The 72,089-nt window shown below is 34.3% G+C and overlaps 2 protein-coding genes across 2 annotated transcripts; one reads left to right on the forward strand and one right to left on the reverse strand.

Annotated features, from left to right (window-relative positions):
• Positions 1-6,657: 6,657 nt before the first annotated feature.
• Positions 6,658-35,427, reverse strand: LOC149169396 (peroxidase 72-like). The gene is made up of 9 exons (XM_089425178.1): positions 35,200-35,427; positions 13,462-13,558; positions 13,071-13,123; positions 12,980-12,986; positions 7,819-7,871; positions 7,419-7,529; positions 7,137-7,328; positions 6,825-6,990; positions 6,658-6,698 (listed from the first exon to the last, which is right to left on the reverse strand). Exons 1-9 carry the CDS (start codon positions 35,425-35,427, stop codon positions 6,658-6,660), a joined length of 948 nt encoding a protein of 315 aa, XP_089281304.1.
• A 34,638-nt stretch (positions 35,428-70,065) lies between these two features.
• On the forward strand, positions 70,066-71,723 carry LOC149169397 (peroxidase 49-like). The gene is made up of 4 exons (XM_089427085.1): positions 70,066-70,363; positions 70,454-70,645; positions 70,792-70,957; positions 71,083-71,723. Exons 1-4 carry the CDS (start codon positions 70,106-70,108, stop codon positions 71,496-71,498), a joined length of 1,032 nt encoding a protein of 343 aa, XP_089283211.1. The 5' UTR covers positions 70,066-70,105; the 3' UTR covers positions 71,499-71,723.
• Positions 71,724-72,089: the final 366 nt, after the last annotated feature.

Genomic DNA, 72,089 nt, shown 5'->3' on the forward strand with positions numbered 1-72,089 from the left:
TTGATAATCAATCTGGAAAATCCAACAAAAGAAACAATCAACCCAAAATGAAGAGTTTGAAGACAATTGTAGTCTTCCAAATAATGTTGAAGAGCTAAAAGAAAATCTAATTAACAATTTGGCCCTAAATAGTTTGGAACATAAAGAACATAAAATAAGTATCAAAGTCATAAAAAAAAGAGATGAATAAGGTTGTAAAGTTAAACCATGAACATAATAAAAGATAATTGAACCTCATTAATTTTTATATGAAAGATTACAAAAATGAATCTCATTATTCAAAGAAAAACTAGAAAGTAAATCATAAATTGAAACAACTTTCCTCATAGAAGAAAAAAGGCTCGGAAAATTAATTGAACACAAAGATACATGGATTCTCAACAAAACTATGAGCTTAAAAGGCCTAGGAATATTTATAAATAGAGAACTCATTCCAACACACCAAGTTCAATTACTAAAGATAAAAGAATACTAGCAAGAAAGAAAATAGAAAATAACTATGAATTGAAAAGTTACTATTAAGGATAGAGAACAAGAACATAATATTAAATTTCTAGTAAGTTAGAGCCTAAGTGAAAATTATATTATATTTCTATTTGAAACTTAGAAGCATGAAAAACGTAAAGTCTCTTATACAAAAGGATATTTTTTTTGGTCATCGTGGAATAAAAAATCCTCCTATGAAGAGATTGGAGACATTGTTGGTTAAATAAATATGAATATTTCTCGTCACATTTGACTTCATAAGAAAGACCCTCTCAATCGATACATATCGATGGTGATTTTAAATATTAATGCTAAGAATATCTATATAGAAATTTGTTACTTCATGCCTATTATGTCTCCCTCTTATATGAAAAATAATCTAGAAAAGAATTGTCCCTACAAAACCTTATAACGAGATATTTACACTGTGAAATGAAGGTAGTATCCTGAAGCATAAAGACTATTACTGAAGTATGAAAAATGATAGCTTGCACGTAAGAATACACAAGAGCTATTTAATAATAATAATTTATTATATATATAAATGTATAAGTGATATAAATGTTACAATGAGGCCCTACTTTTGTACCTACGCAAGTGACCTTTCATGATTAAGCATGTCTTTTAAACATGCCTTTTCACTTAACTTAATGACTATTTAAAATAATCAATTTTTTTATTATTTTAATATTTACATTTATTTATTTATTATGAATTATATTCATAACATAGCCCCTTCCTTCACAAGCTTTGTCCTCAAAATTTGTTGATGAAAAGAGGTGATCTCTTATCTACCACGAATGTCTTCTTTTCACTCGACCACTAATGCTTTCTTCATTTGACTGCGTCATTGGTAGCTCATCTTTTATAATTTGTTGGTGACTCTGATTCGAGTCCAAGGGTATCGATTTTTATTTTTTTCCCAACTCTAATTAATTAATTTTTTTATTATTTTAATAATAATTTTTTTAATATATATATATTATTAATTATATAATATATATATATATATTTTAATATATATATACAATATATATATTTTTAATTACATATGTGTAATTATATAATTAATTTTTTTATAACTTACGGTCATAATGTAATGAATCAAATGACCAAAAGGGACGACGGAATGAAACGTTGCAGCGTTGAATAATTGGGGACCCGTGGATGGACGGAGGAGGAACGCCTGTGGTTGGTCATATAGTGGAGTGGTTAATACGCAGCTCGTCGCTGGAGTGAGCATTACGCCTTGGCTCGTCGCGTAGGTGGAGTTCGGTTGGCAACTGACTGTTGGGCGACAGCAGAAGTGCAGACAGGCGAAAACAGAGTTAAAGATAAGGTTCGCCTGAAACGACGCCCGGAACCTTCGCAGTGGTTGACCCTTCAATCGGCACGCCGTTTTCACAGTAGGACAGGGGACGGCAATGTAATAACTGTGCAATACTCTTAGCTCGTTGTATATACGTAGCCCGTAGCCCACAACATATCCAATATATAATAGAGCCTGTTTTATATATGTAGCTAGGGTGTGCTGTTGACGTCGGTACAGAAGCGGAGAACTGTGGACAGGGAATCGACAGATAAGGCAGCTAGGTGGTTGAGCAGGCTTTTTATTATTATTTTCTGCTCCAGTAAATGATTATGAAGAACCAGCTGTCGTTGTACCCCCTAGTCTCTCTACGAATCGAAGTTCTGTTCCAAAACCTCGAGACTATTGCAGCGTATGTGGAAATCCTTGATATTTTCAGATATCAACGTCGCTGACACTCCTTCCATCTTCAGTTTTCTTTTCTCTTCATTTCACGTTCAATATCTTTTTTGCTATTTTCTCGAATGGCATATTTGGAAGCTCGCTGATAATTTTCTGTAATATGAGCCCCACTAAATCCTTGGGAATAACGGCCTGATTTCAATTGTTAGAGTTTATCCAGCAAGCCTGAATCTTCAAATAACATAATATAGGTGCGACGTTGAGGCAGAAGACCGGTCTCCTTTTTATTCCCTTGATTGGATGGTTCATTTATAGGGTAAAAACCCTCCAAAGCATTCAAAACTAGGCAGTCTGGGTCAATTGAAAACTGCAGTGCTGCAGGAACCTTATCCCTAAGGGCTGCAAGAAATTTCCGGTTTTCTGATATAAATTTGAGAAGCCCTTTCACATCCATTTTTTCACATAATTGTTTCAATTGAGGGCATGGCTTCAAGTCAGAAGTTGTTCCAGCTTTAGGAGCCCCATATTTAGTGGGAGATTTTTCAACTTTGTCAAAGGTAGGGTCAATGGGTTCTATGTCTGTAACTGATGAATCATTTACCTTATTTTCAGCAACTCCAGCAGTTTTTGCAGAAGCATCTATAGAAACTTCCATCTGTTTTAAGCGAGCCTCAATAATGACACTATCCATCACCTTAAAGCATTATTTTCTCTGTTATTTAATCTCTGAATAGATTTTTCTTAGTAGTTGGCCATTACAGCATGCCCCAACATGGTATGAGAGCTAATGGTTTAAAATCTAGCCCTGTTCTTCACAAATCATGCTAAGTCACATCTTTTCGTGATTGACTGTAGGCCACTTGATTTGATGCATGGAACCTCTTTTAAGAGAGATCAAATCTATGATTTCTTTTGAAAATGGCATCCAAGATTGATCTTGTTGTTTTGAATGGAAAAAATATTTCCAATTAAGCCATGGAAACCCTTCTAAAGAAAAAAGGGATATAGAAATATACAAAAACCACCATTCCATATTGAAAGGATGCAAATGAATTTTTTCATTGATGGGAAAATACATGAGGCTATTGGGGTCATCATAATCCATATTTCTCGGGAAATTCATTTTCATACAAGCCAGATTGAATTCCCTTATGATATATGGAAGAAGCTAAGGTTGTTGTCTGACAAAATTGATGAAAGCTAGCTTATGTAGTTAGAAAAGGAGTTGATCTCTCTTGATCCTTATTCGTTTGAAATAATTGAGAATTACCTAACTCATACCAAAGAACTACAATTGAAATTTTGCAATTATAGGAAGAATTATCTGAGAAAAGATGGACAATTGATAGAATTAGTCCTAATGAATCAGTACACACCTTTTGATGTGTTATGTTCATCGTTTTGCACTAAATATATATCATGCGAGGGAGATGGTAATGATTATACCTTTGATACCTTCTTTTATTTATTGATCAGTTTCTAATAGAGGTTGTTTGATGAAAGGAAGCTTGGTAATAAGAACTGAGCTTATCCACTCAAAGGTAAGAGAAATTTGACATAAAAGGAAATTTAACCTCAACAAGAGTATCTCGATCCCAAACCCCAGAAATGTGATGGGTATAAATCAACTCAGAAGAATCATAAGAAGAAGAAATGTACCTACTATGGGAAGGCTATATATTTGGAGAAAACTTGCTTCAAGAAAAGAGATGACTTGGAGCAGAAAGTCAAATCACTTAAAACTGAACGGTTGACTAATTGATCCCCTAACAACTTTAATTTCTTAGTTAGAATGCAATTTTTGCATGCATATACCACAATAGAATAAACGGTTCATCGATTTTGGTTGTACACACCATATGGAAAAGGATGCCTCCTTGTTTTCCTCCCTGAATAATGCTATTGAGAAAAAGATTTACTTAGCATCTGAATTTTCTCTTGACATTGATGGTCATGGAGACATACCTTGTCAACATGGCATAATCCTAAATATCTATCATGTGCCTAGCTTGAGTGCAAACCTATTTTTGGTTTTGCAATTGACATTGACTAGAAAAAATGTTGAATTTTGGATAGATTGGTTTGTTGTTAAAGATTTAAAGAAATATTAGTGGGTTTTCATCGAAGGTATTCTCAAATCGACTGATGGACTATATAAGTTTCATGATATGTCTCAACCCAACACTAAACCAACTACTCTTGTGGCATAGACAAGTACACAAAGTCAACTCTAGCATGAATGACTTGGATATTTAAAATTTATGAGCATATGGAACATATAAACTCAAAATATGGTTGTTGGCCTACTAAAGGTACTTCCACCTGATGGATTTTGAGAAAAATGTACTAGAAAAACACTATCAGGCACCCTTCGACTCTATGAAAGCGTAGCATGCACATAAACCACTAGAGCTTGTTCATAGTGATCTTTGCTACATAAATAAGCCTTAATTGGCTTGTGTCAGGTATATTATGACATTTATTAATTATTTTTCAATATTTACTTAGACATATTTCTTGAGAAATAAGAGCTATCTCTTCCAAAGATTCAATGAATTTAGGGCCTTGGTTGAAAATAAATGTGGTCACTCTATTAAATGGCTAAGATCACAAAATGGTGGAGAATCAAGAATCGACTCTTTCAAGATTACTTACTCAATCAAGTATTTCTTTGCAACATTTGATCCTTATAATCCCCAACAAAATGGCGTGACAGAACAAAAAAACTACACCTTATTTGAAATGGTTCATTGTCATCTGCAAACAAAAAAATTGTCAATAAAATTTTGGGTTAAAATAGTTTACCATACTATCTTTTAAATTGTTTTGATTAAAACTATTAATTTTATCACATGAATATTGATAAAAAACCTTTTAGATGTATTACTTAAACACATATTTGCAATGATTATAGAAAAAAATTGTATGCAAAAAGTCATTCTTACATTGTAATAAATTATTTTGATGGGTCAAAATCATATAAACTTTTTAATCCTATAAATATAATAAAATCAAACTTTAACTTCAATGCCATAGAAAGATTTCAGCACCTTTACACTTTGTAGGGCACGTTTCTTTCTCTTTCCACCTTTATAAACATCCACGTTTCTTTCTCTTTCCATCTTTATCAAAATAAATAAAAAATTATGTAAATATAAAGGGTTATACCAGAAAGTACAAAAGGACCTTTTCTGATTATATTTTATTATTTATTGTGTTTATTAATATTTTTTATTATATTAATTATTAATATATTTATATTTATAGAATATTGGGTAGATGATGATTGGATGGGTTGTGAAAGATATCAGCACCTTTACACTTTTTCACGGGCGTTTTTTTCTCTTTCCACTTTTATAAACATGCAAATTTGTTTCCCGTTTCATCAAAATAAAAATTAAAAAAAAAAATTATGTAAATATAAAAAGTTACAACAGAAAGTACAAAAGACTTTTTTTTTATTATATTTTATTAATTTTTGTGTTTATTAATATTTTTTATTATATTAGTTATTAATATATTTATATTTATAGAGTTTTGGGTAGATGATGATTAGATCACTTGTTAAGACATTTAAGTTATTGGTTCAATTCCATATTTTATTAAAATGTTATTTTATAACGTCATTAATATCAAATTTACAAAAAAATATTGATATACTTATATATATTAAATGATTGATAAACATTGATAAATATGAAAAAATTTATATTAGGTTATGACATATTTCATATTGAAATATATATATATATATATATAATTCAATTAAATTGTAATTATTATTATTATTATTATAAAAAAAATAAATATAGAAATATAGTTGAGAAACATATAACAAGATTTTTAGTTATGGATGATGTAGAGATACTTCCTACATGGCAATTTCAGATGGACATTGAACTAATTTCCCTTTATTGTCTGATCTTATTACATACTTAATAATTAACTGGTGGCATAATTATTCAATATGTGATACCCAATGCGGTGGGAAGGATTATTCAGTAATACATTTTGATGGTAGCTACAAAGGGGAACGTAAGATAAAGCAATGTAATTGGTGAAAATTGATGAAACTCAAGTACTGATCAACTGAGAACAGTACGGCAATTGACCATGATTTCTCCCATGGTGCCTGTAAGAGGGCCAATGTTCCTCATCTTCACCATCAATTCTGCAAACTGTTCGAGAAAAAGCTCTTCATTTTTTGCGTAAGCATTCACAGTTTCCATCGTTTTCCCTTAGCCCTTGGAAAACAATTCTTCATTTGAGTTCAACAGTCCATACCTGCTCAACAAGTTCTTGAAGTAGTAGTTGTCGACTTTGGTAGGACTCACAAAATCCAATGGGGACAAGTTATTATCTCCTCCCGATTTCGGACACCCAAATATGAGCCGACTATAGAAAGATTTGTCCAGGTTGGAGTCTGGCTATCCATTTCCACTCTGGTTGTAAAGACTCTATCAGAAACTTGTGCATCGAGATTGGCCGATCTTGTGACTTCCTACGTAATTAGCATTTGTATTTGTATTTCACTACTTAATAATCTCCAATTAATATTGAATGCTACAAAATGAAATGATTGAGCTGCAAATTATGATGCTGCAAGTTATAAATACAATGTGTATACCTGAAAGGGCCACCAAGTCTACCTCATCGAGACCCTGGCCTTTAAACTTGATAATGAGGGTTTGGAGAGTTGAGTTGAGCAGTGGGATATTGTTGTTGGACCCACTCAAACTTGCAATCCTCAAATCTCTTCTCTCCAGTAAAACTTCCCAGACCCGACCTCCACTCTGATATTATTCATTTATAACATATCACAAGGAACTATTAGTTACTAGATTATAATATTGTCATGGAAATCAAGTGCTAGCAAAGAGATCTATATATGTTATACTAAGATACTGGCTAGTAAAGAGATTAGTATATGATTTATTACCAGGACCACTGAGTCACGAGCTAAAATAGCAAGAATATCTGCACAGGATACAGTTTTGGGACAGGTCTTCTCTAGCTCACACTTAATATGATCAATGACTTCAAATCCTGTTGCAGAGTTATTGTTGGGATTTGATCCCTTCTCACTCACAATGGTTAAACTGTTATCCAACAGCAAAGATGTGTCGCACCCCTATCATGCCATTAAAATTTCACTAATAAATACATACATTTTACAACTAATAGAAATTAGATTAATGTGCATATGGAAAATAATGATGACCTGAACAAAATGATCATGGAAGTGAAGCCTAAGTAAGGATGTTGCCATTCGAGCTTCCTTCATCACCACCTTCTGTACGACCGATTGAACTATTTCTTTGGCCATGGGGCATGAATGGTCACAAAAATGTGTTGGAATTTAATTCCAACTGCAACAATGAACAGCTGTACATGAATCTGATTTGCAGTAAATGTTTCAGCCTGTTCGGTGCAGCAAAGTCGCCTTTGATATTTTTGCACATAAATATGCATTAAAGTTCCAGCTGATTTCCCCTGCAGACAGCCGACTTGATTTTGATAAAGGCATCACCGCCTTGCTGCAATAAATTCAGTGATAAACATTAAAGGATATTTTGTAATATTTTATTGTTTTAATCAGATATTTTTCAGCATATAAATACCGCACAGCAGTTCTGTTTTAAAGTTAGAATGTTAGAAGAAGCAGCAGCAGCAGCTGAAGAATCACACAGAACAGAGGAAAGCATGCAGCAACGTGAAGAAGAGGAAGAAGAATAATTTCAGAACAGTGAAATGCACAGCAGTGCAGAAATTTGAATGTAATTTGTTTTTTATGTTCATCTGTGTGGAACAGAATCGTTCCTTAGTGAATTTCTGAAGTAGATGTTCAGCAATAGAAGTTTTGAAATTCCCTCTGTATGAGGAAGACAAATCTGTAACAGTTAGTTTATTTTGATAAATACAAGTTAAATTTTTCCTGTTGCTGTTATACCGTCACCGTTGCTGAAACACGACGATCAGCGTTGCTGAAACACGTCGTAACTCAAAAATTACCTGACGTCAAAATTACGTTGCTGAAACACCACGAACAACAACTGAAAATTTTTTACGTTGCTGAAACACTGTTGCTGAAACACCTGTTTCAGCAACTGAAAAAAAACTGTGTTGTTGAAACACCGTTTCCAGCAAGCGAATTTTTCTGTTTTTCTCTGTAAAAACAGAGTGCGATTTTTTGTCTGTTTGTTATGGGATTTATCAGAAAATTCCAACATGGTATCAGAGCTAGTCTAGGCACTCAGTGAGTCAAAAACAGAGATTGTTTTTCACTGTAGGAGCTGTAAGAAGTTTGTTGAGCAGATTTTTCAGCAGAGAAAGTTTTTGCTTGTTTTTTCAAAATACAGTCAGTATCTTTTCTTTACCAGTACAGGTTAAGATGGCAGATGCTGGAACAGGTTTGACAAATCCCCAACTGCCTCAGTTTAATGGGAAAAATTACAGTTATTGGTCCATAACAATGAAAGCATTGTTTGCTTCTCAAGGAATATGGGAGCTGGTTGAAACAGGTTATGCTGAACCTGCAGATGCAACAGCACTGGCTGCTTTGACAGCAGCAGAAAGAGACCAATTGAAGGGTGACAGAAAGAAGGATGCCAAAGCCCTCTTTTTCCTCTTCCAATCAGTACATGAAAGTGTTTTTCCGCGGATTGCAGCAGCAAAAAAGTCCAAAGAGGCATGGGATATTCTCCAAACTGTCTATCAAGGCATGGAGAAGGTGAAGACTGTAAAGTTGCAGATGTTGAGGAGAGACTTTGAAAATCTCAGCATGAAGGAATCTGATACAATAGATTCATTCTTCACTCAGGTTATTGGATTGATAACCCAGATAAGATCTCATGGTGAGATTCTTGAAGATAGAAGGATTGTAGAGAAAATCTTGAGATGTTTACCCTCAAGGTTTGAATCTATTGTGGTGGCAATAGAAGAAACAAAAGATCTCTCACAGTTCACGGTAGATGAGCTGAGTGCTTCTCTGTTGTCTCATGAACACAGACTGAGTAGAGGAACAGATTCCTCTTTTGAGCAAGCATTCAAGACTCAGATGTCTTTTGGCCAAAGAAGAGGTAGAGGCAGAGAAAATTACAGAGGTCGTGGAAGAAGCCAAAACAGAGGCAGAAATTACCCTGCTAGCACAAGCGGAAGGAGCTGCAATCAGAACCAAGCTGAAGGTTCAAGCAAACAGCAAGCTCATGGACAAAGGTATGACAAATCCCAAGTCCAATGTCATTATTGTAAAAAATTTGGACACTATGCCAATGAATGCAAGAAAAAACAAAATTACATGAACAATAGGCAGAATGTTAATTTTGCAAATGAAGAAGATAAGAACCCAAAGAATGTGCTGTTAACATGTAACATAGCACAAGACAAACAAGATGATTTTTGGTTCTTAGACTCAGGTTGTAGTAATCACACGACTGGAAATATTGCAATGTTTGCCAATCTGGATGAAAATGTGAAATCTGAGGTAACAACAGGGACTGATGATAAGATAACTGTCAAGGGTAAAGGCAGTGTCAATATCCGAGCAAAAAATGGAGAACAGATGACTGTGCAAGCTGTATACTATGTACCTGGTCTGAAATGTAATCTTTTGAGCATTGGACAGCTCATGAACAAAGGTTACAACGTGTTCTTCAAAGATGATTTGTGTACTATCAGAGACATACCTCCAAGTAAGAAGATCATTGCACAGGTGCAGATGACTAGCAATAGAATGTTTCCTCTCAAACTCAGTGCAGATTTGAAGGAAGGCAGAACTATTGCGGCTGTAACACAAGAAGTCTTTCAAGAACAGGTGAAAGATGTGAATTGGTTGTGGCATTTGAGATTTGGACATCTCAATTTCGGAGGCCTGAATCTGTTGCACAGAAAGGGCATGGTAAAGGGATTGCCGTTGATTGAGAAACCGGACAGCCTTTGTGAAGGCTGCATCTTGGGCAAGCAACATAAGGAAAGCTTTCCAGCAGGAAAGAGTATAAGGGCAAAAGCACCCTTGGAAATAGTTCACTCTGATGTGTGTGGACCGATGCAAATACCATCATTTGCTGGAAATAGATATGTTTTAACTTTTATTGATGATTACACCAGAAAAACATGGGTGTATATGCTGAAACAGAAGAGTGAAGTGTTTGAGAAATTCCGCCACTTCAAAACTCTTGTTGAAAAGCAGAGTGGGCATTATATCAAAGTGCTCAGAACAGATAGAGGAGGAGAGTACATCTCCCAAGAATTTCTGCGTTTTTGCAGAGAAAATGGCATACAAAAGCAGTTCACAGCAAGGTATACACCTCAGCAAAACGGTGTTGCTGAAAGAAAGAATAGGACCATTCTTGACATGGTCAGAAGTATGCTGAAGGCAAAACACTTGCCGTATGAGTATTGGGCAGAAGCTGTTACTTGCGCAGTTTACATCTTGAATAGATGCCCAACTAAAGCTGTTATGAACAGAATACCAGAAGAGGCATGGAGTGGTCAAAAGCAAACTGTCACTCACATGAGAGTATTCGGTTGTGTGGCATATGCACATGTACCGGATCAGCTAAGGAAAAAGCTTGATAGTAAGGGGGAGAAGTGTGTCTTTATTGGCTATTGTGATGAGTCAAAAGCATACAAACTCTATAATCCATCCACCAAGAAGTTAATAGTAAGCAGAGATGTGCAGTTCATTGAAGATGAAGCTTGGGATGGAAGCTTGGATAAAACAGTGAATGTGAAGACAATAGTGTCTCATGAAGAAGAAGAGGAAGGGACAGCAGCAAATAATCCTTCCTTGGTGGCTCCTCCTACACCACAGCAAGTACAACAAACCACACCACAAGCTGGAATCCGAACAGCCTTGAGAAGTCAAGGAAGAACAGTTGCTGTTACACCACAAACAGCAACTGCTGAAACAGCACAGGGATCAAATACACCCTCAAGTTCGGATGGAACTCCAAGCACACCAAGAAGACCAAGATTCAGAAATCTGAGTGAGATTTATGAACAAGGAGAGGTAAGTAACAATACCGGTCTGAATTCATTATTCGCTTTGTATTGTCATATTGATGACCCAATCCATTTTGAAGATGCTGTAAATGAAGATAAATGGATTGAAGCAATGAATGAAGAAATTGGTGCAATACAGAAGAGTAAAACATGGGAGTTAGTGGATCTCCCTAAAGGCAAAGATGCCATTGGAGTTAAGTGGGTTTATAAGACCAAGAGTAATGCCGAAGGTAAGATTGACAGGCACAAAGCAAGGCTTGTTGTGAAAGGCTACAAGCAGCAACAAGGCAGAGACTATGATGAAACCTTTGCACCAGTAGCAAGGATGGAAACAGTCAGAACAGTGTTGTCTATTGCAGCACAACACAAATGGAAGATTTATCAGATGGATGTTAAATCTGCATTCCTGAATGGAGTGTTAAAAGAAGAGGTTTATGTTGATCAACCTCCGGGCTATGAAGTTGAAGGACAAGAGCATAAAATTTGTAAACTGAAGAAGGCTCTTTATGGGCTGAAGCAAGCTCCAAGAGCATGGTATAGCAGAATTGATGCTTATCTGATTGAGAATGGGTTTGATAAGTGTGATGGTGAACCCACACTCTACATAAAGCAGAATGACGGTAAGATTATTATTGTTGTTTTATATGTAGATGATCTGATTTTTACTAGCAATGATGCTTCTCTCATTGCTGATTTTAAAGCAGTCATGAAGAGTGAATTTGAAATGACTGACTTAGGCTTCTTAAGATATTTTCTTGGAATTGAAGTAGACCAAAGTGAAAATGGTGTTTTCATTTCTCAAGATAAATATGTAGAAGCTGTTTTGAAGAGATTTAACATGCAGAACAGCAAGGCTGCTGTGACTCCAACAGTAGTGGGGCTGAAATTAACCAAAGAAGACAGCAGCAAATATTTTGATCCAAAATTGTACAAGAGCATAGTTGGCAGCCTTATGTACTTGACTGCAACTAGGCCGGACATTATGCACGCTGTGAGTTTAATCTCCAGATTTATGGAAAGACCGAAAGAGACTCATTGGCAGGCAGCCAAGAGAATTCTAAGGTATGTGAATGGAACGAAGGGGTTTGGTATTTTATACTCCTCTTCTGAAAGTTTCATGTTGACAGGTTACACTGACAGTGACTGGGCTGGTAGTGTTGATGATAGGAAAAGCACATCGGGATATGTGTTTCATATGGGATCGGGAGCCATCTCATGGGCTTCCAAGAAGCAACCAGTTGTGGCTTTGTCAACAGCAGAGGCAGAGTATGTGGCAGCAACAGCAGCAGCATGCCAAGCAGTATGGCTGAGAAGAGTTCTCAAAGATTTGTGTCATGAACAAGAAAATGGCACAACCATTTACTGTGACAATAGCTCAGCAATAGCATTGTCTAAAAACTCTGTTTTTCATAAAAGAACAAAGCACATAGACACCAAATATCACTTCATACGTGAATTGGTTAACAATGGTGAGATTGTTTTGCAGCACTGCAGAACAGAGGATCAGCTTGCAAACATCTTGACAAAACCATTAGCAAAGAAAGGTTTTGATCATTTCAGAAAATGTCTGGGTATGCAGCAGTTGAAATTAAGGGGGAGTGTTGGAATTTAATTCCAACTGCAACAATGAACAGCTGTACATGAATCTGATTTGCAGTAAATGTTTCAGCCTGTTCGGTGCAGCAAAGTCGCCTTTGATATTTTTGCACATAAATATGCATTAAAGTTCCAGCTGATTTCCCCTGCAGACAGCCGACTTGATTTTGATAAAGGCATCACCGCCTTGCTGCAATAAATTCAGTGATAAACATTAAAGGATATTTTGTAATATTTTATTGTTTTAATCAGATATTTTTCTTCATATAAATACCGCACAGCAGTTCTGTTTTAAAGTTAGAATGTTAGAAGAAGCAGCAACAGCAGCTGAAGAATCACACAGAACAGAGGAAAGCATGCAGCAGCGTGAAGAAGAGGAAGAAGAATAATTTCAGAACAGTGAAATGCACAGCAGTGCAGAAATTTGAATGTAATTTGTTTTTTATGTTCATCTGTGTGGAACATAATCGTTCCTTAGTGAATTTCTGAAGTAGATGTTCAGCAATAGAAGTTTTGAAATTCCCTCTGTATGAGGAAGACAAATCTGTAACAGTTAGTTTATTTTGATAAATACAAGTTAAATTTTTCCTGTTGCTGTTATACCGTCACCGTTGCTGAAACACGACGATCAGCGTTGCTGAAACACGTCGTAACTCAAAAATTACCTGACGTCAAAATTACGTTGCTGAAACACCGTTGCTGAAACACCACGAACAGCAACTGAAAAATTTTTACGTTGCTAAAACACTGTTGCTGAAACACCTGTTTCAGCAACTGAAAAAAAACTGTGTTGCTGAAACACCGTTTCCAGCAAGCGAATTTTTCTGTTTTTCTGTGTAAAAACAGAGTGCGATTTTTTGTCTGTTTGTTATGGGATTTATCAGAAAATTCCAACAAAATGCAGAATCAAGTTATTAGTAGGCTAAGGGTACGACATCGGGAATGACATTATGAATGCCTGTAGCGAACAAAGTAGCAAAAGAGGGATAAGGGAGAGGCGGGGCGACATAGTTATGGCCATCATTCTCATGAATCAACAAACTGCTATCCCAATGTATGAATCAACCCAAGGAACACGAAAGGAAGAAGAGATTGTAGATTTTCGTTACGTGGACGTTTATTTATATTGATGCATGGGCAGTCCTTCACTGCGTTAAAGTTGAAAATTTCAATGTAAGAAGACCGTTCAACTACCCTACTTGACCACACCTTATGCGGTATGATGATGATAGATTCAAATATTTAATTACTAAGGGGCGACATAGTTATGGCCATCATTCTCATGAATGAACGAATTGTTATCCCAATCTGTCAATCAACATAAAGGAACAAGAAAGGAAGAAGAGGTTGTAGTTGTTGGTTATGTGGACATTTATTTATATGAATGGATGGACGTTAACATTGAATTAAAGTATTGAATAAATAATAGGAAGAAGACCACTTAGCTACTACCCTAAACCAAAACCTACGCGGCATGATACTCATTCAAATCTTTAATTGTTACTAAATAATTGGTAAGTCAGCAAGGCTGTAGGTTTTCCTGTCTATTAGTTATTAGAAAAACTACAAAAGAATACACATATCCTAGTAAGGCATTAATTCTAGATGAATACTAGTTGTCCCATATTGCATGAATGAATATTTAGCGGTCCATCGTTCGAAACGATTCACAGGTAGAAAGCGTAACATCTGAAAGTTCCAAGGGCAGGTAGCCGCCATGGTTGTTTTTATGTTTCAAATTCATTTATCCTGCCTAGTACCTTACCTTCCTTTTTTTCCCTATAAAATAGGAAGCAAGAAGCTAAATATTTGCACCAATAAAGTACAATTCCACTTTCAAAAGCTTCAACGTGATTCTCTTCATGAATCTTCGTATATAAAAGTCCTTTAAAAAGCAACCATTCATGGAATTTTGCTCAAATAGCGGACATGTGATTGAGACTCTGTCAGCCGGATGTTGGATGGGCATTCATAAACTATGGTCATCTGACGACCACTCGTCAATGTACATAATCTGGTCGCTACAACCTATGGTGACTTCATTTCGATGACTTCCCTCAACCAAATGTCATTAGCCCAGGGCTCCATTATCATGTCCCACTCTTTTCTGAATGGAGTTGAATTCAATTAAAGTTGGTGGGTTTAAAATTTAAAATTTAAATGGAGGGATTGGATACCTGGGCCATTCACCTCTTAGAACATAATGATGAACTAATCAAAAGAGGGGGTTTAGCAAGTACAGACTAGGACCACCGAGGATACATAAATATGGCATCACAAGAAGGTCTTAGATATCGTAATCATTGTGGTACTAGGAAATCACAGAGAGATCATAATCATTAGTGTTATTAGGAAATTGCGGGCATTGCTCTAGCAACTTTATAATTTAGATGATTACTCTATGTCTGGTAGCTTCGATGGTCTAGCCATTGATATGTTTAAGAGGGAGAGCCAATCTATGTTACCAGAAATGGAAATGAAACGTGAAACAAGAAACAAAGTTGGGAGGTTTCGCTTATAAGAAAAAACAAGATTAAAGGTCAATAATATAAAACAAAGCATTAATTATAAACATCCAATATTTCCATTTGTGAAATTGTAAAGAAACATTCATAAATAGTGATTCCGTTTTAAAAAGAAGTGATAATTTTGTAGATCCAAAAATTTACCCAATCATTATTTCTAAAATTATAGCAAACACTTATGAGAACAAGAGAATTGAAATATAAATAATTAAACGTGTGTGTGTGTGTGTGTGTGTGTGTGTGTGTGTGTATATATATATATATATATATAGATATACTTCTAATAATTCATATGCAAAATGCAAGTAAACTTAATAATCTAAATTTTCAAGCTCATTTTCTAGAATAGTTGTTGAGCTTGAGCCAATTCTAAAAGCATTATTTTGGTCAATAAACGTATTGGTATTATCAAGCATGTCTTTAGAATTTTCTTGTAGCACCTCAAGTGGAAGCTCATCATCTCCATCATCTTGTGAACCACCATAATCCCACATTCTCGTGGGTCCATTTTTGTACTCTAGTTGTTGCCAAGATAACAAACGTAGATTTGAGTGTACAAAACAAAATCTTGTGCCATTTTTGTGCCTAGAAGATTCCTCTTTGTCGAATTTATAAAAGAATATTCACTCCAGTTTCTTTCACATGCAGATGAACTACTCATCTATGAAATAAAAATTAGCATTATGTTAGCAATAGACATCTTAAATCTTAAAAGGAAAATAATCCAAAACGAGCATTAGACTTAATTGCTTAAACAATAAATCAATACATTAAAGGTATTTGTTATTAGGCATATCTGTGAAAGCAAACAAATAGCCAATTGATGAAGCAATGGAGTCTCTGTATCATATTTCATCTACAAGTATATGGGTCCAAGTTGTTCTCTATTGTATGAATAGTCATCATTTTCAAAGTGGTCTTCTTATCTCAAGCACTTTCTCAACTCAAGTCGTAAATTAGTGTGATCCTGATGATCATAATACCTACTTATAAAAGTGTCCCAATTTTGCATCACCTCTACATCTGAAGATGATTTCTTATAAAACCACTTAGGATTGAGTAGGAAAGAAATTGAATGAAGAGGGTTATGAAGCATTTCCCACCTTGTCAGACTAAGTTCCCACACTTCATTTTTTGTGTCTTTGTCAATCCTAGAATTTTCATCTTCCATTATGTCATGAACCTTCTCTCTCATTTGATCCATACTCTCAAACACATTGCCTAAGCATAGTTGATCACTATAAAATATGAGAAGGGTGGAAATAATAGGTGTACTGAAGGTGACTATATCCTCCACCCGCTGCTAGAAATCCTCTGACGAAAAACCAATAATAATTTTCTAAACTTTTGGGCTATCCCCAATATGAGAACCCTTTCACCTATGCCAATCCATCGATACCACCATCTCTCTCAAAGATTGATGCATTTTAATAAGGCGCTGAAACATAATGAATTTAGATGCAAATCTAGTATCGACACATCGAAGAAACTAAATATTTTCATATTTACTATAAATAGCTATCGATGTTGCATAATTAATAATAAAATTTCATAGCATCTTTGATTTAGTTATAGTTTTTGTAACTCATGTAATGTTATTAATATCTTTTAGGAGCAAATTAATGGAGTGCACAGAAAAAGGAGTCCAAAAAATTATTTTGTATTCATCCTCAATCAATCCCCTAACAAGGACATTGTTTGAGGCACTATCTGTAATAATTTGGACCATGTTTTCTCTTCCAACCTCCTCTATTTGCCTCTTTGAAGAGACCAGTTAGATATGGACCATATTATGTATTTCTTATGGTATCATGGGATTTTATGAACATAACTCCTTTTGGGATAGAAACCAAAATATTAATAAGGGGATGATGGTTGACATCTATCCAACCATCTGAGACAATGGTGACCCCATATTTCTTCAAACTATATTTAATGTCATGAATTACAGCGTCAACCCGAGCCCTCTCTTAAGATAACATTACTATCCTCATATTTTCATAAATAGGAGGTTTGTAACCTTTAGGAGTAGTTTTAACTAGATCCCTCACCATTTCCTTCCAATAAGAAGACCTGCAAAGATTGAAAGCTATGTCATTTTTGAAAACAATCGTCCAATGGATGCATCAAGATTTCCCCTCCCTTTTACATCCCATAACTTTTCAAGGTGGGAAACAAAAACCTAATTTTGAGAATAAGAGTGTGGACAACGTACTGTTAATCCACTAGGATTATTGTTGGTTTCAATTAAACCTTCAACAATACATCTCAACTTTTAAAGTTCAATAAATTTTTTATGTAGGAAGATTTCTCTGTTTTAGGTACACTTAGACACAAAGTTATTTTTTCTTTTTTCCCCATTCCATGTAAATGTCATCAAACTCTTCCTACATTTTCTGATTTTTGTGTTTTACAATAAGGGCAAAAGAAAACCTTTGAACTAGTTGTTCCACTTGCTCCTCCACTATAATATTGAGTGAATTTCACAGCTACCCATAGCCTTGCTTCAAAGACTTTTTTTGCTTCTTGATATTATTTGTTTTGGATTTTTTTTAATGCCACTATGGAATATTTCTGTTGGGAAAGGGGTAGTCTAATTTGTGAAGCTAATGAACTTTTTTCCATTGCAATGGGAAATGAGTGGAATAGAGAATATGTGATTATCTATGAAAACCAATTTTAATTTGCACAATTTATATTTGAAAATCAATTAAAAAAAGAACTCGATAATTAGAAAAGTATAACTAACTAAAAATTTGAATAGATAAATTTATTCACATTTATAGTTTGATGTGCTACATGAGAGACTATACTCCTAGAGAAATCATATGTATAATCATGAGGGAAAATACTATTTTTATTGTAGAATTAGATTCAAAACCCTTAAATTTCATAAATGTAATATTTTTAGGCTTAATTATTGTGGTTAGGAGCTAATGGTATAAGTAACTCAGTGTGGATATTGAAAAGTTTCAAGCTTGCAGGTTTCAAGTTCATTGAGGAATTTAGGACATTATATGTCACCGAATTATGTTCATTACGAGTCACTGGAACATATAATAGATTCTCAAGTATTGTTGTAAATATTATCATTAATAAATAAGACCTATATCATAACGCGATTACAAATATTGTAAGAAGCCTTAGTATTACTACAAGGTTCCTTCTCTAAAATATTTACTATTACGTAAGCCTTATTTTCTAATGATGACCTTTATAGAAATATCTAAGATTTTACTATTATTACATTTGGATACCTCCCTCAATATCCCATATTACCCTCCTAAGTACATTGCAAAATGTCTTGAACTAGAAGGTAAATTTTGAAATAGTGAAAATTATGCATCTATTATGAGGGATTCAAATTCACTTCCATTAAGAGAAGCATAACCTTGATGAAATCCCCTTCCTAGGTAAAGAAATAGAAAATTAGATAATATGACATGCACTCATTTTTTGAAGTTGTAGTTACAATTTTCAATATAATAATTATCTAGTGTTTGATATGCAGTTGCCATTCTTAGCCCTAAAAAAGAAAATGTCACGAGGTGGATGGAAATTTATGTTTTCTTTAATTTTTGTTTTCAAAACATCTCCCAAGTTTGTTGCAATCAAATCATGTGGAGAAACAAACAATGGGAAGCATTTTATTTGAATGTTTTATTTTTTTGTACCATGTTAATCTCTTTTCCCACAGTTTGTTAATTTCAAATAAAATTTATTTTTTGAGAATCAGTTTCATTTGTTTCATACAGGATTCATGAAAGGAATTCTGATAAGACAAGGGTAGGGCCATTTTATGCTACCCTAAAAGAAGTCAACCAAATATAACTATAATATGACAAGGCCAGGGCCATTTTCTACTGCCCTGAAAGAAATCAACCAAATTCAATACAAATTTTTTATGGACCTCTTCTAAGGCTAATTCCACCTTTTTTTTCCAACAAGACTCTTCTTAGATAATTTTTGGGGTTTCAGAAACTGGTGCTTGGTCAATTTTAGTTTTCCTTACTTGAATTCCTTAAAAGAAACCCGTGCGAAATTAATAGTTTTTTCTAAATATTTGATTTAGTTAAATGAAAAGTGAGCCTTAATTATTAAGTATTAAGGGGAGGGATTTTCTTGGGGTCAACTTCCTTTTCTTTGTTCAAGAATGTTGAACTAGAGTTACATAGCGCAATGAATCACGGGTCTAGATCAACACATATGTTATCATATTATGGAGGAAAGTGCATATAGAATAAAATTTTTACAAGAGATATAATGAATAGGAAACAAAATAAACACAAACTGGAACAATTATGTATAAAAATATTTGAGAATTAATGACTCTATGAGAGAAATATCAGTAAATGTAATCTCTGTTTTTCAATGAAAAGAAAGTGTTTTTTCCTCATCCCACTTTACTCACACATATTATTTCATTGATAAATACATATCACTTACTAGAATTTATGTTTATATAAGTAATAGTCCCATAATCCAAAGCTAATTTGTTGGTTTATGCAAACTAAATATTCTTTTATAAATTCTAAATATACACACATTCAGAAAGTAGACATTGGTTGGGTTGGGTCTCAAACTTCCAGATGTTTTAATTTACATTTATTTTCTCTATGTAAGAATATTACAAAAACTTGATGAAGTAAAAGTCTTTGTGAACTGACATAGATGGCTAGAGAGCCTGCTTTTGGAAACTTACACTGCCTCTTGAACTTGGCCAATGAACAAGTAAGAAGTTTGGTCTGTCCGGATATCTATATACACACTAGATATTGATGATTACTCTATGATTTTTTTGATGTTACAATAGGATACATGTAACTAAATTATAGCCATAGTGAAGGTTTAAGAGAATAACTAAAGTTTTCACTACAAAGAGAATAATTATAGTTTGTATCTTATTCAGTAAAGGAAGATAAAATTTATAAAAACTCATAACTTAATTAACAGTCATTAACTTAATTAACAGAGAATCTTAATCGAAAACAAACTAAAATTTATTAAGGAGGACAAGTGTTTCACTTGATTCTCATATGAACTGAAGAACTTTTTGTAATGGCCACATATATTCATCTAGAAAGTGAAAATTAATGAATTTTGAATTACAATGAATGATTTATTTATTGTTGGACGGATATATTTATCTGGTAAAGCGAAATATAAATAATTTGTATTTATACGCATATAAAATCATTTTGTACATTAGTATTGAAATCGGGGCATTAGGTTCATCACTACATTTTTTCTATCGTGCTAACCTTTGGATTATATGAGAATTGATGCAAAGACAATGAAAGAATTTATGTAAGCCTATATGGTACACATTTTTGGCATAAATAACATACAAATTTCATTTGGAAATTGAACATAAAGCATGCATTCACTGCTTTACCATACCATGTCCTCTAAGGAAATGAGATTGAAGTTTGTACCTCATATATCTGGAGTTTTTGCATAAGGAACTGAAGTCTGATGATGGCGATGAAGCTAACTCACTAGGGAGCTGAATCTGCCTGTCTTGGGAGTCATCTCTGATATGTGTCTATGCTTCATTTGATGAGTGATGAGTCTTCTCTCCTCTGTGGCTTAAATCCTTGAAAAACACTGGCAGTTGCACAACTAAAAAAGGAAAATAACTTGCACGCATAGTTAAAAAGGGAAAATAACTTGCATCATTGAAAGTATAGCTTGAAAATAAGACTCTCATTTGTGTGACAAAGAATGAAGAGGAATCGCGGAGAAGATATTTCTCTTCTAATTATTCAAAATAGTTAAATAGAATACATTGAAAACATCGACAATAAATTATTGGAGTAAAACTCATCTAAACTTAAGTAAAAATAAACTGACTATGACACCTAGCAGACAATGAAATCAATGTGATGACACATATCATTTAGTGAAATTAATATCTCAACATCCCCTCCTAATCTCAACTGTTACGAGTAGAGGAACTCACAATGCCTAATTGTTCTCTTTGAAATTTCAATACAGTTTTTCCCAATGTCTTTGTGAAAGTATATGCAAGTTGATCTTTGGAACCACGAAAAGTAGGTACTATGTCCCCAGCATTGACAAGATCATGGATGAAATGAAAACATGTGTCAATGTTCTTGCTCTTTTTGTGGAAAACATGATTTTTGTTTATATAGGAATTGTAGAACTTTTATCACAATAAATAGGAGTTGGCTCCTTCTGGACATTTGAAATATCTTTCAATAATCTTCTCAACCACACTGCTTGACAAGTTGTTCAATTTGCTGCTACATATTCTGCCTCTATAGAAGATATTGAAACGATTGATTGTTTCTTGGACGCCTATGAAATCAGATTTGTTCCAAGATGAAAATAATACCCTAGGATAATTTTGCGATCATCTAGACTACCTACATAATCACTGCTTGTATAACCTAAAAGTGAACAATTTTTAGAATGTGTGTAGAACAAACCATAGTCTATGGTCCCTGCAATATAACTTGAGAACCTTTTTGCAACCTTCCAATGATAAATCTTAGGTGACTTCATAAACCTGGAGATAAAACTTGTTGTAAACATGATATCATGTCTAGTTGAAGTGAGATACAACAAGCTACCAACTAGACTTATATATAGTGTGGGATCAACTGATGGTGCTACATATTCTTTGCTCAGCTTGGTGCCTTGAGAAATTGGTGTATCATCTGGTTTGAAATTGGTCATTCTGGGCTTTTGGAGGATATTAGTTACATATTTTTGTTGACCAACAATAATGCCATTAGTAGATTATTGAATTTCAATGCCTAAGAAGTATTTCATGACACCTAGATCAAGCACATAAAACTCTATTTGCATTGCTTCTTCAAAATATTCTAACATAATATTGCTTAGATAAAGAACATCATCTACATAAAGGCATACAATAATAATTTTATCTTCATGAGTTTTGGTATACAAGGTTGACTCATTGCTCCTTCTGCAAAAACCACTTTTGATGAGATAGGTGTAGATGTGACTGTACCAATCTCTTGGAGATTACTTCAAACCATACAAATATTTCTTCAATATGTATACCTTATGCTCATGTCTGGGAACTTCAAAACCAGGAGGCTACTCTAAATAAAATTCTTCTTGCAATATACCATTAAGAAGGAAAATTCTACATTAAGATGATATATTTTCCATTGGTGTTGAGCTATGTCGATAAAATGGTTTTGACAATGTCTAACCTTGCTACTGGAGCAAAGGTTTCACCATAATTGATACCAAATTGTTGTGAGAATCCTTTGGCAACCATCCTTACCTTATGTTTTCAATCTCTCCTTTTTCCTTCACCTTGGTATTATATACCCATTTTACACCAATTATGGTTTTCTCTCTTGAGAGATCAACTAATTCCCAGGTCTGATTCTTCTCTATGGTAACAATTTATTGGTCCATTGCATCAACCCAATGCTTTTCTTTAACTGCTTCTTCAAAATGGTTGGTTGAGATGAAAAAAATGTAAACATATTCTACTAGTCAAGCTCATGCTCTTTCTCATATATTTCTCTGATGTTTCTTTTTTTGTGACTGTCTTCTGAAGATGTTTAATCACTATTGGATTCACTTCTTGAAGATGTACCATTTTTAGAATGGTATGGCTCTTCTTGAACCCACAATCTTGGTAGTTGTGGTGGATAAAAGGAATGATTTGAAGCTTCATCAACAAGATCAGACCAAGATTTATTTTCAAAAAATTTAACATCACTTCTTAGAATAAAATTCTTGTTAACTAGATTCTAAATTTTTTAGGCCTTTGACTTCTCATTATAGCATAAGAAAATATATCTTTCACTTTTATTGTCAAGCTTCTTTCTTAGTTGTTCAGGAACATTTTAAAGTCCTACTGATAAAAAAATTCTAAAGTGAGATACATTTACCTTTTCACCATCCCATGCTTCTTGAGGTACTATATCTTGGAGACTGGTTGTTGGAGATTTGTTGAGAACATACACTGCTATCAAAACTGCTTCATCCCAATAGTCATTTGACAACTTGTTCTCACAGAGCATATATCTGGCCATGTTCATGATTGACTGTTTTTTTCTTTCTGCTACTCCATTCTTTGGTGGAGCATATCTTGTTGTGTTGTTCATTTTGATTCCTTGTTGTTGACAAAAAGCTTTGAAGTCAATGGTGTTGTACTCTCCTCCTCTATCTAACCTAAGGAAATTTAAAGGCTTTCCACTCTTCTTTTCTTCTTCTACTTTGAATTCTTTGAACATTGAGAATGTATCTGATTTATTTTTGAGAAAATACACCCATATCTTCCTACTATAATCATCAATGAAGGTTAGAAAATAAAGACTACCACCAATGCATTGTGTCTGCAATGGGCCACATATATCTGTATGGAATATCTCTAAAGGTTTTATGCTCTAGAGGAAGATTTCAGAAAGCTATCTCTTTTATGCATTCCTATAATACAAATTTCACAATTACAATCTTTTTCATGTAGCCTAAGGAGACCAATGGCCATAGAATGTTTATGAAGCAGACTTAGACTCTTGAATGGGATATGGCCATACCTAGAATTCCATAGCTGACACTCATCTATTCTTGACATATTATGGGAAAGAGACTATGAGAGATTTCAACTTCTACGAGTCAATGGAAACATCTTATTCTTAGTTTTGTCAACCTTTTCTATCAGTCTTCTATTGGGTGGTTTTTCATAGATATAACATGTGTTCCCTTGGAATATTATATCATAACCATGTTCCATCAATTGACCTACACTAATGAGGTTATGCTTCAGATGTGGAACATAATAAACATCAGGTATGCATTTCTACTACTTTTGTTTGGTAAGAATAGGGATAGTACCTTTCCCTTCAGCTTTAATATAGGAACAATCTCGAAGAGTAATTTTTGATCTTGTGGAAAAATCAAGATAAGAAAGAAAAATTTTGTTAACTATCATATAGCTATTGCAGCCACTATCCAGAAACCAAAGGTTCTCGCTACGAGTGTTTTCAGAAAGATGGCAAGAAAGAAACATTGTCTCAGAGGATTCTCTTCATAATGCCCAAAATTATTGTAGTAATAGCATTGAACATTAGATTTTCTCAATGTTCTACTTCTTTGTGTTTGGTTTTCTAGAGGTCTCCATTTCTCGATTTCATAATGATGTTCTAATTTTATTCTACCTCAACCTTTACCTCGCTTGTTTCCACCTCTATATCCTCTGCCTCCGCCTCCACAAAGAGAGAGTTGTTCTTTGAAATTTTGTTCCATGGAATCTTATGCCAAGTTGAGTCTTTTTTCATGTGCCAAAAGTGATCTAGTCAACTGTTCTATTGAGAAAGTTGTAAAATCTTTGGATTCCAGAATGGCTATTACAACCATGTCATATTTCTTGGACAAACTTCAAAGGTATTTTTCAACAACCTTCATATCTCTAATGGTTTCACCAATGAGTTTCATCTTATTTACTATTCCCATGAATCTAGTCATGTACTGGTCCACATTCTTCGTGTCAAGTCATATTCAAGGTTTTGAACTGATCTCTCATTGTCTGCAATTTAACAATCTTCATTGTATTGTTACCAAATATCCCAAGATTATTTTTTTGTGGATGCACTAGTTATCTTGTCAAAGACACAGTCATTGATTGAGTTCTGTATCCAACATTTGGCTCCGTGTTCTTTCTTTCTGAGTTCAATAGTTGCATCACTATGATTATTGGTCATGGTCTCCCATGGTTCTTGGGTCAGCTCTACATTGGCATTGTGAAGTGTATCCCAACACTCTTGGGCTTGCAGAAATCTCTTCATTCTGAAAGACCAAAACTCATAATTTTTTCCAAGCAGAATTGGGGTCTATGGAAAAGAACTGGAGGAAGCCATTCCTTCAAATGCGGAAGTATGCCTCTTTGTTTGTTTTTTTTAATTCCCCTTTTTAAAATTTTTTTTAAATAAAAAGCCACCTCTTATCTTAAAAAAATGCCTTTTCTTACAATAGAATAGGCTCCCCTTTTCTAAAAATCTTTTAAACAATATATATATATCTATATATATATATATATATATATATATATATATATATATATATATATATATATATATATATATATATATATATATATATATATATATATATATATATATATAATTCTCACTTTTTAAAGCAAGGTGTTATATGAATCTTAAGAACACCCTTCAAAAAAAAACTTTGAAATAAATCCTTTTTGTAAAAACGCTTTTGAAAATAATTATTTAAAAAGATTTTGTAATAACCATTTTGAAAAAAAGGCTTCAGGGCTCATTTTAAAAGGATCAATTTTTGAAATAAAAGGTCGACTTCATGGAGAAAATGATTGTCATGTGTTGAAATAAAATGTGGACTTCATTACGAATTTGTGGAGCACCACATAACATCTTGACTTCATGGAGAGCAATGCAATAACGCATTTTTTTGTTTTATGGGTTGCATTGGACCACTCCAATTTTTTTTATCTTAGTGATTTTCCTTTGAACAATGCATCTACTCGTCAAGTGTGGAGGCATATAATATAATTTTACCATGGTTCAAAATAAAAATTCGAGAGCTTCAAATTATTCTTACAAGATATATCCATAGTATATTGTATCAATGAATGAAACAAACTTTACCTTCAGTTAGTAAAAGCCTTTACTAGTTGAGGCTAGAGACTTGCCTTGAAATTTAACCAAAATAGTCATAATAAGTTGCTGCAAAAAAAGTATTTGATCACCAATCAATTTCGCAAATAATCTTTGGATATTTTAGTGATTTAGAAGGTTCAGAAAGATGACCTTCAGATCCACTTTAGATTCTACTCGAAAACCTTGGTGTCAAAAGGAGTTCTCCTTTGCATATTAGTTTTCTCAAATAAATATGTTGGATGTCTTCCTAAACGTGTTTCCAAATATGCGCAAATCAAAATAGAGTCTTTAGCTTCAGAACTCGATGAGTACCTCAAAATTTTTCCTTAATTTATCCTCCATCACTCTCACTAGGCTCAAGACTATTTGTTAATATTTAGGATATATGGTAGCTTCAAGAGCAAGCACTTCATATACCCTAGACAAGTCTCCAACATTGGCCTACAGTGCATGATTTTTGCACAAATCACATACTTTCTACAAAACTAAGCTAACAAATAAGTCACAGTACTATTGAAGGTGACGAAGATCATATAACCAAACAAAAGGGCCTTAAGATATGTGTCATCATACAGAGTCAAAGATTTCCAACATAAAACTAGTGGGTTAACCAATAATAATACCACCAATTGATGCCCTAGATAGATACACCTTCTGAATGATACAAGCTTCAATAAATACAGTCTTCAAGAGATGCCAAAGATTTCCTTCAAACAAGGTTTGCAAAAGAACTTGAAGGATGCACAATGCAAGTTTTTCTTTTCAATTTCCTTAATGTTGAAATGAACAAAAGGAAACTAATGCACATACAATCAATCAATATTTTTACAAGAACGAATACTTTACAAGAGTTCCTTTTCAAAAGAAATGACGACTTTTACGACCCTTTCTTTTGAACAAATATTAATCAACTATAAACTAACTTTAACAATGAATTGATAGTGATAAAGAAATCATTTAAAAAACACTAAACAACTAAGGCCAAAGTAGGGCTAGAAAAGGAAACATAAATTGATTTCAGAGACCCTTAAATTCAAAAAAGAATAAAGACTACTCTAGCGAATTTCTTCATCCAAAATAAACATAGAACTTTTGACCTTCTTCAAGATGTAAAACACAACCTTGACTGCAGAGCATATAGAGTGATATTCTTCATAGATTTGTCCATCAAAATAGAATAGCATGAAGCTAAGGAAACCCTTAAAAATATCTATAAATTGAACCAACAATTTTGACCTTTCGAAAAATCTTCAATGTTTCCACAGGTCTCAGAATAAAGAGAGATAGATTAAACAAAAAAATTCAATCTCCCTTAATGTGTACCTTTTTCTCCAAAGGTCCAAAATTGTTTCAGATATAGAAAATGCAAAAAATTCTTGAATATTTGAGATGAGAATCAATTTTATCTTTTATAGATATAGTTTGGGGCTTAAGGAAGCTGACTTTCCCTAAAAACAGAGCTTAAAAAAATAATTTTAAATTTCAATTGTTTATTCCCACATGGAACAAAGCTGCCTTGGAAGGAAGCATACTTTGAAATTTCTTAAATTACCTTTTAATAATTAAATTATTTATTTTTATCATTGACGACGGAGAGATGTCTTCATCCTTAGGCTAACCTATCATGTCATGCCACCTCATCTTCCTATGGGTTTTTTTCCCACAAGATGGGTGCACAATCTTTGACGGTACACAATTGTGAAACTATCTAGAGTCGCAAGGCATGTCATATGCCATTGGAATATTCTCGATGAAGAGCTTCCAATGATGGTGGTATTAGGAGAAACTTGACTGATATTTTTCCTCAAATATTCAAACAAATGTGTGCCTTCTAGGGTTTTTCATGACATCTTCCTTTAGAGCTTCCAACTGATGAAAATTAGACAAATATTAATAGTGTTCAATAACAGTTGTTGGCATCAATGACAACACCATTCAAAAATCTCCCCATTTTTCATTGATGGAAACACATAATCCCTTTGTGATCATTGCCCCCCCTGATTTCATGCCTTTGATCTTCTTTTCCTAATTTCTCCCCCCCTCTGACATTAATGGAAAAGGGTGACTTCCCCTAACAAGTTATATGCTTTTATTTCATGAAACATATTTTTTCTGCCCCCTAAATAAATGCCTTTCATGGCTTGCCACAATTAGGACCTTCTAAAATTTTATTTTGTAAACCTACTACTCGTCAAACTTACTAATTTCCCCATAATATTGACGAATGTTCTGATGACTTCTTCACATTTTCCATCTTTCAACTGTTCAACGAGTCCCTACCACTTATAAAGACTCCCCCTCTTCATCATTCATAGGACTGGGAGTCATCAAACTGGATTCTAATATCATATGAACCAGCACTTCAACTAGATCATCTTGAACTTCAACATCCTCGATTATACTTGTTGATTCATCATGACCTTTCACTTTTACAAAACTTGAAATAATTATTGTAAAGAATTTTTCATTTACTTGATCTTCTTCCTTTTTATTTCTTCTCCAAACCTTCTTGTACCTGATGTTAGGATTGTAATTCATGGAAGATTCCATCTTGTACTTGCAATCGCGAGCTATATTCCCACATTTATGGAAATTGTAACATTCAATGTTGAGCCTAAATAATGGAGAAAATGACATATACTTCCTACTATCAAAGTCATCGTGAAACCTATCATGCAATCTTGCAAACTTGCTTTTAGGATTTTGATAACGTCTTTGATGATTATCCATATTATACATATTGCAATCCCTGGCCATATGTCTGAAGTTACAACATGAGAAAAAATAGCCATTAAACATGTTAGGGTACTTGGATTAGATGTCTTGTCTTCATGATCTTCTACAATCATTCTTCTTTCAAGGAGGTAAAACATTTTTAACCTTCTTCTATCCTTCATCTTAATTCAGACTTTAAGGGATCCTGCTATCATCCTTCTCATCAATGCTTCTTTGTGGAGACTTGGAGCTTGTCCCTTCATCACATATAGCTTTTCCTACTACTTCTACCTTCATCTTCAATTGAGCCAATTCTTGATTATTCCTTTCAATATGATGCAAGTGTTAAGATTTTTCATTCCTTGAGCTTGTTGATTTCAATGAGAGCTACGTCAAGTTCTCCTTTCTTTTGAGCAGGGTCTCCCTGAAATCTTCCTTCCAACAATTTCATTCTTTCTTCTCCCTCTTCTACTTGCAATTTTCGAAGAGTGATATTTTTAGTTTCTTTGTTGAAGTCTTTCATTTGTTCCTTATGCCTTTCATTTCTTTCCTAAGCTTGTCTATTTCTACAACAATTGTATCCAATTCCTTTTTCTTTTGGCTAACTTCTGCCTCATGCTTCTGAATAGATTCTTGTAATTTATTTTCTACTTCTTGTACCTAGAGTTGTAAGAGAGAAACTTCTACTTTGAGAGTGTGATTTTCCTTCTCTTTTTTATTCCATTCTTTTGAGGCATTAATTAATGATTTATCTACATCCTCTTATTCTTCTTCATAATTATTGTCAAATTATTTGATATGAGGATCTGATTGATTTGAAGCACGATTATCAAAATATTTATCTTGACCTGTATCTTTTCTACCTGCATAGAGATATTGAAGTTTTTCCTAGATATGTTTGGTTGATGAGCATTGACATACATTAGATTTCATAGAATATAGCACATCACTTAGAATGAAACTCATAACTTTTGAATTGTACCTTCTTGATTCATTATTAGATGTGTCTATAATAATAACTAAAAACCATACATTACATCCAATACCTTGCAAAAAGGATTCCATTTTAGCTTTCCAAAATACAAAACTTGATTTAGTGAATAGAGGAATTGGACCAAACCGCCTCTCTTCATCAGCTGTCATAGGTTCTGAAAGTATTTCAATATCAAGGACTTCCTTAAATTCTTGTGAATGATTTGCGGTTTTCTTTCTTGACTTTCCCGTCTTGATTCACTGAAGATATGCCTTCCAATTGTTAAGCTACAACTGAAGGAACTTGCTCTAATAATGATTGTTTGAAACACTGTGAGGGGGGTGAATCAATATTTTTGTTTAATTAGTATATTTCAACTTTAAAATGCATTAATTTACATTATCATCATTTGTAATATAAATCAACAATGGAGAACACCATTCAATAATGTGCAAACATCAAGATAGTAGACAACAATATTTTTAGGTGGAAACCCTTATAGGACAAAAACCATCGAACACTTCTTAATATTTGTCTTTAATAAATTTTACATCAATATTTTCATCTCCAAAAAAAGGAGGCTTCCACCCCAAGATTTACAGGCTCCAACCTTAAGGACACTCAAACGCCCTGGTTCACCAACTCCAACTGGAAGGATACTCAAACACCCTAGTTTACAAGCTCCATCCTATAGGATGCTCCAACAACATGTTTACCAATTGCAACTGGGATGCTTTAATGCCCTGTGCAGGCTCCAACCTTCCCTAGCACCACAATTCCTCCTTGAAGTGTTCTCAAGCTCCAACCTAAAGGAGACTCCACTCTACTGCCTTACACCTACCCTGCCACCCTGATTAGCTGGTGGACCACATTTCACAATTTTCAGACTAGATCCACCTATGCTCAATATCATAATAATATGTTGTCAAAACAATGATATACTACCCTTTTACTTATATTGCTACCAATGTGACACTTCACATCCTTTTATTTTGCTCAACATTCCACAACTAAGCTAATATAATATGTATTGTACAAAATAGCCAGCCACTACAATCATCATCACTGTCATAAGCTGTTGTCACTACTAACTTGTGCCCACATGAAAAATCCAATGTGCTTCAATTTTTTCCTATGCTTGAACTTAAGCTATCTCCATTATTGCCACTAAATCATGCAAGACAAATGTGTTTCCTCAAACCGAGTAAACATATTATGGCCTATATGATAATGTTGTATGTTCAAGGACAATGACTATGTAAAGGCTATAAAAACGCTGGTGCAATATCATAACCCTTATAGAAGCATCAATGTTAAGCCTCTAATCATTGGTATTACCCCCTAACATAGCACATAATCTTTCTATCAATCTTGACAACTTATATCTTCAACATACATACCTTAATCCTTATGAGTGCATCCACATATATCCCAGTAAACTATTTTTTTTCAAATAGGGTCAGGCAATAGACAAAACTTAGTTTAACCTACACCTAAACTTTTTGTGTAAGAATTATCTCAGTTGATCAGTAAATTTTTGTACAATTCTCAGTTGATCAGTACTTGAGTTTCATCAATTTTCACCAATTGTGTTGCTTTATCATATGTTCCCCTTTGTAGCTACCATCAAAATGTATTACTGAATAATCCTTCCTAACACATTCAGTTATCACATCTTGAAAAATTATGTCGCCAGTCAATTATTAAGTATATAATAGGATCCAACAATAAAGGGAAATTAGTTCAACATCCACCTGAAATTGCCAGGTAAGAAGTATCTCTACATAATCGAAGAAATGTGGCTTAATGAGTTATTTCATAGAAGATCTTGAGATTAAATCATACTTGATTTCTCTGTTCCCTCTTTCAAAGTCATCTTCTTTAAAAACAAAAACTAATGGAAGTTTTGGGTTTCGTCAAGGTGGTATAAGTCATTTGGATATCAAAATGACATTCAAATATTGCACTATAAACACTATGATTATTATGAATGCATATCTTTCATAACTAGAGTAGTCCAACATAAAATTTCAAGCATCGTCCCCATCACATATTAACCATCCTAGATCCATCTAACTCCAGATCTATCATGCACCGAGAGGGATCAAATCCCTCAAGGTGCAAATCTTCTTTTTGGAGTGTGGAATTTGAGTAAATGTTTTGCACCTCGAGGAATTTGACCCCTCTCGGCGCATGATAGATCTGGAGTTAGATGGATCTAGGTTGGTTTTAGTTGAGGTCGACAATGAAACATTTTTATATTATCATTATTATGTATATGTTTGAGATAAACTTCATACTTCGAAATTTACATTATGTTTTCTTTGTTTGACATGACTATATCATCATCTTCTTTAATTTTATTTTTGTTGCTTGCCTTGAATGGTTTGTATGTCTGCGCTTGGATGCTTTGAGTGGTTTTTGTGTTTATGTGATTGGATTTGGATGGCAATGTTTGTGAATGTTACAATTGTTGTGTTATATTTTTATATGTGTATGTAATTGTCTATTAGTAATTAGTTGGTGATGAAGAAGGGAGATAATCTTGTCGATATTTTGCAAGAGGATTGATACTGCACATATATTTCATCTAATTTTAGGTATCACAACATTTTACAATTAATAATTCTTAATAGTGTCCCTTGAGGTATTACTAAATATATTTTGAAGAGTATTTTTAATAATTTACTGCATCAATATTACTCTTGAAATGATTTGTTTCATTGCTAATGTTTGAAATAATTTATTTCCTTCAAAATATTTTGATGATTTTTTTTATCTATAGTTTCTTTTGAAAAAATAAAGAAATAATATAATTTTGATTTTTTTAATGAGTGGTCATATTTAAAAATTATTTTAATTATGTGTTGGTTTTTCCATCTTTTCATATCGATCATATGAAAATGATAGTTGAGATTGGAAACCATTCAATTCTTTAACTCGAACTATTGTAGTAAACATCATACCCTGTCTCTCTTTCTCTCCAATACTAATAGGTTGAATTACAACAACACAAAAATTAATGCAAATTGTCAATCATTTTTTTGTTCTCACACTAAAATCAATGCACATCGTTAATCCAATCACCTTAAGTTAATGTACCATCATACATTGAGTTACATCAAATCAGAAATCATCATCTACACTAAAATCAATGCATCTAATGCACACAATTAAATAAGATTAGAAAACATCTACACTGAAATCAATGAATCTAATGTAAGTAATCAAATAATATTAGAAATCAACATATACATTAAAATCAATGCATCTAGTGCAAGCAATCAAATAAGATTAGAAATCAGCATCTACACTGAAATCAATCCATCTAATGCAAACAATTAAATACGATTAGAAATCAACATCTAAACTAAAATTAATGCATCTAGTGCTAGAAGTCAAATAGGATTAGAAATCACCATCTACACTAAAATCAATGCATCTAGTGCAATAAATCAAATAGGATTAGAAATCACAATCTACACTGAAATTAATGCATCTAGTGCAAGAAATCAAATAGAATTAGAAATCACTATCTACACTGAAATCAATGCATATAGTGCAAACAATCGAATAGAATTCGAAATCAACATATACACTAAAATTAATGTATTTAGTGCAATAAACCAAATAGAATTTGAAAACATCTACACTGAAATTAATGCATCTAGTGCAAGCAATCAAATAGTATTAGAAATCACCATCTACCATGAATTAAAAAATTTAGTGCAAGAAATATCATTCCCTTTCTCCCCCTCCATATATATCTATATCTCCCTCCATCTCACCTTCTTTGTCTCTCTATCTCACCCCCAAACATACACATTCTCTCCATCTCTTCCTTTTCACTCCCCCTCTCTCTCTCTCGCTCCACTTTTCTCTTTGTATGTATTTCTTCTTATCTCCCTCTCTCCCCTTCCAAATCGATCTCTTTGTCCTCCCTCTCTCCTCCTCTCTCTCAAGTCATCTCTCTGCCTTTCTCTCCCAACTCCCTCTCTCTCTCTTTTCCCTCCAACACTATCACTATCTCCCTCCCTCTCTCATTCTCTCTCCTTTCCTCTCTCCTTCTCTCTCTCCCCCCTCTCCCCCCTCCATCTTTGTGTCTCCCTCTCTCTCTTACCCTTCTCTCCCTCTCTCACTCCTCTCCTCTCTCTATTCATTCCTCCTCTCCCATGTCCTTCCGTTTGTCTCCTTCAATGCTAGAAATCAAATAGGATTATAAATCACCATCTACAATGAAATCAATGCATCTAGTGCAAGAATTATTCTTACATCTATCCCCCCTCGTCTATATCTATATCTCACTCCATCTCTCCTTCTTTGTCTACCTAACTCACCTCCCCTCCCCTAACACACATGCTTTCTCCCTCGATATCTATATATCTCTCCCTCTCTCTATCTCTCTCTTCTTCCCTCTCTTCACCTTCCATCTATATATTTACCTCTCTCTGCATATCTTCTGTCTCTCTATATCACCCACAAAACATACACAATCTTTCTACATATTTATCTATCTCTCCCTCCCTCTTCCTCTCCCTATCTCTCTTTATTCCCCTTCTCTCCCTCTCTCCCCCCTTCTATCTCTCTTCCCACTTGCTCTCCTCTCTTCCTCTCTCTCTCCATCTCCCTTATCACTCCCTCTCTCTTTCTCCACCTTTATCACTCAGTGTCTTTCTTCTTACCTCCCTCTTTCTCTCCCTTCCTCTCTCCTTCTCTCTCTCACTTCCAAGCTCTCTTCATTCCTCTCTCTCCCTTTCTCTCCTCCCTCCCTTTGTCTCTCCCCCTTATCTCTCTGTCTTTGTCTCTCTCTCTCTCTCTCTCCACCCTCCAACTCTGTCATTATCTGTCCTTCTTTCCCCCTCTTCTCTCTTTCTATCCTTCTTTATCTCTCTATCTCACCCTAAACATATACAGTCTTTGCACATCTCACCCTTGTCAATATCTCTCTCTGTGTCTCAACTTTTAGAAAAACTCTATGTGATTCTTCTTCCCTCCCTCTCTTTCCTTCCAACTCCATTTCTCTATCCCTCCCTCTCTTATCCTATCTCTCAAATCCTCTCTCATCCTTCCTTTCTCTCCCTTTCTCTCCCCCCCTCTAACTCCCTCTATCTCTCCACTTCTATCACTTTGTCTTTGTTCCTCCCTCCCATATATATATAGAGTTAATATATATCATGATATATTAATATATATTATAGTATAACAAATTTATAATATTTTTTTTTCTAAGTAAATCTATTCTATTAATATGAAACAAAATATGATTACAATGAGGCACAGGCCTTAGCAGTACTGAACATCATCTATCAAAAATAACTTGAATACCCCATCGATGGGGAAACCAGTCCATGAAGGAAAAAAGAACCCACTTATGGGTCATCAGTCTTGAAACAAAAAATATAAAAACATGGCAAAAAGCCCAAGAAAGTTTAATCAAAACAATCATTTAAGAAAAGAACCAATCAGCAGAAGAGACACCGAGCTGGCATAAGGGTGACATGTGGCTACCACATGTCATAACTTGAGGTCATCCAGGGAAAGAACCTCTTCGATGAGGCATGCATACTGATACCATTCATCTTCCTTCTCCGACAAGTAGGTTTGAGGCCCACGAGCCGATTGAGCGCCACCAAAGCTCCCAGCAACTGCATGTGGCCTTGACTTGTCGACCACTATACCACTAGGTGTTTGCGTGTCTCCAGATTTTCCTTCCACAGCATGCTGACCGCCACCCAGTGCCTTTCCATGTAGGGTGACCATCTCCTCATCCATCGGTTGCTTGCCTAAGTCTCGGTCACTCCTGAGCCTGAGAGCATCCCATTGTTGCGCCCTAGTGTTTCCTGACAGAGCATCCTATGGATCGTTTTCCTCAGAGAAAATGATGGTGATAGTGGCTGTAATGATAGGTCTGTTCAGGGTGCTACGGAAGCGAAATTGTGTCGAGCGGGGAGCAAGGTGAGGGGGAAGAGGAAAGTTGGTTGTATGGACAGCAACGTCTCTTCAACTAGCTCCTTGAAGCTATGTGCGTCCACGACCTCTGCAGATATCAGGATACCTACCAGAGAAGGATCCATAAGGGTTGGGAATGTCAGGGGAAGGGGCGGGGGAAGCAGAGTCAAGGCTAGGCATCGCAAGAGGGTAGACACTACCACCATGACATCCTCTTCTTCTGCTACGCATTCGGTGATGAATGCATGCCATGGAAGAATGCAAAGTCGAGCTATCAATGGGGCAGTTGGCTAAAGGATTGAGTAGAGAATGAGCAAGGGAAGGCTAGGCTAATGTCAAATTGAAAAGCTTGGTTTGGGAGAAGTGATGCCCATTACCAAGGTCTACACAGCTTAACAACCAGCAACAGCTCCCGGTAACAGTGCAAGAACAGGGTTCAGCAGCCTGAGGCGGACATATGCTATGGAGCAGGGGGGGAAGAGCAGCATTATGGCGAGTTGAATCCATTGTTGTGTGCATGATGGGTAAATCTCGGCCAGAGTAACAATTTAATGAAACTTGCAGGCTGCCATGAATTCATTTCAAGCTGGCATGGGAGGGAACGCAGACGGCCATGTGGCCCATCCTCTCACCGCCCATTAGTCTAATCATTATAAATGGCTTGGTTGTCACCCGCATCCGGGTGTGCTTCTTCTCCCTGAGCCATTTCAATCTTCACCAAATCATTGTATTCCTTTAACTGGAGTGCAGTGGCAATAGTGGTGAGCGAGCCTGCATGTAGAGCCATTCCACTATCCACCCCTATGTTAGCTAAAAGATCAGCCACTTTGTTGCCATCCCTACGAATGTGTTTGAAATTGACTGCTCTGTGGGTAGAGAGCCACATTTCAATGAGTTCAAGTCTTTCCGCCAATCTCCAGCTGTTGACCACTTTGTTTGACGGTGTCCCCTGCAAAATCTTATTAACCATGTTTATGAGAATCTGAGAATCACCTTCAATCAAGAGTGGGAAGAAACCATGAATTTGAGCTAAGAGAAGCCCCTGCCATAACCCTTATAATTCAGCCGAGTTATTCGTATACCATCCATTTGATCATATGTACGTTAGAAGGGGTGTGCCTTTATGATCTCTGAATACTCCTCTGAATCCTACTTTGCCTGGATTGCCTTTCGAGGCTCCATTGAAGTTAAGTTATATCATGTGTTGGGGTGGAGGGATCCATTTGTTTGGTATCTTTCTCTTTAATGAAGGTTTACCATGGATTTCCAGCTCTTGGTTCCACCGTAGTTTCTAGTTGGCCCATATATTTTGTTCCTGTGGAAGGGAAGGAAAGTCTTCTTCGTGCCAAGTTTGAAGCAATAAGGTTTCCCGAAGGTTTTGGAAAACAGTGTTCCAGAGGACTTCTAAAGGTGAGGATTGGTCCTTGAAGATGCGTCGATTTCTTTCTTTCCATATTGTCCACATGAGAAGGCGTGGGATAAGTTTCCATTAAAAGTTTAACAATTTTCTCTTATATGGATTCATTTCCCAATTGCGTACAGTGGTGGGGATATCCTCTTTAATTCGTCCATCCTTTTGGCATTGGAAGCTTACTTTTTCCCAGAGTCTGTGTGCTAATGGGCATGAATTCATGAGGTGCATAGTGGTTTCTTCCTCTTTCTTGTAGTTGGGACATATGGAGGGCCCGTGAAAGCTTCTCTTCCGAAGATTGTCCCAAGTGAGGATTTTATTTTGACAGAGTAACCAAAGGAAAGTGGACACTTTTGGCCAAATGTTGGGGGCCCAGACTTTGTTCCAAAGAGGATCTTTGACTGTGTGATTCCTTATGATTATGTTGTAAGCCTCATGTGTGGTAAAGGTTCCTCTTGCCTCATAACCCCATCTGAGTACATCCTTCTTATCTGAATAGCGAATTTTCCTATTAGAGAGTTCTGCCTCCAGATTCTCCTGAACAGAATCTGTGCCTTGCCTGATGATGTGATCCATGCTTATCCACTGTCTATATCCTTGCGATGTGGTGGGCCTCTAGTATTGATTGACTTTTTCCATCACTTGCACTTCCCAGTCCGGTATTTTTTGAGGTTTGATCAGTTCCTTTAGCCTGGATCTTTGCTGCGAAGAATCTTCCGAGAACCTTGTATTATTACCATCCCTAACTTCCTAGAAGCTGTGTTGTTGGATTAAGTCCTGGTGTTGTTTAGCTGCATTCCAGATTAAGGATCCTCGGCCAAGTTCTGTGAGTCGGATTAGATCATCTACAGGTCAGTTGTTAGCATATTTTGTTGTCTAGAGGATAGCCCAAGGAGTGTGCGGCGTCGTGAGCCATTTCCACCAGATGCGCGCTCCCATGACAGCATTACTGTGTTGGGGATCACGAAGCCATGTACCTCCTGAGATTTCTGGAAGGCAAACTGTGTCCCATTTCACAAGAGACCATTTGCTATTTTATCCTGAGTTGCCCCACATAAAGGATCTTTGAAGATGTTTGATTTCCTTGAGGACCCATTTTGGTACTGCCAGAACAAAAAAAAGATATAGAGGCATAGATTGCAAAATAGCTTTGATTAAGACTAAATGGCTAGCCATATTTAGGGATATGTAAGTCTAGGATGAGAGGCGAACTTCCAATTTTTCCAAGAGCAGGTGCCAAGATGAGTTCTTAAGAGTTGTATCAGTCATGGGAGCTACCAGGTATTTGGAAGGGAGAGCAACTATCGGGAATCCAAGGATACGAGCTATTAAATATTGAGTAACAACAAGGGTATGAAAGAAAAACAATTGGGATTTAGCCTTATTTATGCTCACTCCAGAGGAGGCATCCGAGAATTCAGTGAAAAGGGAGTTTAATTTGAGAGCTTCTTGGACCAAAGGATGGCCAAACAGCATGTTATCATCCACGAATTGTTGGTAGGTAAAAGCAGGGGAGTTAGGAAAGGAGAGGCCTCTTAATTGTTGGGAATGCAGAGCTTTTTTGATGCTTCTTCCAAGCCCTTCTGCCATCATGATGAACAAAAAAGGGGATAGGGGATCACCTTGTTGAATTCCTCTGGAGGGATGGAAAGGGGTGAAGGCGATACCATTGACCAAAATGGAAAAGAAGGTGGAAGATATTAGACTCCTGACCCATCTAACCCAGGGAGGGGAGAAACCAAAGGCAGTCAGCATCTTTTGAATATAATTCCAGCTTAAACTATCAAAAGCTTTAGAGAGATCTATTTTAAGAAGCATACCTACTTTTTTGGACTGCTTCAAGGAATGAATACTTTCATGAGTGAGAATGATGCCATCCGTGATTTGTCAGCCTTCCACATAGCTTGATTGCTCTGGCGATATGCGTAATGGTAGCAACGGTTTTAGTCTGAAGGCAATAACTTTGGAAGCTATTTTGTAAATGACATTGCAAAGAGCGATAGGCCTGAATTTATCAAGTGTCTGAGATTGTGCTTCCTTGGGGATGAGGGCGATGAAGGTTGCATTCATTAAGGGAAGCATCCATCGATTAGTCCTAGATTCCTCAACGACCTGCCAAATATCCTATTTAATTAGATCCCAATAGTTATGGAAAAATTTGGAAGTAAAGCCATCGGGGCCAGGCACTTTTCCTTCTTTTAATTGTCGCATTGCATGTTCCACCTCCTGTAAAGAAATTGGCCTGAGGAGGAGCTGATTGTGTTCCTCTGTTATGATTTTAGGGATATTCTTGGTTATCTTCTCTATGGATGGTTTCCTATCTATTTGAGGTTCTTGGTGAACCTACTTGAAGTAGGTAAGAAGTTCTTTTTCTATATCCTGATGTTTTTCCACTCGTTCTCCTTGCCTATTCTGGATGTGAGTGATGTTGTTGTTCATTCTCCTCTGAACAGTAGTGCGATGAAAAAACTTTGTGTTTATTTCGCCCTCCTTAAGCCATATAACTCTTGAGTTTTGCTTCCATAGTATTTCTTCTTGCTTTGCTCATTATGATATTTATGCCTGAAGGTGTTTTTCCTGCTCTGAGAGTTCCTCTGATCTACCGTCCATGATGATCCTTTGTTGTAATATTTTCATTTCTTGATCTCGAGCATTTTGTGCTTGGAAGATATTAATATTATAATATACTAATATTAATATTAGATTTAATGAAATTTTTTTGCATACCATGATAACAAAATTTTCAAATATTACAACTTTGACGTGGAAATATTTATATCTTTAATGATTTTAATATATCCATAGGATATGGTTTTCCTTGATTCATTTTACAAATATTTAATTAAAAGAAATATTAAAAGATTTTGGAGCAAGATTTTCAATTATTTGTGTTGAAATAACCTTTTTACTTTATTTTATGAAATGGTATTGCATTTAGTAAAGAGTAAAGATGTTTAAAATTGAACGTCACTTGGAATTTTAATGTGGTAATTTTTTTTGTTGAACATAAATTTATGATCCATTCAAATTCAAAGTATATGATAAAATAAATATTAAACACATAAGATAATTGTATTACAATACAATTATCTTATTCCTTTAATAGTGATTTTATCATATACGTTGAATTTGAATAACTATATAAAACATTTAAATTAATTATTTTTATCTTTAGATTTTTTAAAATTTTTATTTTGGCCCACATGAGGAAAATTTCAACTTTGATGACAAACAGACACGCTTAGACATCATACTGGGATGTAGAATGCCCCTCTTAGTGAAATAATGTAATATAAATACAATGTTCATTATATGTTTAAAAAAACTTAAAACACTTCGAACACATGTGAACTAAAGAAAAATAGTGCATACGACACATGGTTCAGCCTTATGATGTAGTTTTGCAAGTTGAAGATGGATGTGCATGTCGCACTCATCATAAATCTCATAACAAAATAACACAACAAATTGGCACAATTAAAGGGTAATACAACCAGGAAAATGACATGGATATTTGATCGTCAAATGCTAAAGTGTATAAATAATAAGAGAATAAATAAAACGCATTGGCACAAGTGTTAATCTTATAATATCCAGAGAAAATTTTGGTGGTCATAGGGATTATTTCCTGAAAATGTCTCTTTATCCTTCCTCGTTCACAAGCTAGATGTGGGTGAAAATGTGTCAGGTGCAAAAATATTTCAACAAAATTGGTATGTCTTCTCCAAATACCTTTCAGAGGTAAGGTTGTTTTTGTTGACGTGCAATGTTCTTGATAGAAGGTGATTATCAATAAGGGCTTTTGTTTTTCATCTTTTTCCCTACTTTTCCATTAAATTTTCCACATATTTCTATAATTAAGATATATATATATATATATATATATATATATATATATATATATATATATATATATATATATATATATATATAAGTTTATTATTATGTATATATTCTTTTTTTTGGTATTGGATTTTTTATAATTTTAATTTAATTATTAATATTTATTAGGCGGATGGTAGGGATATAACTTCTATGAAATATTTTTATAAGTGAAAAATCAAAAGTTGAAATTTATCTTACAATTAATTATGCACAGTTATCATCTTTTGAACATGTGGTACGAGTGAGTCATGGTATTGTAACAAAATTTATTTACAAAATAGATTAAATGGTTAAGAATCTTGCAACATGTTTTTAAATAAATAAATAAATAAATATATATATATATATATATCTATATATATATATATATATATATATATATATATATATATATATATATATATATATATATTATTTTTATAATTATTATTAATGATGATGATAATTAACGTCCACTAAGACCAATGTGGCCTATCGGACATTTAAAATGTAAGAGATTGATTGCAAATTTTAATATTTGATTTCTATGATCAAAAAGAAGGGAAAGAGGCGCTTCTAGATCACTGTAGTTTTGTCGACTTAACAAGTCAAAAAGATTAGTAGTGTGGAAAATGTTTTGAAACTGACTGTCCAAGAGAGTTTTTTTCATCTTCAACCTTATTAGTATCACAAAGGTGACAAATTATTTTGTCTCGGGATGTTTTGGGAATAGACCAACCTTCGGTTTCACTCCAAAACTCATGAGAATTAATTATTATCTTTGCAATGCTCATTTTCTTTTTAGCATAGGTCAAGACAAAAAGAGAATTCCAGTTAGAAAGAGTGGGGTTGATCACCTCCTTACTTCCTTTTCCCTTTAGCTCCTTTATTGTTTGTTTGTTAAGTTGTTAGTGATCCTCTAGGTTTGACAAACACTAGGCTCATTTGAAATATGAAATATGAAATATATATATATATATATATATATATATATATATATATATATATATATATATATATATAGATATATATATATATATATATATATATATGGTTCTCTATGAAGGGATTCTTTGATGTGAATTTACTGGTTCAATTCCCTAGCTAATTGGGGTGATATATTGGAAATGTTGAATATATATCTATATATATATATATATATATATATATATATATATATATATATATATATATATATATATATATATATATATATATATATATATATATTCAAAACCCTAAAATCTAATACTATCATAGTCCCAAGTATCGACCCATTCTGCCTTTTAGTCTTGATCATCACCTCCACTCATGCATAGTTTACAACACACTCCCATCAGTCGTAATAGCGCAACTTGTAACTTAAAGTCGTGGCTCCCGATTATCGCCTCCATAGCACAAATGCATATCAACTACAGGTTGAAAATGTGTCATCATGGCATGCCCTCGATAACGATCATGGACTGCTCACACTGAGTTCATCGTGTCGCTGGTGTCATCACATGAACATTGAGATTGTCAAAGTTTGAACAATGCTTAGAAATCATTGTTGGACTTTGGTGCTGGGCTAAATCATGAGTTCGAGGCTCCAAACAACAAGACACTATTGCAGACTAGGGTTTATCTTTTCTCCTCGATTGGGGTTTGGGACGAAGATATTACCATAGTCCGAGGTTGGATGGGAGACCACACAAAGTTTTAATATTGATTGTTCGATATAGTGGAAGCTTGAGTGAATAGTAGACAAGAGGGTGATAAGAGAAAACCATAGGCTAATCAGTGAGAAATAGGGTCAACTAAGAGCTAAGCGCTTTTAGGATTCATTGTTCACCAACAAATATATTTTTTAAACTAATCAGAGCAAACACTACACGAAGCAACATAATCAACTAAGAGCTTTTAGGATTCATTGTTCACAAGCAAATTTTTTTTTAATCAATGTTCGGGTTCAAGTTATGTTTTAGATCTTAAAACCTCCCCAAAAAAAGTTAATGAAAAACAATGAAAAAGAAAGAAAAGGAAGAGGAGGAGAAAATAAAAATGTAAAATCTTCATTCAATTGTATTTGCAAAATCAATTGTTATGGCATGGAAATATGTTAAGAATTTATTCATATGTGGAAATCCATTCATTAGCTCATGGAGCAATGGATTATTGCTTATTTATTATTACTAATAGAAGTAGAGGCAGTGTTAAAGGATGCGTTAAGATATTTCACGTAATATTACTAATAGAAGTGGAGGTTGTGTTGAAAGATGCACTAAAATATATGTGGTAGAAATGTAGTTGAAAAAGACTATTACAACCTAAAGGAAGAAGCAATGAATTATATGGGAGATTTCCATGTTTTCCTCAAACATCATTTGTTCTACTCAAACATAATAACAAAAGTGTCCTAAGACACAAATTTTGTTAATAAAGGAAAATAAATTATATAATATGAAGGAGCTTACAACAATCACTCATTTCTCTTGGGAGAAAAACAAACTTTAAATGAGCTTATGTCCTGAATTAATTTAGTGATGGATAATTTATTTCATGTGACAAGTGTCCATTTACATTTAATGTGATTCTAACAAATCTCCTAACAAATTTCCAAATTTGATTCCTAAATAACCGCAGTTTTCTAGATCTCAAATCTATTAGAGAAAATAAATATTCTAAAAAGAGTCAATGACTCTAAATAGTTAAATATTAAACTATTTAAATAATTAAATACTAAACTATGTACTTTGGATCATAAATCTAACATTCCGCCCTTTGATCCGAAAGTACATTACAAAAAGTATCAATTTCTTCCCTAAACTTAGTAAATTTGATCCTACCAAGTGATTTGTGAAAATATCTAAGATCTGGTCTTTCGAAGGACATATATCAATTTGATGATGTTGTTTGTGATGAGTGCCTTGATTTAATGATAATTTGTGTCAATATGCTTTGTTTTAGAATGGAAAACTAGATTTTTTGCAAGTTTTATAGCTGACTGATTTTTGATGAATAATGATGTTGCTTTTTCTTGACAAACACCCTATTATTGCAAAAATGTGTGCAACGAAACAATCTCACATGTTGCTTAACACGCTAATATATATTCTGCTTCTACCGAAGAATTTTCCACTATTTCTTTCTTTTTTCAACTCCAAGAAAATGTTGAGAACCCCATGCTCATCAAATAACTTAATATTGAAGCCCAATCTTCAATACTTCCACTAAAATATTCACCTGAGTATCCACCATGCACAAAATTCTTAGTCCTCTTCTAGAGAAGACCAAAATCTTTCATACCCTAGATATATCTAAGAACCCTTTTTATTTTTCCTTGGTCCATGCATAAATCACAAGAGAATAGTAACTAATAAGTTTGGACGAGTGGTTGTCAGAGAGATCAACCTACCAATCAATTGTGTGTCAGTAATATTGTTTACCAATTCTTCCCTTCAAATTTTGAAAGTTTTAAGTTTTGCTCCATTCGGGTGAGAACATACTTGCAATTTTGCATTCCAATATTTTTAGTAGTTTAGATGCATATTTTTTTTTATTAATGGAAATGTTGTTTAGATTTTGAAATACTTCATCTCCAAGATAGTAGCGGAGTAGTCCCAGATTGTATTTTGAATCCAACTCATAATTCCTTCTTTACCTACACAATATTATCATTGTTGTCTCTAGTGATGATCAATTCATCAACATACATAACTAAAATCTCCATATTTTTACCCTTTTGTTGTGCATATAAGATATCATCTGATTCACTAAGCTTAAATCCAACCTTGCAAAAATACTTGTCCAACTTTCCCATAACAAGCTCGTGGAGCTTGTTTCAACCTATATAATGCCTTAATTAATTTACAAAACTTTGTGTTCTTGTACTTCAAGTTCAAAACCAAGAGGTTGAGTGATATAAACTTCTTATTGCAAGTTTCCATTGAGGAAGACACGTTTTACATCCATTTGATGTATATTCCAAACTTTTTGAGTTTCTAATGCGAGCATCAATTTGATGGTGTTCCATTTTTTCATAGGCACAAATAATTCCTCATAATTTATTTTGTCTTATTGTGGAAATCTCAGTGTTCCATTATATTTTTCGATTTCTCTGTCTATATTATACTTGAATTGGTAAATTAATTTGCATCCGATGGGTTTCACATTTTAATGAAAATCAACAAGTTTCCAAGTATTATTTTCCATCACTGAATTATATTCTTCAGCCAATGTTTTTTCCATTCTACATGTCTTACTCCCTCTTTGAATGTGGAGGGCTCAATGAAATCATTGGTTAGTATGGAAGAATTTTCTTCATTTCTTTTTTACTTTATTATGCCTATTTTGTTCTATTGATCTGGTCTGGCATCCTTCAAAAATTGAATGACCCTCCAGGTAGTTGATGTGACTTGTTTGTGGATCTGAATGATCACCATCATCACAATCATATTGATATAAGCAAAGGATCATCAGTTATCCGAAGGTTCAGGAGGTATAGAGTCACTATTGCATGAACTACTTCCTAAAGATTTAGATGAACTTCCAAAAGATCTAGATGAAGTAGGTGAACTGGATGAATCATTTTCTGAAGAAGGCCATTGAATCTCATACAAATGTTGTGTACTTGGTTGATTTTTCATTTTTCTTTTCTTTTTATCACCATGATTTTCCAATTTCTATAGAAGACTTTCTATCTCTGTGGCACTCTTTCTTTATGTTTCATCAAATATAACATCTCAACTTATATTAAACTTTCCATTGGACAAAATAACACATCCCTTATTTTCATCGGAATATATGAACAATATTCACTTCAAACGTCATAAATCGAGCTTAGTTCTCTTTTCTTTCAGACTAAGGCATAACATATTGAAAAAAAAACTTTGATATGTTTGAATCAATGTTTGAGGCCAAACCGTGCTTCATATGGTGTAATTCCATACAAATAAGTAATGGCAGATATGTTCGTTAAATAGACATCAACATGTATTGCTTCTTCCTAGTATGAAGGACTTCAATTCCTCTTCCCAAATACTTCCTCCCTTTCTACAAACTTCTCCACAAGAGTGTCAAAACTAAAATTCTTAACTTCGCCACTAGCTTGTAAGGATTCATGATAGTGAGAATATGTGGGATAGAGAGCCTTGAAGATAGTTGTGAGAGTAATGTCCATTTTAAATCCAGTGGCTTCTACATCATGCATGATAGCTCTAATTTCATACGCTAGGACCAAGGGATCATAATCCTCAAACTCCAAGTTGAATATTTTGATTATCAACTAGACTATCTCAAGCTATGAGTATGATTCATATAAATCTTTCAACTTATTTAATGCATCAAAATCATTGGTAATTGGAATTATGTGAGGACTCACCTCTTCATTTACAGATGTAGCAATCAGGGCATAGGACTTGATGTTCATTTTCTCCCATATGGTGAATTATTTATCGTATGTGGGCTTGGAAGGAATATTGTCACCTTCTCCTTCACAAGCACCCTTCCATAGGTCATTAAATATAAGAATATCCCTATTTGTTCTTGGCCATTCATGGCAGTTTTCTTTTCCATTCAGCACCACACCAACAATGGATATGAGAGAATGCATCTTCACCAATCTATGATCTATTCTCTAAGTTGAGGCATTAAACACCTTCTCCAAAGAAAATAATCAGTCTCCCCATAAGAAAAAATATACAATGGACTTAGAAAATCACTTCTCTATGCTATGTCAACAAACAACAAGTTTATTGGAAGAGTTTGAGGTGTAAATGCAAATTTATTAATTGTGTCATTCTGGCATAGTGTAATACCAATGCAACATCATTGCATATTGTAATATCAACATAATTTTTCACTTGAGTTGAAACACATGTCGTTGGTCAATCTATGGAACTAAAGTCTAAGTGATCCCCTGCAATGACAAGACACAAATATTGGTGATCGTAGTCTCCAAAAGTGACTTCTTGATCACAATTTAAACATTTTAAGAAAAAAATAACTGCACAATGTACATGACGTGCAAAGCTTATATTTGAAAACTTTTTTTACTTTATGTAAATGAAAATCTAGTGAGCTCAAATCTAGTGAACAATGCTTAAAATATTAAGCAATGATCTCAAACATTAAACAATATTTAGTATATGAAACAACGGGCTAAAACATTAAGCCACATTTAGGATATGAAACAATGCACTCAAACATTAAACAATGTTCATTCTAGTAAGTTATTTATGAATCAACAACACGAGTTCAATCATTAGTCCCACATCAGTAAAAGAATTGCAAGGCTTAAGTTATTGGAGATTCCATCTTGCTTAAATTCTTTTGCATGTAATATGATTTTCATGCCATTTAAGGGTTGTATAAACTAACTGATATACCTCTAGATTGTTTTCAATGAGAAAATGGGTTTGATCAAGCAATTTAGAGGACCATGTGAAGCCTTGGGCTTAACTACATCAAAGACAATGTTTTGAATCTCAGATAGCTCAAGAGAATGGAGAATGAACCACTACAAATGAACCAATATGGTCAAACTTGTAATATCAATATTGGTAGAGAATATTGTTGAGTTATGTAACAAAGAGGCAATCAATGCAGGGTGTACATTATGATCAAAGAAGAACTTTTGCACATGCATGAAATAACTTGTAAATATGGTAATGAACACACATTTAACATGCTAAGAGAGATAGATATGCAAAGTTGTTTCTCCCAAGGCAAGAAATCAACAGAGTTACAGGGGCAAATGAATGCCAGCATTAGGACATGTTCTCTGATACCATGTCAGGCTAGGATGGTAACTCGTGAAATTTATTTTTCCATTAGGATAAGAATTAATATATAAAATAGAATTATGACCCTTGGGATTCATATTCCCAAGTATTTTCCTATTCTAGGTTCACTATTTACATATTTACATAAATTCATTTAATCTTGGAGGATTAGGTGTCCAACATTTTAGTTAACATGCATATTGAAATATTTGATTTATAATCCACATTAAAAAAATTATTGTTATTAATATTTTTTTAAATATTATATATCAAGTCCAAGTTAAGAATGGAATAAATTACACATTTTACAATGAAAAGTAAAAAATACAAGAATTTTTTTAATTTAAATTACTTCGTTTTTCTTTACAAAAATAATATATAAGTATGGACATTGAAATATTTCATTTATGACTAACATTAGAATTTTTTGTTATTAATATATTTTTATTCTAAATATTACATGCCAATGAACATTAAATGAATTACACATCATGTCATGTTGATATGATATATGTCTCATACTAAAAATGAATCACATATATTTTTAAATGTAACATTATGGGACAACATCTCCCTCATAGACACAAGAAAGAAGCACTTTACCGCTTAGTATGGGAGATATGATTTTCATTATATCGAAAGAAATAAAATAATGCTTACGTAAAAAAAAAGAAGTTAAAATGTTAATAATAAAAAAGTCTATCAATATGGAACATACTCAATGTCTACTATAAATAAATAAAATCGATTTTCTCCTTAAATACACAACTTTACACAATTTTATGTATGAACAGAGGAAATAATTAATAATAAACAAATTCTAATTTCTTCCATAAGTGCTTTTATTTTCTACATTTTGGTGTGAGTCATATGCATAATTAATTCATTGTCCACCTTAAATAACACAATTTTACATCAACTTTATATAGTGTGATGAAGTAATTGAAAAGTAATTGATAGTAAGAAAATTCTAATTTCTCCTATAAGTTATTTCTACCTTTTAATATCAGCAAGGTATATAATTCTTTCAGTGAAATCTTTAATTATTTCTCACTTCTTAGTATTTGGGAGATGTGCATTTGAATATGTACATTAAATTTTATATGTGTGTGTAATTATTAAATTTTATTTGTGTGTGTAATTGTGTGTGAGTGAATATAGATATAAATATAGATTTAAATCAACTATGTTTGTGCATGTGTTTGTGTAGAGAGATATCTTTTATTCTATTGAAAAGTTTTTTTCCATTAAGGATATCACATATAGAATTTAAAAAAATAATAATAATAACAAAAATATATATATTAAGAGAGAGTTCATATTCTATGAATATATGTTGTCTATTTTTTAATATGAGAAGCATATATTTAAAAATACACTAATAACAAAAAAAAAAACATTTAAACGTGGAGAACATGAGCAATAAATAAAATATTTTAATGTCCACTAGGTATATATTATATTAAACAGTTAAAAAAAGTCTTTATGATTTAATACTTTTTTATTGTATTACTCAAAATTATATATATATATATATATATATATATATATATATATATATATATATATAACTAGAGCCAAGAGCCAACATAGATCCATTTTAAGATCTGATGTATCAATTGTAGAGATGGATAAGAGCTTTCAGGATGCATTCCTTTTTCCAAATTTTGCACCCAATTTTTTTTTTACCTTGGAAGATTCTTTCTAGGTGCTTAATAGATATTAGATCATGAATTTATATACTTAAATAATATATATTGAAAAATCAGCTTGATTTCAAATATGTGTAAAGCTAGAAGGTAGAACATTGAGCATCTAGTTAATGAGGATTTGAAGATTTTGTTGAAGTATAATAAAAAATAAATAAATAATTTATTTCATGAAAAGATTAATTAAAAGGAAAATTATGTTTTGGTTCAAATATATTTAGTTTGGAAATTTTCAAAATTTAGAATGAAAGCCAAATGACAATTAATGAGCTAAGATTTATGGAGTTTCTATGAATTTACAAGGATGTGTAAAAGTCAAAAGAAAATAGATAATATTGATATTTTTATTTTTATTTTTTATATTATTTTTACAAATGATAGTTTTGTGTGTGGAAATAAGTAGAAAAAGGGAAAAAAATGAATAGTGAGCAAAAAAGAGGAAGTGCTTGGGCACAAAATTTCAAGAAGAACTTGCAAGAGATTAGCTTTATTTATGCCAATAAGTTAGGTTTATTGATATTACTATGTTGGATAAACCAGTTAAATTAGAATAATTGAATTTGGTATAACTCTTATGTTCACCTAAAACCAATTTTAATCTAAATGTGAATGTTACATGAGAGATGGTGTTGACACCTAATCCTTGTGATTGGGTGAATTAATGTAAATAGATAAATAGGAAATATGAACAAGCATTGGGAGACGAACTGAATAGTCTCTCCCTTATTTATATAATTAAGACCTACCTGAAGGAATAAAATAGTCGAATCATTTTTTCCTTATGGAGTTACTACCTGGCCTGACATGGTATCATAGCTAGCTACTTTTTAGCTCTTGTGCCTTGTAACTCCCTTTTCTGCTTTCATATACCTGCGCTACTCCTCCATACAATTAGTTGCGCCATATGTTTGCCATATTCCATTTATACAGACCTGGTCCCTTCACAATCGCTGCCAGGTCTAAACATTGTTTACCTGCACTGTCTGGATTGTCCATGAACGTTTCATTAAAAAAAAGGCGATGTGCGTTAAACTATCCATCCGCTTTACTTACCATTCAATTTGTATACGCCTTTCAGTCGTGGTATAATATCATTTGTAACAGATCCCTGGCATGATAGGCCTAAACCCTTAGTGTTCCATAAAAAAAAATACAATGCGACCTCTCCACCATTATCCATTTCTTTGACAGGCTCCCTAAAGTTTTATCATCATCAGCCAGAATAAACATTTCTCTGTTCTTCTAGACAACGTACACAACTGATAAACAAGTTTTCCATCAACCCGAGCTCTCTATCCACAATTCTCATGGCCCTCCTTTGTCCACAATTTTGAGCTCTCTATCCACAATACGGGTTCCAACCATGAGACAGTTGGAAGACCAAACTTTCCTGTCTGAAGCCGACTCTAATCAATATGATTTTGCTGATATGTCTACGCCGGTTGTGACTAGTGTTTCAGCAGGTAGCCCTAAGGTACTGCTTCCTCCATTTAATAATGGTTTGAACAAATCTCCTAGTGTTGAACTTGGTGTCGTCTGTGGGAATAACATTGCTCCGTTGAATAAAACTGTTGCTCTTGTTTTGAAGAACGCCGGTATTATAACATTGTTTGGCATTGTATATAACGTTGTTTTGGCATATAACGCTGGTTTCAACAATTTATGAAGTTTGTTTTGGCATTGTATTAACGCTGGTTGACATATAACGTTGTTTTGACATATAACACTGGTCTCAACGGTTTCTGAAGTTTGTTTTGGGAAATAAAGATGGTATTTACCTTGAAGTTTTTTTTGGTTAATGCCATATGTATGCTGCTCCATGCGTTGAACTGTATGTTGCTCCATGCATTGACTATTTTGGACGTTGGCTATATATATTAAATGGCCTAACTATAACTACAACAAGTATCTAGACCCTTTGAGTTGTAGTAAATAGATCGATGCTTTCCAACTGAATGATAGTGAAAGATATGTTGTGATGGCATTAGGGCTTATGTTGTTTGTTGATGACATGACATATATTGTATGATTTTAGTTGATTCCATTTTTTGGAAAGTCATAGCAAATTATTATTAGTGTTTTTCTATGAATACTATAATTATTTTTGGGCTTAGTTCAAATTTTTATGATGGAGAAGTTTGTTGAAAAAGTGAAGGGTTTGGAAAAGAAGACAACTCTTCTTGCACACAGAGAGGATAATCTTGCTCAAGATTCTTCCAGAGAAAGTGGTAGAAGAGATTTCAGAGGCAGGGGGGGCAGAGACTCTCAAGGAGAAAAGGAATATTTGCACTGCATACACTGCAAAAGAAATGGATCACATGACGCCTCTACATGCAAGCTACCATGGGACAAAATTGAGCAGAAAAGAAACCAACAAAAAAGTAAAATTGATGATACAGACAAAGATAAAGCACCTGAATCTGCTCACTATGTTGTGGCACAATGTAACATTGGAGTAAATGAAGACTTATTTAATGATTCACTTGCTTCTTGGAAAAATGATTGGTTGCTTGATTTGGGAGCAACCTGCCACATGACTCATAGAAAAGATTTTTTTGAAGATTTCACTGACAATTTTGATGGAGCAGTATAATTTGCAAGTCAATCAAAAATCAAGCCATCAAGGCTTGGCACAATTAGGCTTAAACTGCCTGCTCTTCCAGACTTTCTTCTGCATCATGTTCTATATCTCCCACAGCTCAAGAGAAACTTGCTGTCCTTGTTCCACATCCGCCAGCAAGGTCACTCCATTCATATGTTTGATGGCAAGCTTGAGGTAAGAAAAGCATTTGACCACTCACTTTTCATGAGGGGAATAAAAGAAGAAAGGCTTCTCAAACTGCAAGGAACCTCTGCTCATGCACAACATTTCTCATACAATTCTCATCATGAAGAAGGTACACATCCATCAAGTTTATTATGGCATGCTAGATTTGGACATTTGAACTATGACAGTCTCTGCTTGTTGAAAAAAATGGTGTTGCTGGTTTGCCTACAATTCCTAGAAAACTTAAGCAATGTGATGCTTGCATTCTAAGAAAGCATAGCAAACAGTCTTTTCATGATTCACATTTAAGAGCACATAGAAAACTTGAACTCATTCATTCAGATTTAAGTGGTCCAATGCCTGTTCCTTCTACAAATGGAAATAAATATATCATGACATTTATTGATGACTACACCAGAATGTGTTGGGTTTATTTATTGAAGAACAAATCTGATGCTTTTCAAACATTCAAGAATTTTCATAAATGGATTGAAAATGATGCACAATCTCATATTGGGTCTATTCACACTGATAATGGAAAAGAATACACATCAAATGAATTTGAAAATTATCTTCGCCAACATGGGATCAAACATCAAACAACTTTGCCTTATAATCCCCAACAGAATGATGTAGCTGAAAGAATGAATAGGACGATCTTAAATATGGTACGCTCCATGCTCTTCTTAAAAAATGTAAAGATAATGTGTTGGGCTGATGCTATTCTATGTGCTGCATATATAAATAATAGATGTCCATCTAATGCTATAAGAAACAAGACTCCATATGAAATGTGGTATGGACATGTTCCTTTGGTAAAGCATCTCAGGGTCTTTGGTTCCACCTATTATGCCTTGATACCAAAGGTACATAGAAACAAACTTGGTGCTAGAAGTCGTAAGTGTATCTTTCTAGGATATTCAAACACCTCCAAAGCATACCGCCTCTATGATGAAGTAAATAAGAAGTTTGTTGTATCTAGAGATGTAGTTTTCCTTGAATCATCCAAAACTGACAATGTTGTTGAGCGGCAACTTGATCGCTTGGATAGATTCGCAAAAGCAAAATCATTTCAAGAATTTGATAATCAATTTCCAAATCTTGAAGGGGGGATTCCTATATTAGATCAACATGTGGAATCTTCTTCTGAAGAACACTCTCCCCCGCATGAAACTCCAACAACGGATGATGCTTTAAGTGATGTAATTGATAGAATTGGGAAACTCAATCTTGATTCAATTCCAACTCAATCAACGGAGCAGCCTAGACCATCTGAGAAAGGTCCCCCAAAGTGGATGACAGAGACACTTGAAAGTATTCATCCTGATGAAGTTGGAAAGATAGGAACCAGAAATTCAAACTGGCAAAATGGAGGTGATGTAGATGACTCTAATTCACCTATTCATATGGATGTTTCTTATGATTATGAATTGAACTTGTCTACATATTTTGAACCAACTTCCTTCAAAGAAGTTTATTCTCATGATGAATGGAAAGAAGCAATCTAAGAGGAGTATGGTGCCCTCATAAAGAACGAAAATTGGAAGCTGGTTGATCCTCCATTACGAACCAAACCAATTGGCTGCAAGTGGGTCTACAAGAACAAGTATAAAGCTAATGGCTCACTTGACAAGCACAAAGCTAGGCTTGTGGCAAAAGGTTTTGCATAGAAGGAAGGGGTCGATTATGAGGATACTTTTGCCCCCACAGCAAAATGGGCTACCATCTGGACACTCTTTGCACTAGCAGCTCAGAACGATTGGAAAGTCCATCAAATGGATGTAAAAACTACTTTCTTGAATGGAGATCTAAAAGAGAATGTTTTTATGTCCCAGACTGACGAATTTTCTGTGAAAGGACATGAACATAAAGTATGCAAACTTGTGAAGTCCTTGTATGGCCTCAAACAAGCACCACGAGCCTGGTATGAAAAAATAACTAAGCATCTTCTGAAACTCAATTTCAAACATTTTGATCTTGATGATGCAACTTTATTTGTCAAGAAAGTTGGCAAAACAGTTGTATATCTTGTGTTATATGTAGATGATCTTTTGATGACAGGGAACAATGAAAGCTACATTGCATCCATAAAGAAGGAATTGGGGAAAGTTTTTGAAATGACTGATTTGGGATATGTTCATTACTATCTTGGCATTGAAGTAACCCAACATCCAAAGTCCATATTTCTTTCACAAAAGAAATACATTGGAGATCTGTTGAACAGGTTTGGCATGACAGAGTGCAATCCTCTCACTACTCCAATGAAACAAAACTTAATGCTCACATCTATTGAAGGAAAAGAATTTGAGGATGCAACAAAGTATAGACAGCTTGTAGGAAGTCTCAACTACCTAACTACTACCAGACCAGACATTTCGTTTGTTGTTGGAATCCTCTCCAGGTTTATGCAAAATCCTTGTGAGGGACATTGGTCTACTACAAAAAGAGTTCTAAGGTACTTGAAGGGATCTCAAGACTTTGGAATCAATTATACACAGGTGGATGACTTCGGTTTGATTGGATACTCTAATTCAAACTTCGTTGAATTCAGACTTCCATCTAATGCTATAAGAAACAAGACTCCATATGAAATGTGGTATGGACATGTTCCTTTGGTAAAGCATCTCAGGGTCTTTGGTTCCACCTGTTATGCCTTGATACCAAAGGTACATAGAAACAAACTTGGTGCTAGAAGTCGTAAGTGTATATTTCTAGGATATTCAAACACCTCCAAAGCATACCACCTCTATAATGAAGTAAATAAGAAGTTTGTTATATCTAGAGATGTAATTTTCCTTGAATCATCCAAAACTGACAATGTTGTTGAGCAGCAACTTGATTGCTTGAATAGATTCACAAAAGCAAAATCATTTCAAGAATTTGATAATCAGATTGCACATCTTAAAGGGGGGATTCCTATACTAGATCAACATGTGGAATCTTCTTCTGAAGAACACTCTCCCCCGCATGAAACTCCAACAACGAATGATGCTTTAAGTGATGTAATTGATAGAATTGGGAGACTCAATCTTGATTCAATCCCAACTCAATCAACGGAGGAGCCTGGACCATCTGAGAAAGGTCCCCCAAAGTGGCTGACAGAGACACTTGAAAGTATTCATCCTGATGAAGTTGGAAAGATAGGAACCAGAAATTCAAACTGGCAAAATGGAGGTGATGTAGATGACTCTAATTCACCTGTTTATATGGATGTTTCTTATGATTGTGAATTGAACTTGTCTACAGATTTTGAACCAACTTCCTTCAAAGAAGCTGCTTCTCATGATGAATGGAAAGAAGCGATGCAAAAGGAGTATGATGCCCTCATAAAGAATGACACTTGGAAGTTGGTTGATCCTCCATTAGGAACCAAACTAATTGGCTGCAAGTGGGTCTACAAGAACAAGTATAAAGCTGATGGCTCACTTGACAAGCACAAAGCTAGGCTTGTGGCAAAAGGTTTTTCACAGAAGGAAGGGGTCGATTATGAGGAGACTTTTGCCCCCACAGCAAAATGGGCTACCATCCGGACACTCTTTGCACTAGCAGCTCAGAACGGTTGGAAAGTCCATCAAATAGATGTAAAAACTACTTTCTTGAATGGAGATCTAAAAGAGAATGTTTTTATGTCCCAACCTGATGGATTTGCTGTGAAAGGACATGAACATAATGTATGCAAACTTGTGAAGTCCTTGTATGGCCTCAAACATGCACCGCGAGCCTAGTATGAAAAACTAACTGAGCATCTTCTAAAACTCAATTTCAAACATTTTGATCTTGATGATGCAACTTTATTTGTCAAGAAAGTTGGCAAAACAATTGTATATCTTATGTTATATGTAGATGATCTTTTGATGACAGGGAAAAATGAAAGCTACATTGCATCCATAAAGAAGGAATTGGGGAAAATTTTTGAAATGACTGATTTGGGATATGTTCATTACTATCTTGGCATTGAAGTAACCCAACATCCAAAGTCCATATTTCTTTCTCAAAATAAATACATTGGAGATCTGTTGAACAGGTTTGGCATGACAGAGTGCAATCCTCTCACTACTCCAATGGAACAAAAGGTAAAGCTCACATCTATTGAAGGAAGAGAATTTGAGGATGCAACAAAGTATAGACAACTTGTAGGAAGTCTCAACTACCTAACTACTACCAGACCAGACATTTTGTTTGTTGTTGGAATCCTCTCCAAGTTTATGCAAAAGCCTTATGAGGGACATTGGTATACTGCAAAAAGAGTTCTAAGGTACTTGAAAGGAACTCAAGACTTTGGAATCAAGTATACACAGGTGGACGACTTCGGTATGATTGGATACTCTGATTGAGACTTCGCTGGAGACAAAAAAACTAGGGTATCAACTTCAGGATATGCTATGAGTCTTGGATCAGGAGCTGTCTCCTGGAGATCACGCAAACAATCAGTTCCAGCAGATTCCACAACAAAAGCAGAATACGTGGTAGCAGTTGAAGCAACAAAAGAAATTATGTGGCTCAGGAAAATTCTTGAATATTTGCATGTAAAACAAGTACAATCAACTCCACTCATGATTGAAAATACCTCTGTAGTAAAGTTGGCCAAGAACCCAAAGTTCCATGATCTAACGAAGCACATGAGTACTAAATATCATCGGATTCGACATCATGTTGAGGCCAAAACAATCCATCTTCATCATTGTTCCAAAAATGAGCAAATTGCAGACATATTCACCAAAGAGCTTGGAAGGGAAAAGCTTGAACGATTCAGAATGATGCTTGGACTCACATACATCCCTTCAGATTAATGGGGCGAATGTTGACACCTAATCCTTGTGATTGGGTGAATTAATGTAAATAGATAAATAGGAAATATGAACAGTCATCAGGAGATGAACTGAACAGTCTCTCCCTCATGTATATAATGAAGACCTACCTGAAGGAATAAAACAGTCCAATCATTTTTTCCTTATGGAGTTACTGTCTGGCCTGACAGATGGTATAATTTAATGAATATACCATTACGGAATTTATTGCTCCCTGTATTTTTGTTTTATATTTGTTTATTTTTCTTAATATGCTTTTGCTTCAAATTTATTAAAAATAAGTTTGTCATTTTACAATTTAGTATGATGGTGATGTTTGTTATTATACAACCTAGTATGATGGCGATGTGTAAGTTTGTCATTCTACAATTTAGTATGATGGCGTTGTTTGTAATTATACAACCTAGTATGATGGCCACATAGAGTTGACACCTATGATTATTAAATAATATAATTTCATGTAAAGAAATTAGAAATAGAAAACATATGCGAGTAAAATGATTAAACCTTATATTTTTCAAAAATATTTCAACATTCCATTTCAATATTCTATTTGAAGATCTATATTAACTAGTTTATATTGATATCAATTTATTTACAGGTTGTATTTTGCATGTAAAAGAAATCTCCACCTCAAGAAATTTGATCCTCCCACCTCAAGAAATTTGATCCTCTCACCTCACCAGAATTAAATGGATCTAAACAGATTATATCAGTCCAAAATACAGTAGCAATACTATCAATATATATAACTAATCATGAAATAGAATCAAGGACAATTCGAGCTCCCTTATTTGACTTCTCTATCAGATTTTCAAAAGCTTATTTATTTGACTTTTCTATCAGATTTTCAAAATATTTTATAATCTGCAATTATTTGACTTCCCTCGAATCCCTGTATTGTTCCTGTATTATTGCTCCTTGTATTCTTGCTTTACATTGGTTTACCACTCCTAACATGCGTTTGTTTCAAATTATTAAAACCAACAATATTTTTATCACCGAGTCCAAGCTAATCGATAACAGTGGAAATCATATCAATATGTATGACTAATCATGAAATAAATTGAGGAATCATGAAATAAAATTTTATAATCTGCAATTATTTGACTTCCCTCGAATCCCTGTATTGTTCCTGTATTATTGCTCCTTGTATTCTTGCTTTACATTGTTTACCTCTCCTAACATGCGTTTGTTTCAAATTATTAAAACCAACAATATTTTTATCACCGAGTCCAAGCTAATCGATACCAGTGGAAATCATATCAATATGTATGACTAATCATGAAATGGGGTCACGAACCATTCGAGCTTCCTTATTTGACTTCTCTATCAGATTTTCAAAATATTTTGTAATCAGCAATTATTTGACTTCTCTCGAATCCTTCTATTGTTGGACCATGGGACATGAGTTGACATAAAAATTTGGAATCACGTTATTGAAAGAATCGTGAGGGGGCTGAGGATAGGATAGGATAATGCAAATGAACAAAGTAGCAAAAGAGAGATAAGAGGGAGGAAATAGTGATGGCCATGACGTTAATGTTGAATTGAGAACAAAAAGATCATGGAATTCAATGGAAGAAAGAGTGTTCAGCTGCTACGCGGGACGATGATTCATTCGTATCTTTTAAGTTTTACTAAATAATTGTTAGATATATTGCAGAAAGGAGATTTTCCTGTCGGTTACTCAAGTTTGGTGTTACTCAAGAAAGCGAGACCGACGAAAGTTTCAGGTAGCCGCCATTGTGATTGTTTTGATGTTTATCTAGTTTTATGTAATTCACATTCCTTTCGGGTGTTGGTTGCCGCGAGTGTCTCGCTACCCCTTTTCTAGCAATGACCCCTTTCATTTTTTTTATACAGTCCACATTATTGCACAACACTATTTATTTTATGTTATTTATTTGATGCATAAAATTAATATAAATCTTCAAAAATATTTCGTGTATTCCGTGTTTGTTGTGTCGCCAACTCCCTTCGTAAAGTCTACACTGCAACGTAAGCGAGCGATCTCATTGTCTTGCCTTCCACAACACACCTACTTTATAGCCCCTATCTAAGTTGCCTCCATTCCAACTTGTCTCATCTGAGGCACTCCTACCTGCTTTGTCGCTGTAGGCCCACTATAGCCTTAGAAGGACTTTCCCCTAGCCGTGCTATGGAAAGGGGGAAATTAATATTTTCCAAATCAGTAATTGTTTTTAATTGTGGTTGAGAATTCAGTAATTTATATATATATATATATATATATATATATATATTAAGTATTAAAATTTATTAATTAAATTTAAATATAAAGTTGTCAAATATAATGGTTTCACTCATGAATTATTGTTTATAAATTAAATTAATTAGTTTTTACATGTTTATTAACTATTGTTTCAAAATATCATAGTTATGAATCATTATTATTTTAATTTATTTTGAATTGATATTTCAAAAAGTTTCTAATTTTAGTAATTAAAAAAATTACAATATAACAAATTGAGTATAATGAATTTATTATTTATTTTATTTTTTAATTTTTTGTAATATAATGTCTTATTTACATGCCACTATAACAACTCCATCATCCTCAACTATAACCTTCTTAGTGCGACCAGCCTATATTCATCTTAACCTCGATCTATCAAGCGCCAAAAGGGATCCAATCTCTCTAGGTGCAAACCTCTTTTTTGAGTGCAAAACTTGAGGAATGGTTTACACCTCGAGAGATATTTGATCCCTCTGGGTGCTTGATAGATCCTAGTTAAGATGGATCTATGTTGGTTATATAATATTATATAATATCTAAATTTGTATCTATGTGTCTCTTTCGTATTCCCTCTTTATCTCCCCCCAAACATACATACTCTCTCTCCATATCTATCTCTCTCTCTCCCTCCCTCTTCCTCTTTGCCTCTCCCTCTTCCCCTTCTCTCCTTCTCTCTCTCTTACCACCTGCTCTCCTCTCCCTCACTCTCTCTCTCCATCACTCTCTTGTCACTCCTCTCTCTCTACCTCTCTCCCTATATGTCTTTCTTCTTCCTTCCCCCTCTCTCCCCCTCCAACTCCATCTCTCTCTCATTCACTCTCTTGAGTCCTTTCTCTCCCACCTCCCCCCATCTCTCCCTCTCTCTCTCTCCATGTCCCCTTCTCTCTCTCCCATCAATCTTTTTGCCTTCCTCCCTCTCTCTCTCTCGATGTCCCCTTCTCTCTCTCCCATCAATCTTTGTGCCTCCCTCTCTCTCTCTCACCATCTCTCCGTTGTCACTCCCTCTCTCTCTCTCCACCATTATCTCTCTATGTCTTTGTTCTTTCCTCCCTCTGTCTCCCCCTCCAAATCCACCTCTCTCTCTCTCTTCTCTCTTCCCTCCCCTCTATTCCACATCCTTCTCTCCATTTCCCCCCATCTCTCTCTCTCTCTCTCTCTGCCCTCTAGTTTTCTCACTGTCTCCCTCCATGCCCTCTATTTTCTCACTATCTCCCTCAGCCTCCCCCTCTCCCTCTTTTCCCCTCACTTTGCTTGCTGCCATCACTTAGATCCTTACTTAAGATGGATCTATGTTGGTTCTTGCTAATACCATTTGTATTATATAAATTTCACATATTTAAATATAAATTTATTCTCATTTTTTATTTTATTAAAATCTTAATTTTATTTCCATGGGAATATTTTAGTAGTTGTGAGGGCATAGGGTTTAGATATATCTCAAAACTAATGATAACATTTTTCATTTTAGCTTCAATTAGAAAAACGTTATAAAATTAAATTAAAATTAAATATTTTTATTGTGAAATAAGTTATGGTTTTTATGCATTTGGTATTGATAAGCCATGGTATTGTAACAAATGCTATTTACAAGTTAGTAATATCCATGGTGAAGTAACAAAGCCTATTTACAAGTTAGTAATATCCATGGTGAAGTGATGGTGAATATCCATGGTTCAAATCTTGTCATATTATTATAAAATATTTTAAATGTGAAATAAGATATGATTTTTTGGTATGTGGTATTGTTAAGCCATGCTATTGTAACAAAGTATATTCACAAGTTCATAATATCAATCACATAGTGGGGGTGAATATCCATGATTAAGCATCTTGTCATATTGTTATAAAATATTTTGATTGTAAAACAAGTTATGTTTTTTGGGCATGTGGTATTGATAAGTCATGGTATTAGCCCATGGTATTGTAATAAAGCTTGTTTACATGTTAATAATATCTATGGTAAAGTGGGGATGATTATCCATGGTTAAAGATATTGGCTTATCGTTATAAAATATTTTGATTTTTTTGGGCACATGGTATTGTAACAAAGCCTAATTTTTACAAGTTAATAATATCCAAGGTAATGTGGGGGTGAATATAATCTTTTATTTTTTAATTAAGCCGACATTTAAAATTGTTTACATACTTACATTACACCTACATATCTACTCTATAATGGGATGTAGAGCGCCTCTAGATGCAAAGATACATATTCAATAACATATTTGAGATATTCACAGTAAACTTTGATTTTGAGTAATAAATTGAATAATTATTCTTAATATATCATTTGTAGTTATTAATTTTTTCCAATTATATTAATTATATGTTTTATAGCAAAGTAATTTGTGATAATCCATATGAACGAAAAAATTAAAATTAGAGAGAGGGGCGAGAGAAGCCAAACTTCAAGCAAGTTAGAAGAAATGATTGATGATAAATCTGAAAAATCCAAGAAAAGAAACAATCAACCCAAAAAGAATATTTTGAAGACAAATACAGTCTTAGAAACAATGCTAAATAAATAGCTAAAAGAAAATCTAAGTAACAATTTGGCCCTAAATAGTTTGGAACATAAAGAATATAAGTTTGGTATCAAAGTCATCAAAAAAAAGATGAATAAGGTTGTAGAGTTAAAACCTAAATATAACAAAAGAGACTTGACCCTCATCATTTTTTATGTGAAAGAGTAGAAAAATGAAGACACCTTCGCAATATTCAAGGAAAAACTAGAAAGTAAATCATAAATTGAAACAACTTTCCTCATAGAAGAAAAAGTACTACGAAAAATAATTGAACATAAAGATACATTGATTCACTTGTAGATAGTCTCTAATGACCAAAATATGGCATCCTCAATAAAACTGTAAGTTTAAAAGAGCTAGGAATTGTTTAGGAGTGTAGCAAGAAAGTGTCAATTTGATTTTTCCTTGGTCAAATTGAGAAAATTCAAATTTCCACGTCACCAAACAACTTGGATACATTTAAATTGCGTGGCATTGCTATTGTCACTCATTTGGATCAGTAAATTCAAGTTAAAGGGCTTGGAGTTCAGTTAAGCATCTGTGATTGCTAAAGTTTAGTAATCGAGTTCAGTTATATCTAGTTTTCTTCATTTGAACTAGTTCTAATTGTTGGTAAAACTAGGGGAAGGTCAGTTGTGTAGTGGGACAGTAGTCTAACACAATGATCATCTAGTTAATTAATCAGTCATCCCAAAATAACTAGTGCATGGAGAGAATTCAAGTTCCCCAGCTGTGGTGGAGATTCCAAGGTAGTGTAACATCAGTTGTAGACTAGTCTTGAGTGTACAAGTGTTACATGTAGTGAGATGATCAACCTTGGGAATTGTGCAATCAATTAGAGGAAAATTCCTAAATAATAGAGGCCTAATTACTCAGGATTTGCACAAGGAAATAGGTGCTAAAGCTGAGGCATAAATTGACTAAGTTTGTGCTAGAGCTTCTCATTGAGTAGAGAGATAGGATATTCACTTGCAAGTTGAGCTCAAAGTAAGCAAGAAACTGTAATACATTTATATTCATATGATTCAATGCAAGCAGGATTAAGGGGTTTTCCGTAGTTTCTTTCCCCTAGAAAAATATTGTGCATGTGTGTTATTTCTTATTACATGTCTGAGATTGTTGTTCTAAATTGTGAATTAATGTCTGCAAAATAGTAGAGTAGAATTATGTCTCTTGATTTAGATTAAAAATTCTTGAGAAGTTGAAATTCTACAGAAAATTTCCACTTGGTATCATAGCATGATTCACATTAGAGTAGGAATTTCGAAGTTGTTTCTGAGGAGGTTCGAATTTTCAACTTTAGTGTAGCAAGATATCTTCATATTTGGGAAGATGACCTTCAAAGGATTGAGATTATAGTATGCATTGAAAGGAAGCTCTAATTTCATTGCATGAAATGATCACATGGAGGCAGTGCTCGATGAAAATGGATAGCTAGAATATGTCAAGACAAATATTGCAAACCACGGGAATATGATGCACAAAACCTAGCCTAATGGAATAAAGATGTAGCCAAGGCAAGAAGAATAATCTTGGAGGGAGTGTGACACCACATTATCTGAAATATCCATGGGAAAGAAACTCCTTACCTAATGTGGAAGGAATTGATAGAGTTGTTCGAGAATAACAACGATCATAGAAAACTGGCCCTCGAAGACAAACCTTGAAATATCAAGATGCGGAAAAATTACATTATCCTACAATATCTCAGCAGATTTACCCAAGTTCATGATGAGCTTAGAGGGGTTGGTGTGAATGTTGCAGAAGATGACCTTGTGAACCTAACTCTTCTAGGTCTTCCCAAAAGCTAGAATAACTACCAAGGCTCGGTGAATGGGAGGGCGAAATTACCAAATTGGGAACACTTATAGTCTAATCATGTACAAGCAAAAAATCAGGCAGAATGCCAGAGATGAAACTTCATCAAAGGGCGAGGATGTAGAAAATGTTTCATTGCTTGGAAAGGGAAAGAAGGGAGAATGAAATAAATCTCAAACCAAACTAGAATCCATCCAAGGGGGAAGAAAGACTTATCCAAGATAAAATTCTTCAATTGTCATGAATTCAAGCACTATGCTACAAAGTGTCCACATAAAAAGTATGGCAAGAAGAACCCAAGAGGAGCAACAGGTGAGGCATTGGGTTCACGATTTGAGCTAGACATCATCCTTATTGCATGCATGGCCAACACTGTGATGGGAAGTGTGTGGTACTTGGACTCTGGTTCCTTGTTCCACATGATAGGGTGTAGAGAGTTTTTCAGTGACCTAGAGGAGAAAGATATCCAAATTTATATTGAGCTTGCACATGAAAGAAGGTATAGTGATCCTCAGATTGGTACATAAACCTTTCAAAGGGAGTCTGGATCTCCTCTTCACCTCAAAGATGTGATGTTTGTTCTAGGCCTAAAGAAGAATCTCATCTCTATAGTAGTTTTGGAAGACTGTGGTTATGATGTGATATTTAGCAAAGGGAAAGCATTCCTCAGACACATAGCCACTGGACAGGTGAAGTAGATCAAGATTCATGTGAAGAACCTGTACAAGTTATATGTGGAAGATTGTTCTACATTAAGCAATAAGGCATAGAAAGTGCAGAGTCGCAATGTCGATGAACACTCGCACAGGAGATTGGGTCATTTGCATCATGGCGCTCGGAAAATTATGTAGCAAATAACCACTAGCCTCCCTAAAGGAGCACTTGAGCAGTACAATGTCTACAAAGGTTGTACCTTGGGGAAGTATGTGATATCCACATTCCATGAGCGAGATAGAAAAGCACATGTAGTCTTGGAAAGAGTCCACTTTGATGTTTATGGTTCTTTCTCGACAACCTCCACTACCAGACACAAATATTTTGTTATTTTTATTGATGATTTCTCAAGTGTTGGATCTTTTTCATGCGAAAGAAGGATGAGACATTCTCCAATTTTGTAGAATTCAAAGGCACTAGTTCAGAAAGAGGCCGATAAGAAGGTGAAGTCTCTAAGGAGAAACAATGGAGGTGAATATGTTTCTAACCATTGCAAGGAGTTATGTGTGAAAGAAGGTATTCGAAGACAAATGACAACACATCACAACCCAAAGCAAAATGGGGTAGCTGAGAGAAAGAACCAGAGCATTGTTAGAGTTACGATATCTATGCTACATGACCAAGGCCTACCACTACATTTGTTGGTAGAGGCATGTAACACAACATTCTACTTGTAGAACTAGAGTCCTCCTGAGATTCTTGGTATGATCACAACAGGGGATGCTTTCTCGCGGAGAAATATGGATGTGTATCACTTCAAAATTTTTGGAGCCTCTGTTTACTACCATGTCTCTAGAGATTCAAGGAAAAAGCTTGAGCTGACAATAGATTTTGGAGTTTTTGTGGGTTACATCGAAACTCCACACACTAAATTGGTTTAACATCTACCTTAAATTGTCTTCAATGTGTGCAATCTTTTACATTAACATTTTCATCATTTCTTTATTGGAAATATGTTTTCCTGCATTCTATGAATCTCTCTTAATTTATCAAACTTTCTCAAGTATAATAAAAATATTAAATATTAATTAATTTTTGCGAGCAAATTTTATTTTGGTTGTTTCTTGTGATTTTATTAAATATACATATGCACTCCATATCCTTACTCTTTCATTCACTGAATACCTTCTTTATTAACAAAATATTTCATTGGTTATAGTAAAATAGTTTTATAAATCTATTTCATATAATTAATATGTATAAAACCCTTATGTTGCACACAAGGCTCCCTTATATTTTGGTTTAATTGAAAGTAATACAACATGTTACTACCATTGAACCAACCAAAAAAATGCATCCCCATATGGACTTCTTTCCTTCAATACATTCGATCCATTTAGAATCAATATGTTCTAAGTAGCATAACTTCCTTTTCATTTTAGGATTTCACTCACTCCTCATATTTTCTAATCAACCCATTAAATGTGCACAATGCACTATATAATTCTTCTAATAACTTTATAATGACTTATCTTCAATTATTCTATAGATTTCAAAATTATTATAATAACACAGATAAGGTTAGTTTAATTAACTTTCTTATAATGTGTGATTATAACTCTTTTATTAAATTATTTGCATGTTTAGTTTGATGTAAGAAATCTCTTCAAATGTATGTTATATTTCCACTCCAAATTAATAATCCAATCTTTTTTACTATAATAATTATAATCTAATTTTAAAGTCACTACCAAGACAACACCAAATTGGTGTACGAGGTCCCTTAGGACATGAGATCTACCTCATGTACATACTTTACTTAATAAACATATAAAAACATAACCCCCCATACACACACATGTACATTACAGTAAAAAAAACTAGATTATAAAATTATAAAACATTTCAATGAAAAATGACACACACATATATATATATATATATATATATATATATATCCATTTTAATTTTGGATCTATCAATCTCCCAAACAAAATAATCTCTTTGGAAGTGTAGATCTTTTCTCATGTTTTACACTAAAAAGGTCTTGACAATTTTATCTAGAATCAATAAATATTTTTTTAATTAAAAGTTTAAGATGTGTAGTTTAAACAATTCAAGTATCCAAGGGAATTTTCAAGGCATTCAATTCATTTGTGCATTCAAAAATACAATTTAAAAAATGAAAGTGTGTGTGTATCAATCTTAACCATGAATGTACCAAGTGTGGAAAGAGATCAAGTCTCATATGGTGCAAATATTTTTTCGTTCTAACAGTCTAAAAGATATTTTCACCTTAAGAAACTTACCCAACTCAATAAACTTATCCATTTCTACACTTCACAGATATTTTCACCTCAAGAAACTTACCCAACTCAATAAACTTATCCATTTCTACACTTCATAAGGAGTGCCTTAACAATGCACCCATTCACCGTCAATCCAAAGCCCCGTGGGCTGTTTTTTTTTTTTTTTAATGTGTCTAGAAGAATTTTATAGTTTAATCTAGAATTAAATTTAATTAGTTATATTGTAATTTTATTTTTATCAATAAAAACTACAAAAAATTATATATTTATTTCTTAAATTAAACTATATTAAATAATATTAATATATATATATATATATATATATATATATATATATATATATATATATATATATCTTTTTAAATTAAATTCTATTAAATAAAAAAAAAATAGATTAAATCAGGAAGTGAGAACTTCAAAGAACATCTTCAACATTTCTAGTTTTACACAGTAGAATTGTTAATGGGTTTTTATTTTTTCATTTTTATCCTACGGAGATCTACCCAACCTATAGAGTTATCAGTTGCAATTGTTTGAGAGAACTCCATCACTTCCGTCTTAGCTCAGCATGAAATTTCTTTATCATAGGTGCACTTAAGCTTGTTGATTACTAACATGAATTGCTAATGTTCTATCACTATCCTTTGACAAGATATTCTCCATTGCTGATGGATGAGGCATTGCCACTAGGGTCTCCTCTCCATCTTGAGAAGTTGATATGTCCAGGGTTGTCTTTTGTTGTTGTGAACAAATATTTTTTCTTGTCGATATCTTAACACTGTTGTCTTTTGATCCCACCAACCACAATTGGTTATTCTCGTCTCCATGGTGTCACATGAATCTTTTGAGGTTGGGCATGCATTTTGAGGATGCCTAAGTTGCTGATAAACTCTACACTTGAAAGAAACATTTTCATAATCAAAGGGTTGAGAATGTTTCTTTCCAGCGAACTTGGGAGTAATTTTATCTAGTAATCCTTCACTCATGTCCAGTTCAACCCAAATACAGATGAATTAGATGAAGCCTTTAGACAATATTTCACTGTCTATTTTGATGAAGTGACCAATTGATTTACTAATTTTTTGGAAGACATCTAGCCAAATCCATTGGAGGGGTATGTTTGGGAGCCTTACCCATATTAGAGTAGCAAGAGTTTTCATGGAAAGAGGTTTAATCTCTAGAGACCATGGTTGAATTGAAAGACCTACATGACCCCAAAACTAGGGCCCCTGGTTGAAAGCACTCTTCTGCTCTTCAAGATTCTTGAAGAATACCACAAAACATTCTTTCCAACAAAATAGCAGATCTAAATTCTCGGATCGATTCTGATGAACCCAATCCCAAAGGGCAGAGGCTGAGGGCCAAAAACCATTGAAGCAACATATAATGGCTTTTCATTTATAATATACTACCTTCATCATAGTTAAAATGTCATTCACCTCAAATGTTGGGGTGTACGGTGAATGCTCCACCTTGAAATCTTGACATGAGAGATCCCTTAGTGACTAAGAGTTGGAATTTAACTTAAGGGCATCTTTGAGTGGAAAGGGATTGCATATTGAGGATCTTCTCGAGCACCTCCAAACAAGCATGCTACTATAGAGATAGTGGCATCCCTCTTAATTCCATAGTCTCACATGCCTTTTTCCATCTTTAGTTTCCTCCCTCCACAGAGGAGCCTCATCTCACCCATAGGGATACTTGTTTGTTGTTGAATATTGTCAGCCAATGCCTTGCCAACATTTGATTCTATGACCGTAAACAAAGGGACTCACGAGACATGGACTGAACAAAACTTGGAATTTTCTTATGATCTAAGTCCCCAACACCTTTCATTCCCAGATCCAACACTAGCTGGAGAATTTTTTCAAACACTTTGTGTGCATTACCATGCTCTCAGTGAGTATCTCTTTCTGACATTTTAAAAAACATTTTGCTGACATACTTACCACTATTGCAATTGCTAAGTCCAAGAGCCTCCTCTAGCTCAAGGATCCCAAAAGTTCATCGACATGCAGACCATAAGATTTTGCAACAATATCTCCAGTGGGCATGCTAAGATATGTTGCTTCGCATAGTCCGTGTAGCTCTACGAAATCCACCAACGCCAGTTAATAGACAGGGGATGAAGGGGGGATAAAACCCCTCCATAAAACCCCTCCTATCCTTTCAGTTGGAGGATCCTTCAATAGAACTCCACTCCAATAACCATTTATCAGCGAAAGGGCGACAAATCCACAACTTCTTTCAAAACAAACAAGTCTCTCGAAATGGTCATCAATCTCTCAATTCTCACAAAAAAATATTAAATATAAATTAATCAATACAAACAATTCTATATTTCATATAAAAAAAATAGTAATAGTAATTCATATTGATTACCATATTATTTTAAAATTTTAACTAATTAAATATATAAAAAATTTAGCTTTACAATTAAAAAATAATAATTTTTACAAACAATAAATAACATAAAATTGTAAAGATAAAACATGCCCATACCTAATAATTAATTGTATATGAAACCACAATTACATGGCTAGTTTAAATATTAATTTCACATGAGGGTAAATATTAAATTGGCTATGTAACTGCGATTTTTGAATATTTAATTTTTGTACAATTTTTTTATATTTGTAAATTTTAGATAGATAGTTTAGATTTGTTCGCCGCAGGTATTGTATTCCAATCTAGGTCTAATCCATAACAAAACTATGTATAGTCAAAACTTGAGACAAGATTTTTTCATTTGAGAAAAAAAATAGTAAAATGGAGTGGGTGATTGGGAGTTGGTGACATGACAAACACACCATAAGTGGAGCAGCCGTCTCTCTCCGACGTTCATAAGAAAATCCGTTGAGATGCGGCTTCAAGGAAAAAGGTGGCATACGGCTGTATGGAAGTTTCTTCGGAGAGTGTTTATATTTTGTTTCAAACTTTTTTATATAAATTTATAAATAAGTTACGCAATAATGTGGTTGAAAAATGCAGTTTCTAAAGTAGACGAAAGACAAATTTATTGCTTTAAAGGGATTTTATATATGAAGATCCCTGAAGATGAATTACTTATTTTGAAGCTTCCGAGAGTTGGAACGGTGGTTCATTGGGACAAATATTTTGCTTTCTGCTTCCTATTTTATATTGGAAAAAAAAAAGGGAAGAGGAGGTACTTGCGGGTTAAAGGAATTTGAATTTTATATACACGGAGTGCAAGAACAACAACAATGGCGGCTACCTGCCCTTTAAACTTTCGGCCGTCCTTTCATGCATGGGACAACCACTATTCGTCTTTGATCATTGACTTAGTCGGACACGCGTATTCTTCTTCAGGTTTTGAATAGCCAACCGACAGGAAAATTTGCGTTCTTGTTGACTTTAAAATTCCTTAGTAACAATTAAAGATATGAATCAAGCATGCCGCGCAGGTTGTGGTAGAGTGGAGTAGCTGAGCAGTCTTCTTCCATTGAATTTTTCAACACTTGAATTCAACGTTAACGCGGCCGAGTACTGCCCATGCCTTTATATAAGGAAGAGTCCACATACCCAAGGCCTACATCATCTTCTTTCTTTCGCGTTTCTTGGGTTCATTCATACATCCAAATCTCAGTTCGTTCATTCATGAGAATGATGGCCATATCTATGTCGCCCCGCCTCTCCCTTATCCCTCTTTTGCTACTTTGTTCGCTGCAGGCGTTCGTAGTGTCATTCCCGGTGTCGTACCCTCAGCCTTCTAATAACTTGATTCCACATTTTTATGACCATTCATGTCCCATGGCCGAACAAATAGTTCAATCGGTCGTAGAGAAGGCGGTGATGAAGGAAGCTCGAATGGCAGCATCCTTACTCAGGCTTCACTTCCATGATTGTTTTGTTCAGGTCACCATTATTTTCTTTATGCACAATGATCTAATTGCTATTAGTAGTAAAATATATGTATTTATGGGTGAAATTTTCATGGCATGACAGGGGTGCGACGCCTCTTTGCTGCTGGATAACAGTTCAACCATTGTGAGTGAGAAGGGATCAAATCCCAACAATAACTCTGCCAGAGGATTTGAAGTCATTGATCAGATTAAGAGTGAATTGGAGAAGGCCTGTCCCAAAACTGTATCCTGTGCAGATATTCTTGCTATTTCAGCTCGTGACTCAGTGGTCCTGGTAATAAATCATATGCTAATCTCTTTACTAGCCAGTATCTTAGTATAACATATATAGATCTCTTTGCTAGCACTTGATTTCCATGACAATATTATAATCTAGTAACTAATAGTTCCTAGTGATATGTTATAAATGAATAATATCAGAGTGGAGGCCTGGGCTGGGAAGTTTTACTAGGGAGAAGAGACTCGAGGAGTGCAAGTTTGAGTGGGTCCAACAACAATATCCCTGCGCCCAACTCAACTCTCCAGACTCTAATTACTAAGTTTAAACGCCAGGGTCTGGATGAGGTAGACTTGGTGGCCCTTTCAGGTATTTATATATCGTATTTACTTGCAGCGTCATAATTTGCAGTTCATTCATTTCGTTTTGCAGCATCCAATATTAAGTGGAGATTATTAAGTAATGACATACAAATGCAAATGCCAATTAATCAGGGAGTCACACGATCGGCCAATCTCGATGCACAAGTTTCCGGCAGAGGCTTTACAACCAGAGTGGAAATGGGCAGGCAGACTCCAGCCTGGACAAATCTTACTATAGTCGGCTCATATCTGGGTGCCCGAAATCGGGAGGAGATAATAACTTGTCCCCATTGGATTTTGTAAGTCCTACCAAATTCGACAACTACTACTTCAAGAACTTGCTGAGCGGGTATGGATTGTTGAACTCAGACGAAGAATTGTTCGCCAAGGGCCAAAGGACGACGATGGAAACAGTGAAGGCTTATGCAGAAAATGAAGAGCTCTTTCTCCAACAGTTTGCAGAATCGATGGTGAAGATGGGGAATATCAGCCCTCTTACAGGCACCATTGGAGAAATCAGGGTCAACTGTCGTACTGTTCTCAGTTGATCAGAACTTGATTTTAGTTTTTTTTCATTCTCATGCATTGCTTCATCTTACGTTCCCCTTTGTAGCTGTCATCAAAATGTATTACTAAATAATTCTTTCGAGGGAATTCACATCTATAATAATTATGCCATCAGTAAACTATTTTGTTTCAAATAGGGTGAGACAATCTACGGAAATTAGTTCAACCTGCACATGAAATTTTCATGTAAAAGTATCTCCACATAATCGAATCAATGGGGGCTTAATGAGTTGTTCATATCAAGATCTTGAGATTCATCATATTTGATTTCCAACTGATCGTGTTTTCCCAAAAAATTAAAATTAAAATAAAATGGAAGTTTGGGGTTTCGTGAAGGTGGTATACGTCATTTGAATATCAAAGTGATGATACTCTTTGAATGCTTGCCTGCACTGTAAACATCGTGATTATTATGAATGTTAATCTTGCATAACGAGAGTAGTCCAACATAAACTTTCAGACATAGTCCCCATCACATATTAATGATGTAATCTCTTGCTCATAGAGTAATGGCAGTGCAGATTTATATGTTTGACAAAGCTTAAGACACTTCATAGTCATGTGAAATAAAG

The sequence above is a fragment of the Pinus tabuliformis genome, chromosome 4_2 (assembly GCF_031772625.1).
Source record: "Pinus tabuliformis cultivar Carrire ecotype Pingquan chromosome 4_2, CPIR1, whole genome shotgun sequence".
Lineage (NCBI taxonomy): Eukaryota > Viridiplantae > Streptophyta > Pinopsida > Pinales > Pinaceae > Pinus > Pinus tabuliformis.

Excerpts from the sequence above, each read along its gene's own strand:
- LOC149169396 (XM_089425178.1), bottom strand. The coding sequence starts at position 35,427 with ATGGATGAGGAGATGGTCACCCTACATGGAAAGGCACTGGGTGGCGGT. Across the intron at positions 13,124-13,461 it reads CAACGTAATTTTGACGTCAG|CTGCTGTTGCTGCTTCTTCT; the intron begins GTAATTTTTGAG and ends GTGATTCTTCAG. Across the intron at positions 7,329-7,418 it reads TCCATGATCATTTTGTTCAG|GGGTGCGACACATCTTTGCT; the intron begins GTCATCATTATT and ends ATGGCATGATAG.
- LOC149169397 (XM_089427085.1), top strand. The coding sequence starts at position 70,106 with ATGAGAATGATGGCCATATCTATGTCGCCCCGCCTCTCCCTTATCCCT. Across the intron at positions 70,646-70,791 it reads CTCGTGACTCAGTGGTCCTG|AGTGGAGGCCTGGGCTGGGA; the intron begins GTAATAAATCAT and ends GAATAATATCAG. Across the intron at positions 70,958-71,082 it reads AGACTTGGTGGCCCTTTCAG|GGAGTCACACGATCGGCCAA; the intron begins GTATTTATATAT and ends CCAATTAATCAG.